Below are 65,370 nucleotides of genomic sequence, written 5' to 3' on the forward strand. Positions count from 1 at the left end.
CCATTATAGGTAGGAAAGCATAAACAAGACCTCATGCTAGTATATCACAGACTTGTGCTTTTCAATGGCTGACGAAATATTTGCTATTAAGATATAGAATTTTAGATGTTACTTAGTACTATGGTCTAATGATATTCCTCTTCACTTATAAGTGAGAGGTTTTAGGTTCGATTCTCGTCAAAGGTGAATTTGAACCACATTATTATTAGCACATTGTGAGGCTAGCCCGCCGCCTCTTTTTTAGTGTAGATAATATCATTTGTTCAAAAAATATATGTATAGAATTTCAAATAAATTTTTGTATTTTATATATTCAAAAAATTAATTTAAAATGTCAATTACAAGGTTTCATTCCTAAATCCTAATTACACTGAGATCTTTTAGGATAATACTTTACTCACGGTGTGCTAAAAGTTGATCAAGTTCAGAATAATATCTATTTTAGAGCCCATCTCACTGAAATTTTGACATATCCATACTTCTTTGGTGATTTAAATGATAATTAACTTAAAGCTCAGTATTTCAAACTGAATAATAAATATAATCAAAGAGAAATGAAAGGGGGACTCTCTTAAAATGAGACATCTCCATGAAATCTCTGTCACCTCACATGTTAACGTTAATTCTCATACCAACGTTATAAAACATTGTGACAACATTAACATTTCTCATAATCAAATTAGCAAAAGCATTAAGCAATGTCTTACTTACCGGGGAAGTCAACATGTTAAACCTCATCTCTCTCATCACAAAATTCCCTTAGATTCTAAAACTAGATCTACACTATTCATTGACCTTGAAAATGATAGAAATCCAAATAATTTTATTTGAAAGTGACCTGGCTTTCTTCCTCAGTTAAATCATTACAAAGATTTTGGAAAAAAAAAAAAAAAACTAAACTAAACTAATGAAGGGGATAACGAAAAGACCAGAAGCCAATGGTGTTTTGTGTTGACATTAAGCTCAGCAGCCAAGGAGACATTCCTAACAAAAAAGAGGAGTTTTTCTTCAAAACACACCATGATCGATTTACGAAATTTCATACTTATGATCAAACGTTAATATTATAAATCACTTTATAAATTTTTTTTGTAAAAATCTAATAAAATATGAGATCATTTAGTCTCAAACTATATAAAAATAAATGGACAAATTTAATTAAAATATTATAAACTATCTATCTATTTACTATAAGAATTGATTAAACGACTATAGTTTTAATTGATTTTTTTGCATAAATAATTTTTACAAAGTAATTGATAATATAAACGATTTTAATCATATGTGAGGAGTTCTAAACCCTAAGCCAAGTATTCCTCTATATTTTTTTGCCACCAACCATTTCTTCAACCTTTTATTACCTTTTTGGGGAATTGAACTTCAACCTTAATAAAAATTAGAATGACAAAATGTCTGTACATAGTAATGGAGGCAAACAGGTGCTACTTACGGGAGACATTATTATAACCGCATTGCATGGTATATGAACTCATTCCATGGATTCCTCCACACCAAGCGGGCTCAAAACCAGATTGGAATGGATGACACAGTTTCAGCAATTTAAATATTTGGTGTTTCGAGTAATCCATTATATATTTTTACTTATAAAGTATTACTTTAGAGAGGTTTTATTGTATTATATATAATGCAGATGACGTTTACCGCACCGGCAAAAAAGCAATCATGCATATGCATCCTAATGCGGGTTTCATCTTCACCGATTCCTCTTTCCCCGTAACAACTAACAACTAATGTTAACCCTAAACCATTAATCCAAGGGTTCTATGATATCATATTTGGGGTTTTGGTAGATATAATATTTGAGAGAAGTCCCAAAAGATAGACGGTTCGGTGAAATAACTTACGAAGTGAGCCCACAAAAACTTATGTAAAAAGTAGTGTCGCGGATTCATCCCATTATATATAATGAATTTTGAGTCTTTCAGAATATTCAATATATTGAATCGTCTTATTCATATTAGATATGTATATCAATGCTTCTAAACCAAAATTCTATTGACTATCAAAGTCAAATTAGTTTATCCATAATTAAGGTTATTACACATCTTTTGCAAGTGTTGAGGCTGTAATGATTTAGTTTATTCATAAACTATACTTATCCGGTCGTTGGTATTATTTAATTAATCAAAAGTCATCCTATTTATTGAATAAGTCTCTTATAATTAGGTTACAGATCCATTGCTGGGGTTCCCATTGACTTGGTCATCGTGGTTTATTAACCAACGATTCATGTGTTGACCAATTTGGAGAGATGGAAAGAATTAGATGAAATCATCAGTCTCACTTAGGCTAAGCTGTACCAAGAAATCCAAGTTTCGTGATATATATATGTATGTATATTCCACTAACTTACACCCTCAACTGTCAAATAACTGAGAATCATTGACCCGAAAGGGTCCGAACAATCCTTAAAAAATAAGGTTTTTGGAACTGGATCTAACTGCCTTATGTCAAAAAAGCTCATTGAGTGATGGCTCATGTATAGAAGAAGAAGAAATTTACTGTCAACAAACCCTAGCTTGATTATAGTGGTGTGGTGTGGGATTAATGGATGCCAAGACTAAGAGTAAGTGGAGTCAGGTTGATGGATGTTAAGAGTAGAAATATACGTCCTCTTTTGGCTTCTACAAAAGGTTTAGTTGTCACATATATATTGTATTTTTTATGCCAAATAGTTACAAATTATTATTATTTTTTTAAATAAAAGGTGGCATATGTTTCATTCAAAGCCAGGCAAAGGCTAGACAATACAAGGAAAAGAGGCATCGTCCTCAAGAATGGAGTGTAAAACGACAAGTCGATGTACAACAGTATTTGTTTGGCGGCAGAATGTGTAAGTTGTCTTCTAATTTGGAGGAAGAATATGGAAGTTGTCTTCTAACATTGAGGATTGAGATGGAGTATTCTGAGCAAGTTGATGCAAAGAACTTATCCTCACTAATCCCACCGTTTTCAAAGGGAGAATATGGTTCTTTAGATCATATGAAAGAAGTAAAACCATCGATATTGACGGAAAATTTAAGGATTTCATTGCGGTTTGACTGAATACATTAGGAATGTCATTTTGTTTTCGAATTGAATGTAACATGTCACATTTCCATGAACCTGCTTGGCAAACTTGGTGCATTCTCAAGAATGTACTTACCAACATAAAATATATTTCTCACTTAGTCTCATACAATTAATTCGTGAATATAAGTAAAATAAAAATGCTACTCTTATCATATTAAGGCTTTTTAGCTAAAATAGTCATTGAAATTGACATAACTTCTTATTTTAGTCCATAAGATTTGAAATCGATAACAGTAATCCATGAGTTTGTCCATCATTTGATGGTGAACAAATTTAGATACCACTTCTATTAATTTCAAATCTCGAAACAAAAATAAAGAAGTTACAATAATATCAGAGATTATTTTAACTTAAAAAAAACTGTATATTTACCATACTTTATTTGTTTAATTTCTCTAATAAAGCAAGATTCACATATATTGTTTGGTCTTACCTCTGTTATAAACTTCTCCAAAGAAACAAAAAGTACTGCACCTCCTGGAATGCACGGTCAAATGACAGGCGGGGGTGTCAGTAAGTGCAGGAAAAAAGTTCTTGATTGTTCCTCAAAGTATTATCAAATGCTTCTTTTCGTTCCTACTTCTGCGATTCTCAATCATATAGTGATTGTTACGTTAAAATGGACAACACATGTCAATGATATACAATTTGTACATTACGAGTTCACAGTCATCGTGACATCTCGTACTAATAACACAAGAACAAGAGAAAAAAAGTTAACACATATTCTTATATTATTACCATGGGGCGCTACATGTTTATGCATCTGTGTCATGTAAGTCATTTTTAAATAAATGCATACTTTGTATAAAACGGATTTACCACTGTAATTTTTGTTCAATAATATAATATCATGTTGATAAAAACTTGCTCACAATATAATTTTATTAGAGTAGGATATCATAGTGTGAATCCGTTTAATATAAATCTTCTTTGGAAGAGTACTTAGGGATTAGTGTTGGCATGAGATGGTTGAATGACCAAAACGTAGAACCTTGAGTATTGGCTGACCTGAAACTTCTAGCGTCCATTGAAGTCGATGTGGAGAGTTAGAAGTCTGCAGGAAGCAACTTTGACCGCCAATAGTCTTCTACAATGCACTCACCCTTGTCAACTCACTCAATGGAAAGTCTATTATACGTAATCAGTGTTGGTGAATAGTATCAAGACGTTAATAACATTAACTTGCACTTTAAAACACAACAATCAACGAAGTAATTATGTGATTTCATGTAATCGTGGTATTAGACCCTAATTACATTTTCATGATTTGTAGGATATTTTAAGGTTAATTTATGTTTGAATTCAAATCCAATAATTAGTAGATAGAACTCTTTCTCAAGAAGCCAATAACAACATTATATTCTTATCAAAAGCAAAAAGAAAAAGGAAATTACTTTACAGGTCTTCATTTCAACTCAATAATTTTGATGCTGCCACATGGATGGGGAAGAACTAAAAAAACAAAATAAAATTTCAGACTCAATTTAAAAAAAAAAAAAAACCTTGATGCCATGGCTAATATCTAGAATATCCGATTTTTAATAAAAAATAAATTAGTTATGTAGGGAACACGAGTTGAATAAGCATGTATAACTTGTGTGGCTGAGTATTTCTCACCGACAGATCTTAAACCCACTTCGGTGAAAATTTTCTTGGTCAAAAACCAATTAAATTAACCATGTGCACTTGTATGCTAGCACTTAGGTTTGGCAATTTCTTACGCTATCTATTAATTCAACACAAAATGATATGAAAAGAATGAGTTTCGAGCCAATTTGTGACTCGGATTGTTATTGGATAATCTGTTAATGTGTCAGGTCGTTATTGGGTTATCCGTTAAGAACTCAATAAGATATCGTTTGCCAGATCTCTAGACATTAGATATAACAATTTCTTGCATGATCCATTAACCCGAAACGACACGACCCATTAACATGTCGGGTTGTTATTGGGTTACCTGTTAAGAACCCGTTAATTTTACTGGGTTTGACACAACACGATCCGTTAAAATAATAGATATGATAAGAAAACGACAAACACGACCCGTTTGTCAGGCTTACTAGCACTATGTGATCATGACTATAACCATAGCGATTTTGGCATTTTCAATTTAGCTTGTTTTGAACCAATATAATAAACTTAAGTTTACTATTGGAAGTGCAAGTTGCCAAACGGGAGTGCCAAAATTACCACGCAATAGAAATACAACTATTTGTACCATATCAATAAGGTACAATGTTCTAAAAATCCCCACCTAGTGTTGCCTAGGCGCTAGGCAGCTAGCCACCGTTTCGATTAATGTCTAGACGTTTAAAAATTAAGAAAGGGTGCCTAGACCGCCTAGGCACTTGCCTAACCCGCCCAGACCCGTCTAGGTTGCGACTCACATAAAATAGATAACTTTCATTTTGCATTTTTTTTCAATCAATTGTGAGAGACTTGTTGAATACTTAATTGAACACACATTATATGTTTGTTCCCTATATTTTTAGTGTGTTCCAATGCTTCATAATATATATGTCGTTCTATTTTGTAATTTATAATGAAATTATATTATTTTAAGTATAAACAAACACTTATTTACACGAAATATAATAGATTTAATTAAATCCGCCTAGTTCGACTGGGCACATTCCTTGGCCCCATCTAGTCATTAGGCCCCAACCTACCACCCAACTAATGCTTAACGTCTTTTAGAACCTTGATAAGATAGTGTTGAAGAAATACTTGTAGCTTTATTTTCATTGTTTTTAAGCCTTTTATACTTTGTCGTCAAGCTGGTACCTTTTGCGCAATTCATTTCTGATGTCCCAAAATTCCTTTTCCTAATTAGAATTTAGAAGCCTTTACTTTCCAATTTGTTTATTCTTTTACACATGTAATAACCAACATGATTAGGGAATATATTGCGCCCTTTCTTCTTTTTGACCTCTTTTGATAATCTTGTTTTTACTAGTCGAATCAACCGGACTGTTCGATTCACGTCAAAAAAAAGAGAGGTCCCTTTGCATTTGAGTAACGATAAATTTTTCTTTTGCTGCAAAGTCTCCCAAATTAATCAACAAGAGTTGTAGAGAGACATCCCTACCCCTCTTTCATTATTGATGATCATCTCCAAAGCAAAACTAATTAAGACCTCCCCTCCACTTGCAACCCACAAAACTGAGAGATTTTCAATATGACTGAATCACAGGACGGTACGTCATATGTTATTAAACAAGTAGAGTGACAAGTTTTTCTCCAAATACCCTTCAACTGGTGTAATGACATATGATTATGTGGCCCTGTTCCAGACACAATAAAAAGTCTGGCCACAAAACCAAAGCCAAATGATACATGATGAGCACCAAAGAAACAATAAAAGCAAGAGAATAGTTAAACAAGTTAATAATTGAATCAGATAAACAAATAACATTAAAAAATTAAGAAAAAAAGAAAAGAAAAGAAGAAGCAAAGGCAAAGAAGATTCTTGATGTCATTGTTTCTTGTTACAATCACAAATTTCTTTATACCAAATCCAATGGCTGAGATCTACAACCTTTCCAGTAGACCCCACCACACATTATTACAACCCTCCTCCCCCCATGTTTCCAGATCTACACCTTCCCCCATATTTTTCCTAACCATTTTTATCTTCTTCTTCTTCTTCTTCTATATGAAATTATATATGATACATCAAGGACAGCTGCAACATTTTGGATCCAATTACACCCAGGACCACACACCCAAATAACTTTAAAAAAAAGTCCAAAAAAAAAACAAGTAAAAACGGAATTTAATTCAACAAAAAATTTAGACAAAAGGCCATGTGATCAGTGACGAGGATGATTTTATCAACCGGATTCGTCGGTTTGCTGACTGCCCTTCTTCCCGCTGTCCATTTCCTTTTTTACCCTCGACTCGATCCCGTAATAACTGACGTACCACTTGACGAACTTCCTCAGCCCGCTGGCCAAATCCGTGGTGGGTTTGTACCCAAAGTCCTTGTACGCCAGGGTCACATTGGCGTGCGTGTAGGGCACGTCCCCGTTTCTCGGCATCTTGATCACGTGCTTCTTCGCCTTGGTGCTTAGAAGCCCTTCCAGTATCGACACCAGTTTCCCCACCGGCACCGGCGACGTGTTGCCGAGGTTGTAAATTCGCAGCTGGGCGGGGCCTTTCTTTTTGCCCCCACTTCCCGTGCTTTTTTCGGCTGTGTCCAACGCTCCCAGGCACCCTTTTACGACGTCGTCAATGTACGTGAAGTCACGTGCCACTTCCTTGTCGTCTACTGTTTTGAAGACGTTGATCGGTTTACCCTGCAGTATGTCCTTGGTGAAAAAGAAATACGCCATGTCGGGTCTCCCCCACGGTCCGTACACGGTAAAAAATCTTAAGCCGGTGAGGGAAAGCCCGTAAATATGATTGTAAGTGTGGGCGATTTCCTCACCGGCTTTTTTTGTTGCCGCGTAGAGACTGGCCGGTTGGTCGGTCCTGTGCAGCTCGGAAAACGGGTTGTCAGTGTTGAGCCCGTAGACAGAGCTGGACGAGGCCCAGACAATGGAGGGCTGAGGATTTGCTCTTTTTGCCACTTCGAGGAGATTGACGAACCCGGCAATGTTGGAGCTCACGTACGACTGCGGGTTCTGCATAGCGTACCGGACGCCCGCTTGGGCCGCCAGGTGCAGGATGTGCGTGAAGGGCACCACATCGAACAGCTTCGTCAGCAGCGGCTCGTCGTTCAAGTCCCCCTCCACAACGAAAACCTCATGCTTCTTCAGCAGGGCCTGCCTCGACCGCTTTAGCGAAGGGTCGTAGTAGGAGTTGAAGTTGTCGAGTCCCAGAACTCCATCGCCCCGCTTTTTTAAGGCGAGGGAGCAGTGAGACCCGACAAAGCCGGCCGCGCCGGTGACCAGCACCGACATGCCGTTGGGGCGTCGAGGAGTGGCAGACTTGCGGACCTGCTTTTCCCAAGCAGTCCCTCCCACTCCCCCACCGTAGAAGGCGGAGGAGAGAAAGTTGTGAGTGGTGTGGACGTGGTTGGCCCCACCGCCGACGTGATCGGAGAGCGGAGGGTAGTTGAGGGTGAAGAATAAGATGAGGACGAGGGCGACGAGGAGGGTGGCGCGGAAGAGGAGCTTGGAGGAGGCGTTGAGGAGCTTGGTGCTGTTGACCCTGCGGAGGTAGCTGTTGTAGCGCTCCAGCTTTATGGTCTTGCTTGTATCTGGCGGAGAGGCCATTGCCGAAAACATACACCAAAATATACAGAGAATCCAAAATCCAAAATATATATGAATCAATATACGAAAATATATGTACCCAAATTGTGTAAAAACAAAAGAAAGGGTTTTGTGCTTCGGGACAGAAGAGACGGATCTAAAGACAAACGAAGGGACTCGGAGCTGAAATGTGAATGAGCCCTGAATTTGTGAAGAGTGTAGAAAGATTAATATAAAGATGATGAGAGAGAGAGAGAGAGAGACAGAGAGGGGTTGGTGTTGGTTGGAGACCACTTTCTTTTTCTTTCTTAATTGCTCGCTTACAGATAGAAAGTGAGAAGGAGCTGGATAATTTGACGATGAGATGGGCCCTTGTTATTGTGATTATTACTAAAATGCCACTTGATTTGGAAATTTATTCAATTTGGAAATGCCAGCTATATTTGTCTGTACGAAAAAAATACCCTCGAGGCCATGTTGTCCACACACACGCATCCAGGTTTGAACACTCTGATTTGTCTTTGAATGTGATGAGATTAAGAAATTTGATTAGTATTGTCCCAGTATTTAATTAAGTTTGAAGAAGGGAGAATATGTTAAAGGTTTTTGGTTTTATATCATAATAATATTCTAATTGTATCACTTTGTCCATTGGTGTTTACTTTTCTCTTAAGATAAACTAACATATATCATTTATAAAATGAGCAAAATACTAAATTCAATACAAAACGAAGAACATGACCCTAATAGGACGTTACCTGCAAACCATGATTTGAAATAAACCCAAATATAGCAAAAAATCGAAAGAGACGTCGGAAGATTCATAATAGTTAACACATTTAGTGCCGACACAATTGTGGGATAAGAAGACAACAACAACAACAAAATATTTTCCCATTAAGTGAGGTTGGTTATATGAATCATAGAACGTTATTGCGCTTGGTAATTGTGGGATAAGAAAACGCTATAATTATATCTGAATGCTGCTTCAAAAGATATCACAGCTTCAATTCATCTTATGATCCCAAAATACCATTGTATGTCCAACAACTACAAAACTTGTATATAGCATGGCTAAGTTACTCGCCTAAATCCAGATTGCCAAATTCTCCTACGACGAGGCTAGACAACTCATGCTGAGTTTGTGGAATTATTACAAACACGAGGGTTGAATAAAACAACAAAACAAAAAATATCACACAACTTTACTCAGCACGATTCTTCCTGTAATGGCTTGTGTTTGAACTCTAATCGAAGCAGACTGCAGGATTAGAACCAAATTTGATACCATAATGCACAAGTCAAGTCGAATAGCCCAGCACATTATACGAGTTAGATAGAAACTTCTCGTAACTCTAGAGTCTTAAATGCTTATAGGATCCAAAGTGAAGAAGTCATCGATTTGTCTGAAAGACGAGAAACCTAGACCAAACCAGCACCAAGAAGATAAAGATCTTGTTCGCGCAAAGATTTCTCTGGAGAAAGCTCCTTGGACCTCAGCACAACTCCCTAAGGGATTGTCACTTTTGGATGTGTAGTCGGCTTGTTTATGTGCTACAAGAAGATAACAAAGTTAGTTCTGAAAGTTGCCTTTGTGGGGCCTTAGGTATAGGCATTGAGGCTCACAATCAAAACTAACTAAGTGCTAGGCGTGCCGCTGCTATCTCGGCATAGCAGATGTAGAACAAGTGTGTTTTAAGTCTATTACTTGCGTCCCAATTTACTCAAACTTCTTATTATCAAAGGATTGTCGTGGATGGGTTAAGTTCACATTAAGTTCTTTTTCTTGCCTTGTAAACAAGGACTTTTAGTTCATAATCTTGTATGTTCGAATGAAGGGAGTCTAGAGCCCCTTAAGTTATTTGTTTGATCATAAATTGATCTTAATGAAAACATATCCATTAAGCTAACCAGATTTAGATGCAAATGGGACTCTTAGAATAGAAAAACAGGTGGGAATAACTTGAATACATGCTGGAGAGTGCATTAAATAATAGATCTATTAATTTAGAAAACAAACAAAGAGTTTCGAGCAAGATTTCACCTCGTCTGGCAAGGTTGAACTTCTTGCAGTCACTTCTCTTTGAATTTATAGGGTTTATATCCTAAAAAGGGATGGATGGTAAACAAGTTTACACGAGGGAATCAATACTGCAACACTAAGGGAGGTAGTAGAGCTTTTATACTAGACAAGAGATAGTTTTTTTAGAGAACTATCGCTAAAGGGGACTGAATCTGGGTTGATTTAAGTTTTTGGATGCAAATCTGGCTTGAGAGCAGAGTTTGTATGTTTGGTTGAGTGTCCTTGTCTATGTTGTCTCTTCTTCCTTTTATAGATAGTTTGGCTCGACTGCTATAGCTTTTGCTCTTACTCGAAAGCACTTGGAGGGTAGTAAGTCATCAACTTTTTACTTGTGATGCCACTAGAAAGTGTTATTTGGCAGATAGTTGGTTAGTTTCCATCACTTGTCACTTTGCCCATAGACACGTGGCTTGTATTTTGGCTGAGAAGACTTTAACTTGCTCTGGGCTCGATGCTGGGCTTCGGGCAAGTCTCCCTTTTAGTTGGCATCCTTGGGTCTTTCTTTCTTAAACCCCAATATTCAAATATTAACCCAAACAGATCTCACCGAGACGAAAGAGCTGGTGGGTGTTCAATCGTGAAAGGCCGTTGGACGTAAAAAAATCCGGTCCGAACCCCCCTCACCATCGCGGCTAGGTTTTCTTTGTTGGATTATGTGGCCAAGTGGCCATATACTTTAGATTAAACAAACCAAAGGTGGACAACACCTTTCCTTGTTTTGGGGAGGAAAATAGGGAAAAGGTTTTTTGTCTTGGTCCATAGGAAGTCACGGTTGAGGTTTTGAATAATAAGTTTTGGTTGTAATGAGAAGTAAGAGTGGGATAGAAGAGAAGAAAATAGAGTGCAGAAAATTGAGAGAGCCGAAGAGAAGAGAGGGAGAGAAAGAAGGTACTGCTACAGTACCATTTTCAGAGAAGGGGTTGTTGTTCCTTTCATTGGATAATTCTCACTCCATCAAAGTGTTATTGTTGTAATAGCTTTGAGCTTTGTATAGAGAAGAAATTAATCACTATATTTCTTTCTCTATTTGTTTCTTTAGAGTGTGAGTTATTGGGTTATTTGGGTTGTGAGATTGCCAACACTTTGTAAACTCCCATTTGGTTGATAGTGGATTCTTGGGTGAGCTCCTACTGCTCCGAGGACGTACTCCAGTTACACTGACTGTTGAGGAACCTCGTTAAAATCTTGGTGTCTTTAATATTTTGTTCTTGCATTTTATTTGATATATTTCCTGTGGGTTAGCTTGAGTTGGTTCCACAAGGGTTTGGTGCTATCCTAGCACAACAATTGGTATCAGAGCACTGGTTGCTCTTGGGTACTGTCTAGTTGCCAAAGATGTCAGACGGGCAAGATGAAAATCCTTTTGGAAGCAGCTCCGGGTTTGCAAGAACTACGGTGCAAAATGCAAAGTTCGAAGTGGAAAAGTTTGATGGCACAAACAACTTCGGGATGTGGCAATGTGAGGTCAAAGATGTGTTGGCTCAACAAGATCTACTTGCCGCGTTGGGAGAGAAGCCGGAAACTATGTCGAAGCCGGAATGGGAAAAATTAAATTTGTGGGCTTGCTCTTCAATTCGGTTGTGCCTTGCAAAAACTCAGAAGTATTTTGTGATGCGGGAGACGGTAGCAAGTGTGTTGTGGCAAAAATTGGAAGACAAGTATATGACAAAGAGTGCAGAGAACCGACTACACTTGAAGAAAAAGCTCTACCGCTTCCAATACAAAGAAGGTACAAAAATGATTAGACACCTTGATGCTTTTAATAAGTTGATTGCCGACTTGTTAAATTTAGATGAGGATATTAAGGATGAAGATAAGGCCTTAATATTGTTGAATTCCTTGCCGGACTCTTATGAGCATTTTGTTACAACTATTATGCATGGTAAAGAAACTGTGAAATTTGAAGATGTGTCAAATGCCTTGATGAATTATGAAATGAGGCATAGAGATAAAAATCATGATAGTACCTCTGAAGCTTTATTTGTTAGAGGTAGATCATCGGAGAGGAGGTCATCTTCTAGCAGGAAAAAATCACAGTCTCGACCTAGGGGAAACTCTAAAGGTAGAAAACCTTTGGAAAGGGATGAATGTGCCTTTTGTCATAATAAGGGTCATTGGAAGAAAGATTGTCCAAAATTGAAGACCAAAGGCAAAGAAAGTTCTGAAGCTAATGTTGCTGAGGTTGAAACAGATTTTTCTGATTTTGCTTTAACCACTTCCTCATCATTTGATTGTGTTACTAAGTGGGTGTTGGATACGGGTTGTACTCATCATATGACTCCTCACAAGGATTGGTTTTCAAGCTTGAAAGAGTTTGATGGTGGCGTTGTGTTCATGGGAGATGACAATCCTTGCACAACAAAAGGGATTGGTACAGTTCGTTTGAAGTTGCATGATGGCATGGTTAAAGAGTTGACAGGTGTTCGGTATGTACCGAATTTGAAGAAAAATCTTATTTCTTTGGGTACTTTGGAATCTAAGGGTTTCAGGTTTCATTCAGATGGACAGACATTGAAAGTTACTTATGGTGCACTTGTTGTGATGAAAGCTCCTAGATGTGGCCATTTGTATTTATTGAAGGGAAGCACTGTGACAGGTGAAGCATCTGTAGTATCTGAAAATATGGGCACATCTGATTCAGATACTACTAAATTGTGGCATATGAGATTAGGCCATGCCGGTGAGAAAGCTCTACAAGGGCTTGTGAAACAAGGTCTTCTAAAAGGTGCCACGACTTGTAAGCTTGATTTCTGCGAGCATTGTGTCTTGGGGAAGCAAACTAGAGTGAAATTTGGTACTGCTGTACATCAGACGAAGGGCATTCTTGATTATGTGCATTCGGATGTTTGGGGTCCTACAAAGACTCATTCTTTGAGTGGTAGACATTGGTTCGTGACCTTTGTTGATGATTATTCAAGAAGGTCTTGGGTCTACACTATGAAGCATAAGAGTGAGATGTTAAGCATTTTCTTGGGTTGGAAGAAAATGGTTGAGAACCAGACTGGGAGAAAGATTAAGATTTTGAGATCGGATAATGGTGGTGAATACACATCCGATCCTTTCTTTAAAGTTTGCAAAGAGGAAGGAATTGTGAGACATTTCAGTGTTCGGGGAACTCCACAACAAAATGGAGTTGCAGAAAGATTGAATCGAACCTTGCTTGAGAAGGTTAGATGTATGTTGTCTCAGTCGGGTTTAAGCAAGTCATTTTAGGCAGAGGCAGTTAATTATGCATGTCACATCATCAACCGGTTACCCTCAGCTGCTATTCAGGGTAAGACACCAATGGAGGTATGGACTGGAAAACCTTCTTCTGATTATGATCATATTCGTATTTTTGGTTCACCTGCTTATTTTCATGTAACTGAAAATAAACTTGATCCTAGAGCCAAAAAGGCTATCTTTCTTGGTTTTAGTAGTGGTGTCAAAGGTTACAGGTTGTGGTGTCCAGAGATGAAGAAACTGGTAATTAGTAGAGATGTGACATTTGACGAAGAAAGTATGTACAAAGTCTCTGAGAAGAATGTGAAAGATGTCCAACAGGTGGAGCTTGAGAAAGTTGCTTCTGGTACTTCAAATCCTATTTCCACTGATGTCGAAGCCACTACAAGTGAAGAAGTTGGAGACCATGAGGATGTTGAAGAAGTTGAACTTGAAGATTCTATTCAAGTTGAAGAGCAAGTTTCACCTCAAGAGTCTATTGCCAAGAACAGAGGAAAGAGACAAATTACTAAGCCAGCTCGGTATAGTGATTATGTTGCTTTTGCTCTTCCTATTATCACTGAAGAGATTCCATCCAATTTTGAGGAAGCTATTGAGAGTGAGGAGAAGAATAGGTGGTGCAATGCCATGGGTGATGAGATGAATTCTCTCTTGAAGAACAAGACTTGGGAGTTAGCTAAATTGCCTAAGGGCAAGAAAGCTATTGGTTGCAAATGGGTGTATGCCAAGAAGGAAGATGCTGATGAGAAAAGCAATGTGAGATTTAAAGCAAGATTAGTTGCTAAAGGGTATGCACAAAAGGAGGGCATTGACTACAATGAAATCTTTTCTCCGGTTGTGAAGCACTCCTCAATTCGCATTATGTTAGCTCTTGTTGCACAGTATGATCTTGAGCTTGTGCAACTTGATGTAAAAACGGCTTTCCTACATGGTGATTTGAATGAAGAGATTTATATGTGTCAACCAGATGGGTATATAGTGAAAGGGAAGGAGAATTTGTTTTGCAAATTGAAGAAATCACTTTATGGCTTGAAGCAATCTCCAAGGCAATGGTATTTGAGGTTTGATAAATTTATGAGAGGCCAAAATTATTCTAGAAGTCAATATGATCATTGTGTGTACTTCAAGAAGTTGCAAGATGGGTCTTTCATTTATTTATTGATATATGTTGATGATATGTTGATTGCCTCAAAGAATGTCGAAGAGATTGAGAAATTGAAGAAGCAAATGAAGAATGAGTTTGAGATGAAGGATCTTGGTGAAGCGAAGAAGATCCTTGGCATGGAGATCACTAGAGATAGAGCAAAGGGTTTCGTCAGTTTGAATCAAAAACAATACCTTGAGAAGTTGATTCGGAAGTTTGGAGTTCATGATTCAACCAAACCGGTTAGTACCCCTTTGGCTCCTCATTTTAAATTGAGTTCTCTACAATGTCCTAAAACTGATAAAGAGAAACTGCAAATGAAAAATATACCATATGCAAATTTGGTTGGTAGTTTGATGTATGCAATGGTATGCTCTAGACCGGATATTGCTCATGCAGTTGGCATGGTGAGTCGATATATGCATAATCCAGGTAAAGAGCATTGGCAAGCAGCTAAGTGGATATTGAGGTATCTCCATGGTACTCGAGATGTTGGTTTATGCTTTGAGAGGGATGACTCTGGTATTGGTCATTTTGCAGTTGGTTATGTTGATTCAGATTATGCAGGTGATCTGGATGGAAGGAAGTCTACTACAGGCTATGTGTTTACTATGGCTAAAGGGCCAGTTTGTTGGAGGTCCATTTTGCAGTCGTCTGTTGCCTTGTCTACTACAGAGGCTGAATATATGGCAGTTGCTGAAGCTATAAAGGAGGCCATTTGGATACATGGGCTTATTAGAGATTTGGGGGTTGATCAGAAGCAGGTGGAGGTACATTGTGATAGTCAGAGTGCCATTTATTTGGCTAAGTATCAGGTTCATCATGCGAGGACCAAGCACATAGATGTGCGTTATCACTTTGTTCGTGAAATTGTTGGTGAAGGGGAAATCATTCTCCAAAAGATTCCAACTAAAGACAACCCCGCTGATATGTTGACTAAGGTTGTTGGTGTAGCCAAGTTTGTTCACTGTTTGAACTTGGCTCACATTTTGCCTATATAAAGAAGGCGTTGAGTAGTAGGAGTTTTGGAGCATTTGGCTCAGCATGAGTTGTTCTCTTGCTAGTGTTTGGGAGTGATGTTGTGTGCTAATTGTGTTGGTTGGCTTATCATGGCGTTTTCGGAACTTGGCCAAGGTGGAGATTGTTGGATTATGTGGCCAAGTGGCCATATACTTTAGATTAAACAAACCAAAGGTGGACAACACCTTTCCTTGTTTTGGGGAGGAAAATAGGGAAAAGGTTTTTTGTCTTGGTCCATGGGAAGTCACGGTTGAGGTTTTGAATAATAAGTTTTGGTTGTAATGAGAAGTAAGAGTGGGATAGAAGAGAAGAAAATAGAGTGCAGAAAATTGAGAGAGCCGAAGAGAAGAGAGGGAGAGAAAGAAGGTACTGCTACAGTACCATTTTCAGAGAAGGGGTTGTTGTTCCTTTCATTGGATAATTCTCACTCCATCAAAGTGTTATTGTTGTAATAGCTTTGAGCTTTGTATAGAGAAGAAATTAATCACTATATTTCTTTCTCTATTTGTTTCTTTAGAGTGTGAGTTATTGGGTTATTTGGGTTGTGAGATTGCCAACACTTTGTAAACTCCCATTTGGTTGATAGTGGATTCTTGGGTGAGCTCCTACTGCTCCGAGGACGTACTCCAGTTACACTGACTGTTGAGGAACCTCGTTAAAATCTTGGTGTCTTTAATATTTTGTTCTTGCATTTTATTTGATATATTTCCTGTGGGTTAGCTTGAGTTGGTTCCACAAGGGTTTGGTGCTATCCTAGCACAACATTCTTCTCTCTCTGCAGCTAGGGTTTTGGCTCTCTAGCCTTTCAATGCTTAGATTAACTCTGTATATTACATTATCGCAAATTTTCAACTCCGTCGATTGATTCATTAAGACTTGATTACGGTATGGTTGACATTCCGTCAATATGTCATCCACAATATTGATATATGTCCATGTTGTGGAGCAAAAGTACGAAGCTGACAAACCAAGATAACGTAAAATATGAAATGATTGTTCAGAGGTCAAAGTGATACGGTTACAAAAACAAGAGATAAAGTGATATTTTCGTGCTAATTCATATTACACTTTTATAATTTAGCCTAAACTAATTAAATTGAAAATCGTGGAACTACTAGAATCCCTCCTGCACCTCCTTACTCTTGTTAATCGTTTAATTGATTAAATTTTCCACGATCAAGGATTACTAATTATGGAAGAATGTCACAAAATAATCACGTGAATGTGTTTCCATTATATAAATTATTGATTTGATTTGAGAAAAACAAATGAAAATTATTGATTTCTCTCTTAAGGTCACTGGTTTCAAAGTAATTCCACAGTTTCCATGCAGTTTCCCCCATGGATGTCTCAGCAAAAAAGAGAGATAAATCAAAGAAGAAAAAAATGACCGCTTGCTACCGACATAGCATTTAGCTACGTATACCATGCAACTTTCATTCTCTCTGTACTTATACGCGTATAACATTATAACTTATACAACCTCATTTTCTAGATTTGTATACAATTTTTCCTTGGTTTTGATCGCTTATTCATGAAAATCGTGTTAGTTTCGTTTTCGTGTCATATTCGTTATCTTAACGGGTGACCCTATAACAACCCAACTCATTAACAAGTTGACTCATAGCCTCTTATTTTGGTGTCATTCTGTGTCGGGTTAACGGATCATAGAAATTCCCAGACCTATTCAAGACGCTCGTTTACTTGTCTAGGATTGACTTGTCTTACACAACTCACTTGATCCAAAAAATAAGTAATAAGTCATTCATGAATAGTACATACATACTATTTTACTTACTTAATCACAAGTTACGGTTAAACTAATTTGTTAACAATAAAACCATGCGCTTGGGGCTGTATTTACACTAGGAAATTAATGCCAACTTGAGATCAAACATAAAACAAATCCTAGTCGGTGGCCTCAATTATCATGACCTTTTTCTTGGTTAGCTGGATGGCTATTCTCATTTTTATACATTTTTCCTTTTTCCTAATTAATTGAAAGAAATTAATTAATTAATTACTTCATGCTCATGAAAGGATTGAGAGAAATGTTTCAATATACCGAAAACACTTTTGATATATAAAGTATCATAATACAACTGGTTGAAAATTTTCTCTTTCAAATATCCAACAACTTTTATTATAACACCTAGTATACTAAGTTGTGTTCTTGGTACACTGAAAAATCTCTCGGTCATTTTCCAATTTTTAAACGATTAACTCCGATATTTATTACATATTGAAGGGGATGATATCAAATTTGTTTCGTTGTCAAAATTAATGTGGCTCAGTGTGATTATAATATGGAAAATGAGTTTGTGAATTCCTTTTTCATAAATTTGATTATCAAATTGACCCTTTTCTAAGCAAGGAATCTTATGTGTCTCACAATCAAATTGCAGGCCATTAATTATCATGTGATCACAAGATTAAGATGTCTCCAACCTTGAATTGAGGGCTCTAATTTCACTAGTAATCTCTGATTTAACTTTAATTTTTCTAATTAGCTATCATGTCGGAAATAAAGTACTCTTCAAAGTTATAATTAAATTGCTTTCTAGATCTTAATTAGTTTGTTGGCAATAAAATTGTCTTAGTTTGCTAACCTATGTGTCAAATTTAAATTGAAAAAGACATGTGTGCCCTAACCAATTAATCAAGAAGTGACACATGAGAAGCAAAGCAATTTAATGCTGAAAGAAAATCATAAAACATAATTAAGACTAATTATCTAATAAATAAAAAAACTAATCGAAAATATACATTCGATGAAAAAACCACAAAATCTATCACATCGACTACAATATTGTCCTCATGATGGCTCCACCACTCGAAACTCGTCTATTTGAAAACCCTATAATCTTTCACAATTCTCCATGTACGAAGGAATGGTGTTATCAACGCTAAAAACCAAAAGAAATTATGTACATAGTAACGTATGTCAACATTACGAAGATGATCTCTAACTCGGAAAAAAAGAAGCTATTGGGTGGTACATTATCACCAGCTGGCTGTGTTGAGTGTTGAACCTCAACCAACGATCTCTTAGCTAAATAAAATTCTTTGGTCCCTATAGTTTGAGCAAATTTTCACTTAGTTTCAATTTTGGCAAAATTTTTAATCATAAATCTGGTTTTGCTGATTTGATTCTTACAAACAGATGATTTTGCTTTGTTGCAAGTGATTTGTAATTCAACTGGATAAGAGCATTTATCGTTACAATACTCTTACATCAAAATATTAGGTTCGGTTTTCTTGTCCCTTACTATCGTTTGTGTAAAAATATGATTTTGCCTAGTCACTATGTGTTTTTAAATTAAAAAGGTATTTAACCCTTCAATTTCTTGACAGCTTACTAGGTTTCTATTTTTGCGAATATTGTATCTTAACCGAATAACATCAATGATCGAACCATTCAATTTATTAATCTTCATTGGAAGATCACTCCTACAAAAATCATTCAAATTTGAGATGTTTAATTGTTCAAACACATCACATAATTAATCATGAATATATTACTTAGTACCTGCACCATCAATTTGTTTCATACATTTGAATGACTAAATGATCTCCGATAGAATGATTTTTTATAAAGGTGATCTTCAAATGAAGACTAAGAAAGTAAACAGTTCGAATTACGAAATTTGTACAATCAAATACGTTATTCTCAAGAAGAGAATGCAAGTACTATCCCATTAAAAAAAAATACCACATTGGTGTGTACCCATAACAAAGAGTCTCTTTATTTGTTAATTTGTTATTGCTGGCTTGCAACACTTTATGTACTATTCATGATTGTCATTCTACTTCAAAGCAAACAACCTGTTCACAATTGACAAATCAAGTAATTTCAACATGTAGTTAGTTAAAATCCAAATCGCATGTTGAATTTGTTCAACAAATCTAACACCCAAAATTCTGGAAGGAAAAGAAAATGGTGTGGTTAATTGTGTAAATAACCAAGACATTTAGGGCAAATTGTAGCGAATGCCATTGGAGACAACCGACCACTAAAACGCACAGTGTTTTCCCACTCAGCTCAAAAGATCCAGCTCCTGCTCAATCGACCGGCGGAAACCAGAGATCTATCTTCATCCCAAAGTCAAAGTCTATGTCGACGCAAAAGAATCTGAAAAAAAAATCAATGTGTTGGATAATATCACATTAATTATTCAAAAAATTACGAAGGCATGATGATGTTAGGTTCGACCTACCTTTGGGACCTCATTGTGTCATTTTCTATTAAATAACACATGCCGGGAAGGAAGATAGAAGGGAAGCTTCGTTGGGCACCTTGGAGGTTCTCTGGCCTTACTACTAGGGCAGAGGCAAAGAGTTCTAAACTTGATTGCCCCATAACAAAAATTAGGTAAATGAACGATGGACTTAACGGTCAAGAGTCCCATAGTTTAGAATTTAACGATCAAATGTCTCGATACACACATGTTTCCGTCTATTAAAACATACATTATCTAAAAAAGCAAGTTTTGGGATTTCTATTTCCGTCTTTCTCTTGGAGTCTAATCTGCAAGTTTAGCGCTTAAATGTATTTCTTCCCAGAGGATTGACAGGGTGAACTGCTAGCTTTCGTATATGAGATATCCAATGTAGTCACTAAGTTACTCTAGGGATAACAGACTGATCTTCTCCAAGAACTCACAACAACGGGAAGGTTTGGCACATTGATGTTGGCTCTTCACCACATGGGGTTGTAGTATGTTCCAAGGGTTGGGTTGTTCACCTATTAAAGAGGTACGTGAGCAGGGTTCAGAACATCATGAGACGACCAGACTAGGAAACAACTATCCAAACACCCTTCTAACAAACAAGCTACACACATCGGGGTGAGGTGCGCATTGCCCTAAGAATCTTAAGTTTGATATTTCTCATGAAGGGATTCAGCAACAAAGACACCTGCGAATATCGTTCTGTATGAATTCCTAAAAACTCTAATAGAAGTCCGTCTCTTTTAACACATGGGGCTAGAGAGAAGGGTAGGTTTGTAGGACAACTTGGAGATTAGGAGAGTCTTTGGCCTTAATAATACTCAGAACCGAAAATGCTACATGAAACTAGCAAGAGAGACCAAATATTTCGGTGCATACTATATTCCAATGCATACTAAAAAAAAATTGAGCTAAAGAAGGTCTCTTTTTAACACATGGCTAGCTAGAGAGACTAATGCATATTTATTACACATTTAACTAATTGTGATGGAGATTTTGACATGGAATAATTATGGTATAATGGGGAACCAGAGACTTGAATTTATGGGATGGTACTTGGCAACCGATTTGGTAAATTCATTATTTGTAGGCTCCCCATGCCTGATGAGTGATGAGTTTCTTCATTTTTTAATTAGGTTTTCGGCAAATGTTGCACATGGATTTGAAACCATCTGACCCAACTGTGACCTTTTCCAGGAAGATGTTCAGAGTTTTAGTTTTGCAAGTTTGAAAATGTTGCAGCAAAAGATGCAATCATGCCTTGCCTTGATCAATTAATAATTGAATGAATGGGCTGGGAATGAGAAGGCATATACAGACAAGCTAGTCTTGCTTGTTTGATGTATTACGCGTTCTTTAAGTTTATCTTGTCGTTGCTATTCATTTGTAAGTGACAGATTTTCAATTTAAATCTCATAAATGATAAGTTTAATGTATATATATTGTGATACATATGCTCTCGTTTAAGCTTAACAAAACAATTTACAACTTATAGTTACATGATTTTATTTCTTTTTTACACCGTGACCCTTGGCGATAAAGCTTCCCACCTCTTGGACTTTAAGGGGGCGTTTATTGCGCCGGACTATCTCGGACTGGACTAACTTCAAGGACTAAGCTGGACTGGCTTAGACTAGACTAAGCTGGACTAACTTAGTGAAGCGTTTGGTGCAGTGTTGGACTAAGAAGCTAGATAATAACAAATTCTAATATTATATTATTTAATATATAAATTATTAATATTTTATTATGATCTAGGTGACCGGAGATGATGGAGAGTCTATCGGGAGTGGTTGTTGAGCATGACGAGGATGAGAGAAGATAGTCTTAGCTAGTCCCATGGTTATTGGGGGGTCTCACTAAGACCTCTTAGTGAAGGTTTTGTCCATGCTAGTCCCCTTTAGTCTCATTAATGTTAGTCCCAGCATGGAACAAACACAGTATTAGACTAACAGTTAGTCCAGTCTAGTTCAGTCCCACTTAGTGAGGGCAAACAAACGCCCCCTAAGTGGTTAACTTGAGAACAATAATATATTTAGCCCATCTCTCTCAAATTCAGTGTCCCTAATTGTTTTTTCTTTTTTTTTCCCTTCCAATCAGAGGTGGATAGATACAAAATAAGGAAAACTAATGAAAATGGCTTGAAAACTTTGAGTTTTAATGATAAGGACAAAATAAAGGGTAAAGTGAATAGTACCATGATTGACTTTTTAGTGTAAAAATGTGGTTTTTCGTTAAAATGAACAGTACCGGGTGCTTTTGGTTAAAGTTCCCTACAAAATAATAAGCCACTAAAGGTCTTCCGACTGAGAAATTTTTAGTTATGACAGGAATACAAGTGATACACCACGTGTTTTAATAGGAATAGTGGGAAATTTTATTTTTTAAGTTATTAATTTTTTAGTACACATATCACATCATTTGTTGATTGACACGTGATGTAACACTCTGTGTACCGGTCACACTGAAAAACCTCTCCCTCGGACTTCTAGGAGGTTTTTCTTTTGGGCAATTGTTCACCGTTGCTAGATTCGAACCCATGATACAATCGTCTTGTATGTTGATTTAGCAAGAATTGGCCGAACTTCGCGGCTCGGCCTCTAAGAGATCGACCTAATAGGTAAGGTAAAAGTTATACAAGAGGCTTCTCAATTGATTTGTGATGCAGGCACAATCCGGAACTGTGTTAATAATTGGACTATAGATTAAGGACATGATATATATTCATAATATATATATATATATATATATATATCAATTATACTCTTTTTTTTATTTGTGACTATCAAATAAAAATTATATATATATATATATATATATCATTTATACTCTCTTTTTTATTTGTGACTATCAAATAAAAATTATATATATATATATATATATATATCATTTATACTCTTTTTTTATTTGTGACTATCAAATAAAAATAATTAAATAGAAACAACCGATAATAATTAATACTAAACAAAGTGTGTATTAAAAGAAAATGTGCATATTTATCATTTTAGAGAACTCACTATTCAGGGGCGGAGCCACCAAGGGACTAGGGTAGTCCCTGGCCCATCCTGACTTCATATGAGGTGTGAACCTCATAGAAGAAAATGAAGCAAACGACGTCGTTAAGTTTTGATTTTAAATTTTTTCAGCTGTCTAATGAAACAATAAGTTTTGCAAGGGAGTTTTAAAAGAAATGTGCAATTTTAAATGGAAAAAGCAACACCACTTCTGGTTCGATTCTCTCACCTAACAGTAATATACACCCTATAATTTTCTAAAGCAACCCACCTTCTTTATTTGCAGACCTCTCCCCCTTGTCCTTTTTCTACTTCTTTGTATTTTCTTTAGCCTTCCACAACCTACCTCTTACTTGGTTGTCTGGGTTTTTACATTTTTTTCTTCTTAGTATTGAATTTAAGAGATTTTTTTCAGTTTTGTGAGGATTACACAAATTGCATATGTCAACATGTTATGAATTCAACTTTTTACACACACACACTATATATATATATATATACACATATTTGTGAAAGGCCTCTCCTCATTTAGAATTCTGGCTCCGCCACTGTCACTATTGATGCTTTTTACTCTCCGGCAAGAGCGGTTGCCTTCTCTAAAGCTCATCCCCGAGTCTGGGGAAATAACCTTCGACCAAAAGCACTAGGTGTGATCTAGTTCTTGTTCGTATAGTCTTAAAGTCTACTTATAGCAAACAAAAACCCTTCACGTATGAGATTTCTTATGGATTATTCAAATATTGTGCATATAAATCTGTAACAAGTATTTTTCACCATTTAATTAGATAATTACACGTGGACTAGGAGAAGTCTCCTTGACGAAATTGCCCTCGAATCTCCTTGGGAATGATATGCATAATCTGGAGGAGGACAGAGAATCCTCCACCGCATAATATCGCTTACATCAAATGAGGCGGGTGAGGCCTCGGACAACAAGCCAGAAAGGGAAGCCACCTTTGCTAGGATCACATACCCAGGCTAACCAATGAATCAGGCCCTCTATGGTAAGGATGGAAACGATTCGATTCGGGACGAAAATGCTATATCTATCCATATAATCAAGAAAATTATCTATACTTATGACAACAAATTAATTATCGGGTATTCTCTATAACCACACATGTTGGGTAACGAATTCCTAGTCAGTTAATTAGTTTATATGCATTTCACAATAAAAAAAAAAAAAAACTATTTTATCATAATGAATGAAATAATTTTTAATCATATGATATCAAAGCAACATAAAAATCTATAAATCAAGAATTGGGGAATGACTTCACACAAAAGAGTAAAACTATTGTTGAGCCTATATTGGCGCGTGAACTGCACAACGCAAAAAAATTTATGAACGTTGCCTCAGGTGAGGACTCAGGCCATTCTTGCCCGACAGTTTGGTCTGTGAGAGATAGGGCCATCCAATAGCCCTATTTAGAGGGATTGGGGGATTCAATCACCCAATAAATGGGCAATTTGGAGGGGTAAAAATGCTTTTGCAAGAAAGAGAAAGACAAATTAAACGTTCTTACACCGACGTTGTGTGAGGCAAAAATTATCCTTCGATGCTCCCATGCCTAAATTAGACTTTAAAAGATAAATGAGTATTCAAAATACTGGGAGCATGTTGAAGGGGTGACAAAAGTCCTTTTTTTCAGTCAGCCAATTGAAAGCGGTGAAAGAAGTGGAAAGGGACTGAACATTGTGGAGGCTGGTTGTTTTCCATGAACTGTCGGCCGACTAATTAATGCTTTCAATCATAAGTGAGAAGCTTCCGTGCTTAAAATACTCCACTAACTACTATAGATTTTGATCTCGTTTGGAAGTATTTTTAAAAGCGTTTTTAGAAAAAAAATGTTTATGAGTTTCAAAATTACTTAAAAGTATTTCTTATAAGAAATATTAGTTATGTACTTCTTGTTTGAAACATTTCTTTCAGGGTTCACTTGTATTTTTACTAAAACTTGATTCTAAAGCCATTTTTACAAAAAAAAAAAAAAAAAAAACTATTTTTAGCTATTTTAAAACAAGTTCCAAATAAGTCATTCTTTTACATGAGACTTTTTTTATACAATTCCTTTATATGATATTTAGTATGGTAATTGTGGACATATATCATCAATTTAATCATCGGTTATGGAGTTTTCACTGAAATATGTAGCATATCGACCTAAACAAAAAATCATATATATAGTATGAGTGAAATTAAGGGTGATTTTTGGAACGATCGGATCGAGAACAAGGCTATTAAAATCTATTCTCAAAATTTTTGAATTGGATTGGATTATAAAATTTTTCAGTTCGAAATTTTCGAAATTGCAGTAATGTCAAAATTTTCTAAAATAATTGGAACTCGTTTTTTTATAAATATTTTTATATCAACAAAAATGACAAGGATAAGAATCTGAGACGCGTGGAACTTGTCTAAGTTGTCTTCTTGGTTAGCTGGCTAAGCTTGGGGACGTAGACATATGAAAATTCTCTTTATATTCCTAATGACATGTTACGTATGCTTCAAATAACAATCACTTAGACAAGTGAAGTACTAATGCGAAATGATAAAATTGCAAGATTCTCAAATCTGTATAACTTTAGTGTGGGACACTAAATGCTCACTAAATGCTTTTGCAATATAATTTGAGATTATCTTGTCCGACTATTTTAGTTAGTACCATTTGGTGCACATATATTCTATCTGATTGAACTAATCAATACAGTTTGAGGAGCCAAACGAGATTTAAATCTCTTAATAATGTATTTCATGATATTATTTTCACCTTGCAGTCTGACAACTTTACATTTAGTTTCTTCTTCTTCTTCTTCACTTCATTTTTTTGTAACTTTCATGACAACATAAAATATGTTTATTGGTGGTGATGAATTATATTAGTGATTTCGTGCCGACTATTGCAAAATCATCAGAGGATGTATGGTGCGTTCTTTTTTTGTGTTGTCTTTTACAATAGCTCTACAATGTGCGAGGTTTAGTTGTATTCTCGTTCATGTTGGTTGAATATGAATCCTTTGTGGCTAAAGAATTGTATTGTTAAATCATGATAAGTTTGTGTAGTTGTAAAGCGAGGGTGTTTCTTTTGGCGTGTGTGGCCTCTTAGTTACGTTTGATTTGTATGCAGTATGTACATTGTTAATAAACTTTCATTTGATCCAAAAGATGTAGAATGAAGTGCATCACTATTTTCTAGTGTCTACAAAATGAATTGCAGGAAGGATTAAGCATTCTAAAATAATTATCATACACTCTTTTTTTATTATCATCTGTTATTTATGTTAATTATATTATATTTGATGCCGACCCGTGGCATCACTTTTTTTACACAAATTTTGATACATGTCTTTGTATAGCCCACTTTGTAATGTATTTTGCTTATCCGAACCATCTATCTTTCTGAACATCATTTATAAATCATTCTTGCAAAAAATTAGACAAATCCAAAATTAAGACATTCATTTGTAGGAAGATAATGGATGAACACATTTCTACAAAGAAACCCTAAACCCCTAATCCAACTGGCATATGGTTTCAGATTTGAGTGATTTTTTGTAAACATGATTTTTGACGGAAGACCTAAAACATAAATGGTTCAAATCATTGAAATACATTACAAAGTGAGCTCTACAAAAGCGTGTATAAAAAGTTGTACCACAGATCCCCTATTATAATTATATTTATATTTCTTAATGAAACTTAAAAAAAATAAAAAAATAAACCAGAAGCGACAAAGTGTTTCATTAATAAGAACAACCACATACAAAAGGTGTCATGGGTACAATTTCTTCAATGACCAATTTCTTGATCTAGAGATAATTTGCACAAGATACAAATAATTTTAAACTCTTATACAGCTACCACAATAAACCACCACAAACAGGAATTCTGAGTATGATTGTCACAAAGACGATAGACGCGACAGTCCGAACACCGGTATCTTGACATAAAGCCATCGACAACGAGATCATATAAATTACATAAGCGACACAAAAAGATCACCGAAGCAACACAAAATTACTAACATAACCCGCTCAAGGCGTTAAAAATGAAACTTAAAACTAAACTAAAACTAATGACGTGTTCACAGGAAAGACACGACACGAGTACAGTCGTGGAGAGAGGCGTGGGCTGCAGCCTTGCAGGACCATCATTTCGACCTAAAGAAGTAAGAAATCCATGAGACAAAAACTTTCTCTATTACTCCACAACCATTATTAACCTTGGTCCCCTAGACCTCCTATACATCCTACTGTTAACGTGCAAAGAGAGATACCCTCATGCAACGGTAAAGCGACATGACAAACATTTATTTGAATAATATACATGTCAAGTATTCAATAAATTAGTGACACCACTAAAACTATATGTGTTGGTTATAAGAAAGAATCTTTCGCATAAGAGATCAGATATCTTATAAAGCTTTAAGTTGTATCTCGGATTTGCAGGTACAGCACATTTTGCGGAGGTGTCTACACTACCGTTCTAACCTTGTAATAATTTGTTTTATCACTTACAGTTCTTGGATTCTCTATGGGGGCAAACAGTAAAACTAGCATTGCCAAGGTCCTACACTTCTTTGTAGTTATTCATTCTTTGCCGTTAACGTTGAAGATATGGTGCTGATATCGGGACCTATGCCGCCTGCCGACAACTTCGTTCCCCACTCTGTCTGCGACAAGCAAATTATTTTGTCCAGAGTACGACTTGCATGACATTGTTTTGTGTCAAATTTTGGAAAAATTAAATAAAAATGGTGATCCTTTGGGACATCGAAAACATTTCACAAACAAATGATATACAGTAAGATGATATTATTCCCCTGAATATCTCCTCGCCTTAATTATTATGTCTTCAGTTTATTCTAAGATATGAACTGTTCAATTTTAGGTTATCAGTAATATTATCCATGAAAAGATTCAACGGACTCGATAATTGTTTGGCCATTTAATTATGATCGTAAATATTTTCATGATTTGTTGAAAATCATGTGTTGGTGATCTATTTTATTTGATCGAAGTTAGATAAGTAAATAATTTTTACATTTGCACGAATTTTAGTAGGCGTTGACAAAGAAGAACAGCAAGTCGAAGGGGTTTCATCGGAGTGCAAACTTCTGGTATATTAGTGGCTTGGAAGTCTCGTCGGTATCAGGTCGACAGTTCAGTCCTTAGCTGGTGTGGGCGTGAGAGCATTGCAAGGACCTAGTGGTATTTTTATGAGGATTCTATCCATGCCTTAGGGTTCCTATGCAAGATCACTTGATCAGACTTCTCTTTTTGTGAGAACCTAACAATAAACGACACAAATCATGAGATGCCTTGAATAATATTGACTTGCTAAATGATTTCTGATTAAACTAATTTTCTAGTATGTTATATATACAGAGAGTTAGGAAGCTTCTGTAAAAGGATTTCTAATTAAACTAATTTACCCCACACACACACAAAACTAGGACTTTCATTGAGGGTTTATTTAAATTTTTTTGAGGCTAACAAAACAGAACTAGCGAAACTTGCAATCAAAGAAAACTCTTAAAAAATGAGATAATCCAACCAGAAGAGAAGATATACTAATTTGCTATACAGAATAATTCATGCTCAATCATCTTGTTATGACACGAATCAATTCACAATACAAGCAACGTTCAAACTTACAACGCGTTGTAAGCTTTATATATATGCAAAGGATCCCCGTTTTTTGAAAAAAAAAGGATTAGGTGTGGGAGCCCACTCCACATCGAATTTTAGCGATCTGAAACGTTTATTTTGTAAGTCTTGATTCATAAATCATCCTTGCAAAAATTCAATTCAATCCGAACTCTTTTGCCTATTTAATTATCAAGATAAAATTTCATTGTTTCTTACATAACAAATTATTCGTTAATTTCTTTGAACCTAATTAGATGTCTTAAATATTTCCGATTTGGCTAATATTTTGTAAAGATGATCTATGAGATGCAACTTGAAAAATAAACAGTTCGGATCATTAAAGTTCAATTAGTGTGGACTCCACAACTAATCCCCATTTTTATAAAAAAAAAAATAATAGAGATCCCTCCCTTAAAGATTTCCTATATATATATATACACACACACACACTACTTTTTTCTACATAAAACCCTAGAAAAAGAGTTGTCATTTTTTCTTTAATACAAACGATATTCTACACTAATTACTCTAACAAAAATGAGGGTTTAAACTCAGAGTGCAATAAATTTTGAGAATAAGACCTTAATCACCAGGATAATCGTCATCCTTTATGGGTTTGCAACAAGAAAAACGAAAATCTTCCTTTGTGGAAACCTCAAAACTATTGTAGTACCATGTTTATATAGATCAAAGGATTGATCGATTGATTAACCGACAAGATTTCTTACACGATCCTTTAACCTGATATGAAATGATATAAAATTAACAGGTTTCGGGTCAATCTGTTAACGAGTCAAGTCGTTATCAGGTCATCTGTTACGAGTTGTGTTATTCTCGAGTCACGCGTTAAGAACCTAATAAGATATCATTTGTCAGATCTAGACATTATACATGTCAGCATAACTTGTTAACTAAATACGAAACGACACGACTCGTTAACGAATCACGTCGTTATTGAATCACATGTTAAGAATTTGTTAATATACGAATTTAACGTGACATGATCCATTAAGATAACAGATAGAACATAAAAACGGCAAACACAACCCGTTTTATCAGTATGAATAACACGCATAAATTTTGTCCGATATTTCCCTCCCCCTATTAGGGTTTTCTTCTTTTCTCCGTTAAGATAATAGATATAACATAAAAACAATAAACACGATCCGTTTTATCGGTATGAATAACACGCAGAAATTTTGTCCGATATTTCCCTTCCCCTATTGGGGTTTTCTTCTTGTCATTGTGCATTGCACTTTACGACTCAGTACATGTTACTGTTGGTAGCACATGGCATGCATGCATGGCCATTATTTGTTCAGCGCGAGAGGCCCTACGCACATGCAGTGGACTCGTCACTTGCATCTTTCAGTCCCTTTCAAATGGGAAAGTGGTCTTCACACGGTAAAGTATGGGGCCATCAGGCCCACATAACATGCAAAATAATTAATCTACTATACATGTTTCAGTGTATGTCATGCATTGTATGATCGAAAAATTAAATGTGTGATGAAAGGGATTAGGGCTAAGTATCTAAAATCTCTAATTTTTTAGGAATGTGATATCCACACCCTTTTTTACTTCTCTCACACCTTTTTAATTTTTGGCCGTCGGATCGGATGAATTGAAGAATATCAAAAGACAAAAATTAACAAGGGGTGTGGAAGAAGTAAAAAGGGGTGTGTGGATAGCACACCCCATTTTTTAATGTCACTGTAAATTAGTTTTAGCATTTTAAATATTTCAAACAAGTACCAAACTTATTGAAAATGTCACATCAAGTCCAATTAATTTTTATGTTAAATGTACATATTGCAACAATGAATCCCACTTTTTAGCTTACATGACAATAATAATAAAAATAAGTTTAAAAAAGACATGAAGAAAAATGAAGATCGGGAAATATCAAGGCCCCCCCCCCCACCTCCAAGCTCAACCTACGACCACAAAAAGCCCATCCCAACCTCTATAATCAAAACCCACTAACTGAGTATATCATAGTCAACGTTAATATTAGTTGACTCAAAATCTAAATCTCACACATAAATTATATAATATGGAACTCAATGATCAACATGTATTGAATTGAATAAAAAATATCCCGAAATTGAAATTATAGCAGGGGGCAATCTTCTAATAAAGAAAAGGGTTAAGAATTCAAATAGGGTTTCGAAGAGCTTGTTTCTGCTCATATGATTTCCTCATTCCTCAATTCTCGACTCGTAAAGTTTCTAGTTCTTCTTTGTGGACGGTGAAGACAGTGGTGGTCGCATCAGGCAGTCTATACCATTTCAGTAACCTCCATGACCTTCTTTTCAATGTTGGCGACTTGAGTTGTTGGGTTATGTTGTGGTTGTGCAATGGGTTTGGAGGTAATGGCCTGATGGAGGTGGTGGTGACAATTAATTGGTCAAGGCTATGCTTCCATGATTTTCTATTGATTTAAGAAACAAAGTAAACCCTTGTTAATTTAATAGAAAATTTAACTAGGACGTAACGAACACGATATTTCAATAGTGTCGGCACTTGTTTAGAATGTTTAAAATGGTTGAGACCAATTTGAAATGACACTAAAAAGTTAGGAGGTTTTAGTCACTTGATCCAAGATATTAATAGTCAAGAGTTTAACAAACTTACACTGGTGCGTACTAAAGAAAATTTCGTCAAACGTATGTACCAACATGATATGTGTCTTGAAAAAGAAAGACATCTATGGCAATGATGCTATATGTTTTTGTTTTATTGACATGAAACGTCATGATGACAGTATACCTGTGTAATATAAGTTCTCATTTGAATAGGGCAAATCTAACCAAACTCCAAAGTTTACTATTATTAGGACGAAATATCATTGTGACGGGATATCCGTGTCATATAAATTGTTCTCATTTGAAAGGAGACAAATCAAACTAAGCGCCAAAAGTTTACTATTTGGAGCACATTATACCTTTTGATGTGGAATTGTCCTGTATATGATTGTAAGGGGTCAGTAATGATCAGTATCGTACACGTCTTGGTTATCAAGTGAACTAAGAATGAGGTACATGTTTCACCGTAGGTGCTGTATTGTTATTGTGGTTACGGTTTTTTCTTCAATCCACTGTGTTACGAATACAGTTAGATTATAACACGATTACGTAGTTACTAATACACTTATGTCATAGAATATGTTTAATTTATTGATTTTATGTCTTCAAATATAAAGATTTACACGAATTCACTTATATTAGAGCAAGTTCATCCCTAAGGACTTTGTGCCAGCACCCAGCGCATTTATCCACTCAAGTGAACAGTAATAGACTGGCACCCAGCGCATTTATTTGGTGTGTTTTTTTTTTTAAGTTTATTTCGAATAAGAATTTTTAACCAATTTCAGATAAAATTTCAAATAAACTTAAAAAAAACACACTAAAATAAAATTACATAAACTCATCAAATAAACTATAAAAAAAAACACAGTAAAATGAAATTACATAAACTCATCAAATACACTTTATTCTTCAACCACAAGCTTTTTGGTATTTTTTTTCACACAAAAAGTATATGAAAGCTTTGGTAGAAAGTGTAGAAAATATTGAAATGTGGTGTAAGGTGGAAGATGAGGGTTAGGTATTTATAAATAAAAAAATAATTTTTTTTTTAATTTTATGTATTTTTTAATAAATTTTATGTATTTTTTAATAAATAATAATTTAGTTAATTAACGTGAACCGTTGATCTGTGATCAGACGGTCCAGTTTAAAAGTCAAATTTTAAATTTTTTTACCATTAGAAATCCAACGGTCTAGAAAAACTAGCCGTTGGAAATCCAATGGCATATAGCGTGACACGTCGCCTCTCCTTTGAGAATTGAGTGGGCCTGCGCCGCGGACCCCACCTGTCGGCTAGATGGACCGGGCCACGCCTCAGTCAATTTTGGACTGGGCTAGAGACCGGCTTAGGCTAGGTGCTGGGCAATTGGGTCGGCTGGATGGGATTCCCTGTGTGCTGGCCTATTTATTTGGCTGGGTGCTGGGCAAAAAGCCCTCCGGTGGAATTGCTCTTATGATATGTGAAAAGGTACAACACAATGACGTGGGTAGTCAAACAAAATTCTTTAAGGGAATGTTCGGTTGAGAAACTTTCATATTCCAAGAGATTTGGGAATGATGATGAAGAAATGGATCACAAAAAGTTTGATAAAAAGGTATTTAGGCATAATCAGGATACTATACGATCATGCATATCTTTTATAACTAAACTCTGATGTTACCAGACAACGATACAGCCTGTAGGTGCCCGTGTTCCGGGCATACTAAAAAATTTCTCCTCCCGCTGAACATCATTACCGTTGCGAAATTAATCCCATGTCATGGCAAACCAACGGCATGAATCAAAGTCTTGGAAGTCCAAAGACCTGCACTAAGAAGGGACTCTCAACATTCACAATGACACAGCTCGCAGTTCCTCACTCTGGTTGCGGGCTGTATCTTTTTCGGCATCAGGGAGGCCCAGTAGCACCTAACAGTGAGACAGCTTAGTAGTCACCCGTGTTTCGAGTCTTCGACAGCCTCTACTTTGATCACAGATTAAGAGAATTTAAGTTTTGATGATCAACTAACCTCGTAAAGGTACCATGATGCGAAAGCATCAGTTGCGGCATACTGTAACTGATCCTTTGATAAAAACTTGGCCTCCCAGTTTCCCAATCTAATTTTGTTGGGCTTCAAAAGCTGCAACGTTTTGAAAACATTAACAGCAATTCCTACATGAATTTATCACTGTACTCTACAAAGAGCCTAAGGAGAATTTTAGAAAGATACAGGAAATAATGGAGGAAGGAAAAAATTATGTTACAATCCGGCACAATTCAAGCAAAAAGATCCAGTAAAGGAGAATCGTTTAGGAGTATGCAACTGGGATTCCTTACGCTCAGTAGTTTTGCTGAGAATAGTGAATCTAAGCGACAAAATAATATTTGATGGCAGAGAAAAAACAATGATTACCTCTTTGCAAATGAGCTTCTCAGTTAGAGATGCAAGACCCCAGTTCTGCAGACCTTCAACAACCTTCCGCTTAGCTAGATATGAAAGATCTTCTACGGCTTTAGTAGATACATTATAATCTTTGAAAACCTTAAGACAATCATTGGCAATGCCAACTCCAACCTGTATCAGGTATTATATAAGAATAATGTAACATAATGTAAGTTCCAGAATAAGAAAACGAAAAGAAAGACATCTCATATATCTGGGCAAGATGCAGCAAGTCTGTACAATACATGTTACACACCTTCAAAATTGAAGAATCTTCGAGAAGTAACTGCAGACTTCGAGGAATTCCAGAATGTACAATGTGCATTACATAACAACAACTTGTGCCTCCACATATTTGCATAACTGCAGCCTTCCCAGGTGGAACACCTGCAGTTTCTTCCCAATTAAGCAATCCACAAAGTATAAGTTGCATTTTTTCACAAAACTAAACTGAACCCCTCTCCAAGAATCAGACAAAAAAAAAGCTCACACTTTACTGGATAAATCCAACATAGAAATGGTTTGTAAGACATAAATTTGTCAGAAACATGTCGAAAAGCAGATTGGAAAGGAAGTGCAACTTCCGATGTTTTCTTCAGTCTGTAATGCCCGCAGTCCCTTCTCAAGCTCAAGACCTTCCCAACCCAACCCCAACCCCAAGGTAGCTCACTTTCTCTTTCTTCTTCTTACATTTCCGTTCATTATTTCGTTAAGTTTGATAATGTGACTTGCACCATCCAATGTTTTCAGGTCTTTTTTTCAACTTTAATATAGAATGAAAGTGAAAACAAGTATAACCATTTTTCTATTATCAACTCATTTAAATCATATATGAAATGACGTTGGACAATCATCATCAATCTTGAGTACAACTACAATATATAGGGTGAGTTATGATCAAAACAAGAAATGAGGCGATTATTAAAAGAAATAACGGAAAAATCCTAGAGTACATAAAAAGAATGAATCATCAACAGCCAAAACACTAAACATTCTTAGTATTCGCTGAAAAATCCATCATTTTTCAAATGCATAAAATATAGCAAGGGTTCAGGAAACCCCTCTGCCTTCCAGAGGAATTATCGTCATGATTCATCAAATACATAAGGTATAACACAAAAGAAACCCTCCTTCCCCTTCCATTTAAAAGACACACAATAAATCAAAGGTAACGGAACCCCCTGTTGCTTTTACAGTCATTAAAATATCCATTATGTCACTGTTTCAAGGCCCCCTGCGCCCGCGCGCGTGGTGGGGGGGGGGGGGTTGTGGGAAGTTGCAATCAAGGCCAAACCAATAAAAACTTTGCTTCAGCATTTGTGTTGGCTCTAACTAAATAAAACTGGAGGTTCTCTTCTTTGTGGGATTATTTTCCCTTGTGAACATTCTCTTCCTCCTTGGCCTATGGCTGTAGAATTCTTAACAATATGAAAAGTAGGATAGGGAAGCTGAAGAAGACACAGACTAGGTTTTTGAAAATAAACATCTTGAATAAGAAAAGGGAGGAAATATGGCAGAGAGACAGAACTTGGATCTTCAACAACACCATCTGTACCTTGTGAAACAGGTTGCCACATTCAGGTTTATCAATTTATATCTTCAAGCCAATGTGATTTATGAGTCAATTCTATTTTCATGATGGAACTAAAGAAAGAATTGACAAATCTATCAAGAAACCAAAAAAATCATAATAAAATACATATGATGCCTAAAAGAACTACGAACCTCTTTTAAATGTGGGTTTCCACTCGATGTCAAATCCAATTGCATTTTGACCCACTGCTTTTTTCTTTGCTTGAAAATTCTTTAAAATCTCCAAGGCAGCTTTCTCTACTTCAACTGCAGTTCTGCTATATTTAATCTCACCTCCAAACATCATCACGGGATATTTCATCCTTGCATTGGCTGCTTTAGGAAATAGATATTGAAGTATTATGAAAAACTAACTAATTTAAATATCAAAAAGGATGCTCGGAAATGATAATCAAATGTTTATGCACAGTACAACATTTGCCAGCAAACAAAACACACTAAAAGTGGGCAAAACCTTTGATTGCCATTATAATTCCACCCAACTACATTTGAAAAAATAAGGATCATGCCAAATCCTAAAACTAACTGCACTGAAACAGTGTCAAATTGTTAAAAACCCTTGCTCAAGTATCAAGGTAATATTGTTTTGTTACATAATTTGTTTGATGGTCCAATTTATCCCTTTTGAGGTGGAATTTTTCCAAGGGGATCAAATCTGTCAAAAGTGTCATAACTCTCACAGGAAAGGATTTCTGCACAAATTCTGTGACTGTTATCATAGATCATGTTACGACTCGCAACTATAGCAAGAGAAAATTAACAGCCAAGTTTCAGTTGTCCCATCAGACTGGGTAGTAAAGTCATCCATGCAAATTCATGCAGTTTCGCAGTTGGTAGGAGGGCGTCTCTTAACAATGATTTGGACACTTTAGAATCTTTCTGAGCAATACTATAAATGTGTTCTCAATATTTGAGTATCTAGTTGTATGAGAAAAAGTGTTGGACAAATAGAATAACGACACAACAATCTAACAAAAGTCAAGACCTAAATATAATTTGATATAATAAGATATGGCATATAATACAAATTATGATGGAAGACGATAAATCCATATGGCCAAGCTCATATAATTGATAAGTTAAATAATTAGCAAGTAAAATGATGAGCATTAGCTACCAAAACCACCAAGGAAGCAACAATCATTCATCATGCAAGACCTGATGCATGCATGGTTCTTCCAATAAGGTTGCCTTTTTTTTTTCCTGCCTGCACTCTAGGCAAAAAAGGTCGTACCCAGTGCACAAGGCTCCCGCTTTACGCAGGGTCTGGCAAATCAAATAAATTCTAGGTGTCATCTAGCATCAATCTCTCTTCCTCTTAACCTTTTAAAGTTCTTAGTTGTCTTCTTCTCACTTGGAAGTCGGAATCTAATAACACTATTTAGGATTTTCTGCTCGCAGATCCTATGACTGTCCCCACCCCCACAATACATTTCTACCACCCGTGCTACGTCCACAAACTCAAACCACAAAGTCATCTTCAGATTTGACATTTTTATATTATGATGCTTCATCGTGGACAGGTCAAATTTCATAGAAATCTAACAGGGCCCAAGTGAGGAGCAAATTGGGCTAACACTTTAAAAATAGATTCGTACTAATCCGCTGTACGAACTGTACTAGTACTACCAACTTCATGAACTCCAATTTCTTTCAATCATCTTGAACAGCTTAGTGTTGTAGCCTCCCCTGCTTCACAAGACTAGCTAGAATCTGTCTCACACAGACTTCAGTTGCTGCGGTGTAGCACAAAATGTCGAAACTAAAGCCATTATGCTACTTTCCTACTCATCTGCAATCCCCAAATCCAACACTCAAGCTCATTACCTGATAAACATAAACCCACATTTTCTACTGATTTCTGACAATTGACAGGTGCCTTCCTACTCCAAAAATTTAATTTGTAAATTCGGTACATTTCCTACGCCATGTTTAAACAGATTTAACCCTCTACACTAATTTAGGGTTTCAATAAAAAGAAACACTGAAATATCAAGATTTACAGACAATGGAAGTGAGGCGACGGACCTTGACGGCAAGGCGAGAGAAGGAATGCGTTTGGATGCTGGAGAGCGAGAACTGAATTGCGCAGTCGGCGTCGGGCACTCTGGGACTGGCGGCGTTGCTGGGTTTTGTGGTCGGGGCCGTCGTCTTCTGGACTGGAGCTTCGCTTTTTGGGGAGAGAGGAAGTCGCAGCTTCGAATGCGGCTTCAATGGCTTGGAGGTCTTCTTCCGTGAAGGGATCGTCGTCCAACTCTGGGATTTCCATAAAGTGGTGGTCTTGCTTTTGCTTTTGGTGGCCATCTTGTTCGGATTGGGAGCGATCCATTTACTACATTACCACCATTCCTCGCATTTTCTGTCACTTTGTATTCAAAGAGATTTTGAACAGTGGTTTTGAAATAGTTGAGGGCGGTTTAGATCAAATTCTTTTCGGATTTTAAAAGCACTTCTGCGAAGAAGCAACAGTTATGCAACAAATTTGTTTTTAACCAGAATCGATCTTAAAAGTTTATCATGGTCCAGTAATAATATGCTTCAAAATTGCTTTTTGACAAGATCAAACCTAAAATGTCATGTACAACAAGTGAAGAAAAATTTCATTAAATCCTAAGTTGTACTCAAACACTCATGTTAAATTATTTTTTCAATTTATCAAAAATGTGTGAAACATATAAATGACTCAAATCTTTTTTTTTTTTTGAAATGTGGGCTCAATAGAGTTTAAGAGCAACTTCACCCCTAAAAAATGAGATTGCTCAAAGTTCATTTAATCCATCTAAATGAATAGTAATTAACTGCAATAAATAGTAATTGGGCAAGTGCATCTCCACCTTTAAAATTAAATATACTAATATAACGGTCCAAATTGTACCATGTCACTAGCCGTTGGGTTTGAATATCAAATTTTTTTTACTATTGGAAACCCAACAGTTGAGGCTTAGCCACGTGGCCCATGTCCCGCACCCCTTTAGTGCACCTGCAACGCTGGCCCGTCACTTGTCGCCTTGTCGGGGATGCACGCCCACGCGACTGACGCAAAAAAAATTTGTGTTGTCCACTGACGTCATGTTGGCGTAAGCATGACTTCAGATAGGTCGGTTCCTACTTCAGCCAATTTTGGGCCGGCCTACAAATTGGCTTGGACTTTGGGCTGGCCTATTTTTAAGTGTAGAGGGGTTTTTTGGATGCCAGCCTATTTTTTTAAGAGCAGTTCCATCGGAGGTGGAATAGCCCGGCACCCAGTGGAAAATACAAGCTGGGACTCAGCCAATTCACTCCAGCCCCTGGAATAGACTGGCATCCAACCCAAGCCAGTCCACAGGCCGGCCTAAAATCGACAGAGGAAAAAGACGGCTCATTTGACGCCATGTTAACGTCATGGCTACACCCACATAACTCACACACAACCTTCTCATCCTCCATAACCGCATTTCTCTCTATATAATCCCCCTCGCCACACCCACATATCCTCTCACCGCACCACCTCCCCGAATTCCCAAATCGTCTTCGAACTTCCATTCCTCTTCTGCTCTCCGCCGGAAATCAAGAAATGAAGAAATTTTTCAGGGCTTGCGAACTCTGCGACCAGGAAGCCTCTTTCTACTGCCTTTCCGACTCCGCCTTCCTCTGCTCCCGCTGTGACGCCCGCGTCCACCAGGCCAACTTCCTCGTCGCCCGCCACGTCCGCCACCCTCTCTGCTCTAATTGCAAATCCGTTGTCGAAACCCCTGATCATCACTCTCTCTACTTCTCCTGCTCGCTTGAAATTTTTTCCAGAGACTACGACGATTTGAGAGAGAGAGAGAGAGAGAGAGAGAGAGAGAGAGAGAAAGAAAGGACCGGAGAGTGAAAGGAAGAAAGAAGAAAAAATAAATTAAATGATAAAATATTAATTGTTATGAATAAAATAATATAATATTAGATGGGCTGGGTGCCAACGTATTTTTAGGGGTGGAGATGCTTTAGCCTATTACTGTTCACTGAGGGTTATTACTGTTCATTTAAGTAGATAAATGCGCTGGGTGCTGGCACAAAGTCTTTAGGGGTGAACTTGCTCTAAGTGTAGAGGGGTTTTTTGGGCTGGACTGGAGTTGCTCTAACATGGCCCAGTCCATAGTTCAGACTCGGCCTCTGTCACCCTCAGACTATCAGTCCCGCCCTTTTCCGCTGTGCTTTCCCTCCGACTCTCTCTCTCTCTCTCTCTCTCTTCCCTCCTCCCTCTATCTCTTTCTCTCCTCTGGTGCATGAGTAGAAAGAGAAGTAGCGAAGATGAGTACGGTGGACAAGATGCTAATAAAGGGAATCCGGAGCTTCGACCCGGAGAACAAGCACGTCATCACCTTCTTCAAGCCCTTAACCCTAATCGTCGGCCCCAACGGCGCCGGCAAAACCACCATCATCGAGTGCTTGAAGCTCTCCTGCTCCGGCGAGTTGCCTCCCAACGCTCGCTCCGGCCACAGCTTCGTCCACGACCCTAAGGTCGCCGGTGAAACTGAGACCAAAGCCCAGATTAAGCTCCGCTTCAGGACCGCCGCCGGCAAAGATGTGGTGTGCATTAGGTCGTTTCAGCTCACGCAGAAAGCCTCGAAAATGGAGTTCAAGGCCATCGACAGCGTCCTTCAGACCATTAATCCCCACACTGGAGAGGTACAACTACAACCGCCTTTTGAAATTTCAATCAAAACTTCAAATTAGTATGGTTTTCGAATTTCGGGGTTTGTGGAGATTGTTGATTATTCTTTGTTTTTGAGTTGCAGAAAGTTTGCCTTAGTTATCGATGTGCCGATATGGATAGGGAAATCCCTGCTTTAATGGGTGTATCAAAGGCTATCTTGGAAAATGTTATATTTGTGCACCAAGATGAAGCCAATTGGCCTTTGCAGGATCCTTCAACATTGAAGAAGAAGTTTGATGATATCTTCTCTGCTACCCGGTATTGTCTTTTGTTCATTCGATGTTTTTGTTTGTCTTTCTTTTCCATAGTTGAGTTTAATTTGTGTATGAACATTTCATTGATACATGTATGTATGCATTCGATTGTTTGTATGGCAAGTTCCCTAATTTTTCATTAATTTTGTACTTTGATTTTGTTTTACTCTTTGATGACGATTGCTCAAACTTATCACTCATGCGCATCTGCTACTTAATCAGATATACTAAGGCATTGGAGGTAATTAAAAAACTTCACAAGGATCAAGCTCAAGAGATAAAGACCTACAAGCTACAGTTGGAGAATCTTCAAACCAAAAAAGATATTGCATATAAGGTTCTTCTAGTCCTTTCTTTAATTTAATTCTTTTTGTGATAATTCTGATATGCATTTTTTGTTGTTCTAACGGATCATAGACAACTTTTCCAAGTCTGTGAGATCACTTAATTTTTTAAATCGCAATAAGTCCCCGTTTCTATGTGAAAAGAAATGCAAAATACCCTTTTGGTATATCAACCATATTGATTGCATGGCATTGAAGCATCTGAAAGCCTAGTGTCAAAAAGTCAATGGACACTCCAAATGACATATCTGATCTGTATCCTGCCACATCAGGGTTGTATCCATTTGGGTACTCGGTATGCCCAAAATCTGAAGTATCGATGGAACATAGGTCATATAAATATGGATGGAAGTACTTGGGAAATTGAATGTCCGCTTGGCTAGAATATGTTTCTTTTGTAACTTCACTAAACACAAGCCTTTGATGACAGCTTCCTCTGACCATCCTGCTGTATTCTTATTTTTTTAGTTGCATTGTGTGTCTGTTTCTTCCTTCTCTTTTAGTCTGTTTAAAACACTGCTCTATGTGACAGAAGTTCCACTTGGGTCCCTTAGTTTCTCTCTTTGTTTTAATTATTAGAAATCATGGTTATTTAAGATACAAAAAGGGTATTTTGGGCTTAATGTCTGACATGTGTGCGTTAAAGGGATTGATGTTGCTGATACGAGGTTTTGTGTTTGTAGCTTCGCGAGCAAATTTCTCAAGCTCAAGAAAAAACAAATATTTTGAAAAGCGAGATGCAGGGGTTGGAGGGAATGATCCAAGATGTGAATACTAAAATTCAGTATACTGACACGAAACTAAAGGATTTGAAGAAGCTGGAGGACCAGATATCACAGAAAAGTGCTGTGAGAAGCACCCTGGTTAACGAGCGGGAGGAGAAGCACAAAGCTCTTGAAGAGGAGAACGAAGGTATAGCTACCTAGCAGTAGTGGGATGCTTGTGTAACTTGTTTTCATTTAACCGTCTCTGGTTGATCATAGTAGTTCAATTTTACTGCTGCTCTTTTTTCATGTTTTATTTATGGAGGATATTGTTGATGCTGCCTTTACGGGAATATCACCTTTTTTTTTTTGGTGTATTGGTCAGACACTGACGAAGAATTGAAGGAATGGAAAACCAAGTTTGAAGAAAAGATTGCGCTTTTGGAAACTAAAATCAGGAAGCTGGAGAGGGAAGAGAATGACGCAGAGAGCAAAATTACTTTCCTTGAAAAAACGCTAAAGGCATCTATATGGGAGATTAGCAAGCTCGAAAACGAAGCTGAAGTAAATGAATTACATACATTTTAATATTCTAAAAATCTATTGAACCATGGAAAATGGTTCTATGTTAATCTTTGATTTTTGACTTCAGGTTCATTTGTGCTCAAAGAATGAGAGAGATTCTGTCATTCAAAAACTCTTTTCAAGGCACAATTTGGGTGCTCTTCCAAATCCTCCCTTCAGCAATGAAGTTGCACTGAACCTCACCAATCGAATAAAATCAAGATTGTTGGATCTAGAAAAGGATTTGCAAGATAAGAAGGTAACTTCTCCTTTCTTTCCATGCCATCTTTTTAATCCTAATGGATGATTGTATCTTGAATTCTTTCCTCCTATATATGTACGTCCTGGAAACTTGGTATCAGCAGTCCTAGCAGGAATTTGTTTATATTTTATGGTTTATTTTTAGGATCTTCAACATTAGTAGACCACCAAGTATCTAGAACCATTGAGTTAAGAGTATATACCGATAATTTTTTTTGTTTATGCTTTATGAGTTTGTTATGCAACCCAAAGTTGAGGGTGCAAAATGTAATTTACTCTATTTTATGGTTTATTATTAGGATTTTCAACATTACTATACCAATAACTTTTTGTTCTTTGATGGACACAAGCTCACCTATGGCTCTTGGTAGGTTTGCCCACCTGAAGCTTGTATCCTCTAAGAATGATTTCACGTGAAAATGGTGTGGATGCAAGTGGAGTAAAACAACCAAGAGAACCCTCAAAGTGTTTTGCTCACATGAGAAAAGCAGATGACATTTTGTGTTTGAGGAATTTGTCACCGTAGCTATGCTTCATCATATATTTGGAATGAGACTCGTCTAATGGTCTTTTACTATATGGGATTCGACAAGGAGTCCCATTTTAGCGAATCTTTGCAGGGTAAGAAATGCGACATGAAGTGCCCATTTGGAGACTCCTTGCAGGCTAAGAAAGTAGGCTCCCAAATGTAGGCAAATGCAAGGTGTGGGCCTTGTGCTTAGGTTTTGGGCTTGAAATTAGATTTCTTGAAAATATCTTATAGTTAGAATCTAGGACGTGATTGAAAAGTTTCCTTCCCTTCATGGCTGACTGCTATGCGGTGACATAATGCCTATTTTAGCCACCATGTCCCCTGGTAGATCCCTCCTTATGCAAGAAAGAAACAGTCATCCCAGAGGACAAATGACCAATCATCTCTCAAACATCTCTCAAACATCCCATGTTAGACACTTATTTAGCAGCAAGCCATCCTTTCAACCCTAGAGCCATAACCAACCAGCTCACCAACTAACACCCATTGTTGGCTGAATGATTATTCCAGACCGTAAGGCTATGAGGCTCTGCAAACCAACCAAGGTCACATGTAGCCAAACCATATGGCTAGAAACTAAAGCTGTAGTCATGACTAATATGAGATTATGTGGCTCAAGTGCTTTTGCTTTTTATAAACTTTAGGACCAACTAGCAAATATTATGGAAAGTGTAAAATAAAAGAAAAGTATCATAAGAGAGAAAAAAAAAAAAAACTCTTACCAACCCAAGCTAACTTGGAATTCAAAAGAGTGTTCTTCCGATTATAATTCAAAAAACCTGTCTCAGTCAAAAATGTTGATGTGGCTATACTATGATGGCTCTCATATTGAAAATATCATTGGATTTGACTGCTTACCCGAATAATCTTGTGTTAAAATTAATTTCTTGAGAAATCTCATTAAGGTAGTTGTTATTTGAAACTGAGCATTTGCATGGGATGTATCCATGTTTGTAATTCCACGACGGATGTATGTTTGTATTGCTTGGCATGGTGTCCACAAAGTGGACTTTAATACCAAAGTAAATACTAGTTCACCTCAAAGTAAAGTTTTCTCACAACTCAAAGTTCTGCTTGGTCCATTATTTGGTTAAGAACTGACTAAAATGGATGTTATTTCAGAGGTCAAATGAAAAAGAACTTGAGACAACATGGGACTGCTACAATGATGCAAAAGACCATTGGAAGTCTATTGAGGCTCAGAAAGAAGCTAAAGAAGAAATAAGGGTTTGCATTTAAGACTCACTAGATTGCTTCCCAAATGTATTTTTCTCATGTTTTGTGTAGGCGTTCCTAATTGTGACTCATACAGAATGGCCTTCTGAAGCGCATAGAGGAAAAAAAGAATGAGCGTGATTCTTTAGAACTTGAAGTTTCAAATGTTGATCTCTCTCACATTGATGAAAAAGAAAAGAATATGGTGAGGATGACAGCTTAGTAGTCTCGATTGGGATTCATAATCTTAGGTTTAAATAATGGGGCCAAGGTACATGCAAGTAATTCTTCTTTGTCATTGTAGCATATTGAGTTTGAGAGAAAGACAAACCAGTATGCTGAAAGGGAATTTGAATCAACAATACGCCAAAAGGATAATGAGATGTTTAGCATTGAGCAAATGATTACAGTTGCTAAGAAAGAGAAAGCTGCCATGGCTGTTGATATGGAGGACAGAACAAAACTGTCTATGAAGAAGAATGATTTGGAGAATCGTAAAAGGCAACATAGAAAGATGTAAACCTATTCTGTCTCTTTGTTCTTCCCTCTCTCTTAGCTTGTGTTATTCATATGTATCCCTGTTCCAATGCTTATAATGTCCCTTTATTATACTTTCCAGTATTAATGAAAACAGGGAGAGAGTTAGAGGAGTGCTAAAAGGGAGGTTTCCTCCAGAGAAGGATTTGAGAGGCGAAATCAGTCAAGTCTTGAGGTTTGTCCCATATTTTTTTTATCACATCTTAAAAATGCTCCGCTGCTTGTCACCCTAAATGTGAAATCATGATTGCGTAATGTTCATCATGCAGTGGGATGTTGAGTCACAATTTTTCCTTTTCTTGCTTCTGGATTCATATTTCAAGCTTATTTAGTGATATTTGATGTCAGCATGCTGTTGTAGTGGTTTTCGTTCTCTATTTGGGATATCCTTTTATGTTCCATTAATGGTTTAACATTTTCTCTTTATTTTGTTCTATGCATATCAATTTAAGATGCGTTTATGAATTGCAGTCTATTATGTGATTTTCGTTTTGTTAATTTTACTTCCATTGGTATCCTGATCAGTTTCCCAGAATAAGTTCCATGCATTTTTATGCTGAGAGATATATGTTGAGAAGAATGAGCTTTTCCATCAGTTACTTGGCTGGTTAGGAAAGAAGGTTGGGTCACGTTTGAGGAGTAAAGTGTTCGGCATAATTATCATATAGATTATATAAGCAGCTGTTGGTCATATTTTGGGAGAGTATGAGTTTTAAAACAGGGGATCAGAACATTTAAAAGCCAATCTCGTCTCTGATTTGTGAAAGGGATTTTTTCATAGTTTGGGGTTTCAGCCAACGTGATTGTTGCTTCAAAATGTGAAATCATAGTATAATAAAGAATAAAATTTAAAAAAAAAAAAAGAAATTGGAAGAAAATCCTGGTTTTTAAGCTTTTTCTGGACATATGAGAACAATTTGCTACCTCTATGGACATGCAGAATGATGACAGAGCTCAAACTTATGATGACAGAACTCAAACTTCCACTTAGTTACAACTTTCAGGGTTTAAAACTTGCTGAATTTATGGTTTTGGATTTTTAATGGGTTTCAAGACTGTTTGAGTTTTTCATTATTTGGGGGTATGTTTCATTATGCTCTCCTTGCAGTGCTGTTACCATGGAGTTTGATGACTTGAGCACCAAATCTCGTGAAGCGGAGAATGAGGTGAATATGTTGCAGACAAGAATACAAGAAATTAACAATAACATCTACAAGCATCGGAAAGATATGGACTGTAAGTATTTGATCTTTTTAATATTATGATAATATTTTTTGTTCTTAATTCAGGTGCAATCAAATTTTATTTATTGAACCATTGCATAAACTTTGCAACACTGTTTACACACATTAGTTCTTTTTACCAAGTTGACCTTGCTTATAAATGTATAAGATACTATATACTGATTTAATTAAGACTGACTTGATGTAAGCCATTGGCGCTCACACATACACCCTTTTTTTTCCTTCTTTTGAGTAGTGTGGAAGATGTAGTAGAGCACTAGGTGCTATCCAATTGACTAAGATTTTCCCTTTACATAAGTTTTTGAATATAGGAAATGAGATTTAAGGATAATAAACAGATATTCTTTTCCATTGTCTCCCATGCTCTGACTTATGTATTCCCTTAAAATTATATCTAGTTTTTTATTTGCTTTAATGCAGCAAAGAGGAGATATATTGAGTCTAAACTTCAGGCCTTAGATCAGCAATCTTTTACTGTTGATTACTATCCTACAGTCTTGGATTCAGCCAAGGAGAAAAGAGATGTCGAGAAAAGGTACTTGTTTTTAGAATTTTTAGTAGTAGGCTAATATTAAGTGATAACTAATAGCATCTCTATCAACATGTTCAGCATATTTCCAATTTTACCTCTGAATCTGGTGACTCGTCTGTAGGAAATACAATTTTGCTGATGGTATGCGACAAATGTTTGATCCATTTGAAAGAGTTGCCCGTGCCAATCATATTTGCCCTTGCTGTGAACGACCTTTTTCTCTACAAGAGGAAGACGAATTTGTTAAAAAGGTTGGGATACATCACCATTCATATTTTTTAAACAGGTTCATTGTTTTTTTCCTGGAATATTATCTGACTAAAATTGGAAAATATTTTCTTATACAGCAAAGAATGAATGCTGCAAGTTCTGCTGAGAAATTAAAAGTGCTGGCTGCAGAGTCCTCGACTGCTGACTCTTTTTTTCAGCAATTGGACAGGCTTCGCATGGTTTATGAAGAATATGTTAACATTGGGAAGGAGAGAATCCCCAATGCAGAGAGAGAACTGGATGACCTTACTCAAGAGATGGAACAAAAGTCTCAGGCCCTTGATGATGTAATTATTAATTTGATTACACTTTGCTTTCATATATAATGGTCGAACCATTTATTCAGGGGCCAACAGCGAACGGCCAATAAGCACATGTGGTAGCACATTATCATCGCCGAAATTGAACCTAAAAAAATTAAGAAACATTGTTTTCTGTTACCACTGCGCATTTACCCTCTCTGTTTCTCATTCATATTGGGTTGCATGAAAAAATAAAAATCAAAGTGACTAGCTTATGCAGCTTGATATTTCTATTTTGATTGTGTTGACTATTCAGCTGAAAACATTCAGATTAAGATTCTAAACTCCTGCAGGCCCTGAATCATTGGCCGATATTGTTAGAAGCTGTTTCCGAGTGACAATTAGACTAATGGCCATAAGGGATTGGACCAAAAATTGTTTACTTGATTCTTCTATAAGCTCTTATCTAGTAATTCTCTATGGTCTTGTATTGCCTGAATTCATAATTTGAAAAATAGAAGTTTGCTGTTTTCTTTTCCACGAAATCTTTCCAATAAAGGTACCTTCTGTTTTGATCTTGTAGGTGTTAGCTGTTTCGGCTCAAGTAAAGGCTGAAAAGGACTCGATTCAGGCCCTGATGGAACCCATTGAAAATGCTGACAGACTATTTCAAGATATACAAAGAGAACAGAAGCTAGTTGATGAGCTGGCACATAAACTTGAACAAGGACATGGTTCGAGATCTATGCAAGATATTGAGTCGGAGCTGGATAATCTGCTTGAGACAAAGTATAACTTCTCAATATCTAATGATTTGGCTTATTCTTGTTATCAGAATATTTGATCAATAAATAAAAAAAGATGGAAATTACATTTATTTGCCTTAGTCTCCAGCATTTAGATTCTGATCTTAAAATTGAACTCTTGTTGACATCGTGCAATGCTTAATCATTTTTATATTTTGTTTATTTTGGTTAATTTGTTTGTGGATACAGGGATAATTTGCATAGAGAAGTAATGAAGTTGAGAAGCGAACAAATGGACCTGCAAGATGATTTGAGCACGGTCAAAACTCGGTGGCACAACGTAAGGGAAGAGAAAATCAAAGCAGCTAATTTATTGTCCGATGTCAAAAGGGCAGAAGAAGAGTTGGAGCGTTTGACCGAAGAAAAGAATCGAGTTGATCTTGATGAAAAGGTTATTTTCATTATCTATATATTATGGAAAAGCTACTGGGCTTCAAAGGTTTAACTAAGAAAGTATCTAATAATAATAGCAGCACATAAAAAGCCGAGCATATTCTGTCTGAGAAACACAATTGGTAACTTCAATAGTACATTTTTTCTTTATCGTCAATTGGCAAGGAACACGGCATGGTGATATATTCTAAAACTTTCATATTTTAGAGCTGTTAACTATTGGATAGTCTTCACTTTTGGGCTTAAGGTTGAAGAAGTTGCTTTATCAGTTAAGAAATATGTTTCAAACTTATCTTGGAATTGTTAAGTGCTAGAAATTTAGGCGGTAGGTGTGTTTAGAGTCAATTGATTCTCAGGGGAAGAAAAATCAGAGATTCCTTACACTTGGTAAAATTATGTTCTGTTTACTGGGGTCTTTTCTTGCCCTTCTTTCTTATCAATACAACTGATTTACATGATAAAAATAAACATAAAAATCAAGATTGATCTATCACAGGAAATCAAGTATGTGCTGCCACTAATCAACCTTGTTTAAAGTGCTTTTGCTTTGTGTATGGGATGATATCTGTTCTTGATGTCTTATAAAGTGGGCATGAAAGGACTTTTAGTCGGGTCAAAGACAAGGATACACTAGTTCAAAAAAAAATCTTGATTCTTGCTGTGGTGTACTGGAATGAATCTGGAAAGAGTTTAACAGCAGGTGATCCATTTTATTGAAAGAAATATTTTCTAGGAGTTGTGAAGTACTTTTGACTATTTTCAGAAGAGGGCTAAAGTTTATTTGAATTTAGACCACATGTTGAATAAGTAACAGTTGTGAAGTACTTTACCATGTTCGATTACCAACAGTTCCTAGCTCATCTGTTTTACATTTTATCAACTTATGTGTTCCTTGTGATCGGAGTTTTGATTTTCTATTTTCTAATGCATAATGACGTATTTTGAACTTTCAGCTTTTGGCAGAGTCTCTTCGCCCTTTATCGAAGGAGAAAGATAAATTACTTGGCTACCACAATGACTTAAAAGTTAAACTTAATCGCGAATATGATGAGCAAGCTGAACGAAAAAGAGAATACGAGCAGGAAGTTGAGGCATTAAATATGATTAATTCGAAAATTAAAGAGTAAGTTTTGAGTGATTGTTTTTAAGGATCTTGTACCATTGATCTTTTCTATCAATTTTTTATTCTCCTACCAGGTATAATGATTCAAAGAAAGGTGAGAAGTTGCAGGAAATCCAAGAAAAGCAACATCTGCTTGAATCTCAACTTCAAAGTTGTAAAACTAGAAAGAAGGAAATCTTAGCTGAGTTGAACAAAAGCAAAGATTTAAGAGCGAATCAAGATCAGGTAAGACGAAATATTGAGGATAATTTGAGTTACAGGAAAACGAAAGCTGAAGTAGAGGAACTTACCTGTGAGCTTGAGTCACTGGAAGACAAAATGCTGAAGATTGGTCGGAAGCCCAAAGTTCAAGCTGAACTTGAAAAGCTCTCTCATGAGAGGGAGGAGTTTCTGAAAAGGGTATCCATAGTTTCACACATATCTCTCTATATTTTGTTGCCACTTTAAGCATGGCTAGTAACCTTTAGGTGATATTCATCTCAATTACAGCCATATTTGTTAAAAACTTCTTGAGAAAGAATAGAACTGAATCTATAAGTAGGGATAGAAAGAACAGAAATTTTGAAAGTGCAGTAAACATAGTTGTATGGCTGTGGTATCTTTTTGCACTTTTCACATTTTGTTTAAATTCTTTTCATTTAAAATTCCCAAATAAAAGGTCTTTAAGATAAGAAAGATGGGAGCAAGTTTAAACATTAAAAGATCTCCACTCTAAATCTTTCACTTATCCAGAATTTTGTGCATATAAATGTGATTGTTGGTGACCATTCTAGTTTCTAATTCAACATTATACATAGAAGGTATGAAGTCCAAGAGCTGAAAATGACTTAAATGTGGTCTTTATTGCATGCTGGATATCATTTAAAATATAATTATATAGCATCTCTTGTAGAAACTTCTGTGTTGATTCTATTTCCATTTTTCTTTATATCGTAATTACGATTTTTTTATTTAGAGAACTTTCCTTTATGGCAGTTAAACCAGAATGATGGGATCATTTCTGCTCACCAGAGCGAAATTTCAAAGCATAAAATTGATCTCAAAAACCCAGATTACAAGGACATTGACAAGCGGTACTTTGATCAGCTAATCCAGCTAAAGGTATGGCATCTTCATAAATCGCGAAATGTTTCTCCTTATTACTCATATATTTCTATTGTTAGTCTAATTGTTTTGTGACAGACAACTGAGATGGCAAACAAGGACCTGGACAGATACTACAATGCGCTTGACAAGTGAGCTTCTGGAATCAGATATAATGAATCTTCATAATTTGATTATTTAACCACAAAATTCTTACTTAAATTGAGGATTAATTCTCCAAATTACTCTGCTGTGTCATAATTTTAACTCCAACCCAAAAAAAGATGGTAGTTGAATATCGACATACTTCTAGAATTAGTTTTTTTATGGTTTGTTTCGTGTCATGTTGTTCAGCACTCTCTTAGGCTGAATTTTCTTTGTACTATAGGGCATCATTCTTTCGCTGCATTCTCCGTATTCATTTAACTCTTTGTTCTCCTTCCTTTTCCTCGAAACAAGTCAGTACTCCCAACACTATCAATGTCTTTGGTTGTTGTGGTGGCGATATAGGTTGTTACCTTCATTGTTAGTTGTGCGATATCCTCTCCAGATCAAGAAATTGGTCACTGGAGAAATTATACTTATTTGGCACCATAGTACTGCCTGTCAAATGAACTGGTACTAAGCATCCACTGCTATCATATTATCATCAATTACTCCCACTAATCTCATCATGAGTTGTTATTTCTTTTTCTTGCACCTGTTCTGGGTTTTTTAATTTATTTTCTTGTTTGATCATGGGACATTTTGGGTAGGGGGAATTTGGGATCAACTAGGCTATGCCCCACCATATATCTTGGTGCTAAAGGTGTAAAGCGAACTTGGGTCAACATGAGTATGGCTTATGCTGAACAGACGTAACACAACTTATGCCTTCACTTACTGTGCATTCATGGGTATAAGTGCCTATTTACAGTCAAATATCTACCCCATTAGGTATGACACGACACAATAAGGCATAGGTATGAAGCAGATTGTATCACAAAATCAGCCTATACCAGGCACGACATGGTGTTCAAATTTATGAGTAATAAATCGGTCTCACCGACTTATTATTCATATTGTTGTCTGTGTGTATGTGTGAATAAAGCTCAATTGGTGAATGCTCTCTGGCACACATGTTTGTTATAATGTTGCATACGTCTTCGTTATAATGTGATCTCTGATCTTTCTTTTCTCTTTCTTCAGAGCATTAATGCGCTTCCACAGCATGAAGATGGAGGAAATAAATAAAATTATAAGAGAGTTGTGGCAGCAAACATACAGAGGACAAGATATAGACTACATCTGTATACACTCAGATTCTGATGGTGCTGGGACTCGTTCTTACAGTTACAAGGTATTACCTTTTTTCTTTTAAAGTTCTTGCAAATCCTTTACGCCTGTTCGCTATCCTTCTTGGATCCAATTTTTGATTTTTGAAACTAATGAGTAATAAATAATTTAGCTACATTCTTTTGAAAACTAAAAATTGGATCCAAGAAGGAAAAAGAAACAGCCCCTTAAATTCTTGGCCCGTTCTTACATTGTCGCCACTGCATAATGTCAGGTTCTCATGCAGACTGGTGATACAGAGCTTGAAATGAGAGGAAGGTGTAGTGCTGGTCAGAAGGTAAATAATCTTTAAGCGCTTCACTTAGCATACTACCATATTATGTGAAACGGAAAGCTGAAACCTGTGTTTTGGGTTCAGGTCCTTGCCTCCCTCATCATAAGATTGGCTTTGGCTGAAACTTTCTGCCTCAACTGCGGAATACTAGCACTGGATGAACCAACTACAAACTTGGATGGCCCGAATGCTGATAGTCTTGCCGCTGCTCTCCATAGGTACAGGCAGACCACATTCTCTCTCAAATAGCAAATGGATTCTCAATTCACATTTGCCCATTTATCCTTTCTGCAGAATTATGGAGGACCGGAAGGGCCAGGAGAACTTTCAGCTGATAGTAATTACCCATGATGAGCGTTTCGCTCAACTAATTGGCCAGCGCCAGCATGCAGAAAAATATTATCGGGTGGCGAAGGATGATCAGTATGGCTAACATTTTAAACTTCTGCTTCGGATGTCTTTCCTTTTATATTTGTACGCATCTCTTATGCGGTGCCACTCTTAACTTCTCTAACTCCCTCTTCTTTCCAGCCAGCATAGCATAATCGAAGCCCAGGAGATCTTTGATTGAAGCTTCCTAAACGCGTAGTATATACTGTCCTCGAGTCTCCTCGAGTCTTATGCAGCTTGAAATGAAGCAGCACGTTGAAAACTCCGAACGAGAGATTCGCAAGCCCGAAAGTTACGAAACCTTATAAATTTGTAAAATAATGGAAATATGTAGTTAGGTAGAAAATTGAATAGACATCTGGGTTTAATTTAAGTACTTTGCCATCTCGACACAGTCGGGATTATTACTGTACTTGCAGTTCACCTCATTTTTCAGTTGATGTCTTCTATCATTTCTTTATAAACCCATAAGAAAGCCTCTTTTGGTTATTTTCATAAATCCGTCAATATTTTCTGACCCGTTTGATAACCATTGCGGATAAATAAGTAGACATAGTGGAGGAAGGAAAGAGGGAAATTCTACCGAGCATTTTCTATTTTTCGGCTTTTTATTTTACTGAACATTGTTTACGATTTTTAGTTTTTAGTATTTAGTTTTCGTCCACATATTTCTTCTCCACTTTGGTCAGTTCGGGTGCAAAGGTTTGGGAGGTGACAATAACGTCACTTAAAAATGGACTAAAGATTTTCCGGAGAATCCGTGCATATTTTGTTTCACCTTTTTTATTTGTTCAATTTAACGGTCAGAAAAACGTGTCAAAAGAGATGAGAAAAAAAAGGGTTTGAGAAGAAAAAAGGCGTGTAAAAATCATTTGGGTTTTTGCCCATAAAGTATTATGCACCCTACAGCAGCATGCTAATAACGGCATTCACCATTATATATGAAAACAAAGAACAATACATATGAGCATACATGAAGTTATGACGTCATATCTTTCACTTTCCAAACTCTGCAACCCCCATCACCATTGTTTATTTCTTGATGAACATATGAAAACACAAACCTAACGCATCTAGTTACTGAGAGGATTCATATCAAACTCTGTAACACGTGCCGTCTCGACAACTTTAAGATCGATATCGAGGAAGAACAGAAAAATCAACAGCTAATCGATGACATGAAAACAATACAAAGCTTTTTTTTTTTCACCATCCATTTTTCGGATCACCATGAAGCGAGGTGACTTGATTCGCAAGGCCCGGAAATAATAGAGAAAATAATAGAATAGCGGATACCTACGCTTAATCCTTGTACTTCATGTCGGCCAAGGAGAAGCCGGGCATGTCAAACGAGGCTGAGAACTTCTCGACATCGGCCTTGAGTTCTTCAATGTCCTTGTTGTTCACCAAACCCTTGTTGAAGTCCTTGAGTAGTTTTCCATGCTCCTTCTGGATTTTCAAGGTGAGAGTTACGGCCCTGTGAAGGAATTCCCCTATCTTCTCAAAATCCTTCTCAACCAAACCTCTCGAGGTCATAGCCGGGGCACCTGTCGTTAAACCATCACATAACTTGTTTCAGGACAAATGTAGCAAGGATGTCTATGAACACCGTACTACCATGGTCGATAAGTACAATGTGATATTTCATTCCATGCAGAAATTTATATAGCAGAGGAAAAGCCAATTTATATAGCAGTTCTTACCGATTCTTACTCCGCCAGGAGCCAAGGCACTGCTGTCACCAAAAACAGCATTCTTGTTCACAGTAATGTTGCACAGGTCACAAAGCTTCTCAACCTTGTTGCCTGAAGAACATCATCAAAGAGTTAGAATTGTATTAACAGAAAAAGAAGTGCTCGTGGTCATCACATTTATGATTCGAGACAATTGAACACTTTACCTGTCAAACCAAGAGGCCTGAGATCCCACAGAACAAGGTGGTTCTCTGTTCCTCCTGTGACAAGCTTGTAATCCTTGCTCATCAGGTAGTTTCCAAGGGCAACAGCGTTGGCCTTGACTTGTTTGGCGTATGCCTTGAACCCGGGTGTCATGGCCTGCTTAAGAGCAACAGCTAGGGCACCGATTTGGTGATTGTGAGGACCACCTTGAAGGGAGGGAAAAACAGCAAAGTTGACCTTGTCTTCAAAGTCGTAAACTGCACCCTCGGGCTGGCCCTTCTTGGGTGGTTTTGGTCCCTTCCTGTAGAAGATCATACCAGCCCTAGGACCCCTCAAGCTCTTGTGGGTTGTGGTTGTGACAATGTCACAGTACTCGAAAGGATTTGCAGCTTCCTATACCCAAAGAAAGAGGGAATTAAACACGGTAAACATACAACCTATTACGAGCACAGCAAAGCCAATAATTCAATACTACATACAAGGCTGCACCGATTATGTGTTATGGACAAAAAAACAATGTCACTAATTATTCGAATGCAATGCAATTTAGAGTTACAAATGAAATTTAAGGGTGTGGTTTCAATGCTATGTAGCACTTACTTAGCCATTGGATTTGATTTCCACAACTATTAGATCTTCTATTTCAATCGCAACCATTCATTTTCCATACCACTGTACTATTGAAGAAAAATTGAAAATTTACCCCTGCTATAGCTTAAAGTTGAAACACAGATGCGTAAATCAAAAATTAGATTTTCATGAAACTTCATTGTTTATTTAAAAAAGAAAAATTATGGAAATCCGAATCTAGCAAAACGACACAAGTCAATATCCAGGTTTTTAGGAGAGATTTTTCAATGACAAGCATACGGGATGGTATGCCTACGTGTTATTATACAAATGATGGAATATATGTGTTAAAAAGTTAATTACTTAAAAAATAAAACTTCCCACCGCTTACATAACACGTATAACAAGTGAGGTACCATTCGTGTTCCCGTGACAATAAAAACACGTGCAGTGCAGATCTCCTTCATAGTTAAATAACCAAAAGAAAATTATTTTTTCCAATTTCATCCCCTCAAGAACACACATGTTTTTACTAATTACGTCCATTTCCATTTGCATCCCAGTGAAAAAATGACCCAAATTTATCAGAATTTCCGGAACAAAGATTTTGATGCAAAACAACATAACCAAAACATTGATAAGTAAATCAAATCAAAGGTGTTCAGATTGGATCATAAGAAATGCGAATGAATACAGATAACAATCTAATCGAATCGAAATAAAAAACCAGATCTGCTGAGCCACCCAAGTTAATCACACAAACCCAATTCATAAACATCAAAATTACGCAAACCCATCAGATCTGATAAACCAATGACACAGAAGATTCACAAAACAACACATACCTGAGCAGCAACAAGGCCGCTAATGTGAGCCATGTCGCAGAGCAAAAGAGCACCGCACTTATCCGCAACGGCGCGGAACCTTGCGTAATCCCAGTCCCTGGGGTACGCACTGCCGCCGCAAATTATCAATTTTGGCCTGAAATCCAAGGCCTTCTCCTCCAACTTGTCGTAATCGATGAACCCAGTTGAGGAATTGACCTTGTAAGGCAGACTCTCGAAGTAAATCGAGGTCGCCGAGATCTTCTTCCCTCCGGAAGTGTAGTACCCGTGGGTCAGGTGACCACCAGAGGGAAGGTCCAATCCCATGATGCGGTCATGGGGCTCGAGGACGGCGGTGTATGCGGCGAAGTTGGCGGGAGAACCGGAGTAGGGCTGAACGTTGACGCCCCATTTGGCGGCGTCGAGGTGGAAGGCCTGGAGGGCGCGCGAGCGGCACATGTTCTCGATCTCGTCGATGAACTCGTTGCCTCCGTAGTAGCGGTTGCCGGGCATGCCTTCGGAGTACTTGTTGGTGAGGGCGCTGCCGAGGGCCTCAATGACGGCGAAGGAGGTGAAGTTTTCGGAGGCAATGAGCTCGATTCCTCGGCATTGGCGGCGCTTCTCCTTCTCGATGAGGTCGTGGATCTCGGGGTCCACGCTCTCCAGGGAGGAGTTGCCCCACGCGTTTACTGGTTCCATGGAGACGGATCGGAGAAGAAGAAAGGAGGAGGAAGAAAAACGGAGGCAGAGAAGATAGATAGAGAGAGAGAGAGAGAGAGAGAGAGAGAGAGAGAGAGGTGGTTGTGGGGTGGTGGTGGCAAACCGACGATTGGGGTTTATAGGGCTTGCATTTGCTGAAAATACCATTTTGTCCTTTTGGGATTGTTATGTGTGGTTGGTAATGTGGATTAGTGGCTTCATCCTCCATTTCACAATGCCTTTCTGTTTTTTCTTTTTTTGGTCAATTAGGTTTTTCATTTTCTTATTCAAAAGGATTTTTTTGTTTATTACAAGCTAATAATATTATAATTTAGAATAGAAACGAAAATGGTTTGAATTCGAGACGCGATAATTTGAAAATGATAACTTAATTCGATATAAGGTACTCGGCCAATTGTTATTCACAAGGACTTTTAAGATTTCAACATTCTTTTACTATTTTACTATTTTTATCTCTCAAACATTTTTAGAAGTATACAACGAGCTAGCTCGCTTTGACCCAACCGATTTACGATTGGTGTAATCGTATTTTGTATGAGTCTATTCATAAATTGGTCAATTTGGGTATTTTGTATTACGTTTTCATTTCCAAAAGTTTTGGGATGTTTTTGTATTGTCTTTGGACTTCGGGCCTTTTGTTTTAAGTTGTTATACACAACTCAAACTAAAAAGCCAATGGGGATATAGTACCTCATGTTTAAAGATTAATTACATTATTGCATCGATTTATAGAGTTTCTAATATGACATATAATAAGAGTAAAACATTCATATAAGAACTCTCATTTGATCGCGTTTACTGAACTAACGCTCCATTTAGCATCTACATACTTAGTAACTTCATACAAATGACTTGACATGAATTACTCTTTTGAATTAGAAGACATAATATGTACATATCATTACAGATACAATTAGGAACATTTAGATATGAGTATGACTGTATGAGAGAGAAATGTCTTATAAATCTGACTTTTTTAGATTATATTCTCTCATGTTTAAACATATAATTCTTAATGAGATAGTTATAAACAATAACCTTGCATGTTAATTACACTAAATAAATTTAATATATGAAATGTTTGTGAATATCTTCTTATAACTGGCTTTTATGGCACACTTCCAATAACCTCTATAGTATTCCAACGAGGTTTTTTCTTTTCTTTTCTTTGTATGTTCCTACAAATTAAGATTGATAGTTCCTTTTTAGAAACTCGTTAACAGATTTTCTAACAGTTGTACGAAATTCAAATTAAAAAAATAGTAATAATTAAATGTATGTAATTAAAGTGTTTTTAAATATATTGTATGAAGTTGCAATTGCATCCAAACATGAGAATATAAAATGCAATTTATCCAAATTAAATTAGGTTACGTTGTTGGTATTTTATAGACTAACAGTTCAAATGGTTACCAAATGCCCTTGAATTCTACTGCTGAATTTGTTCTATAGAGAACAATTGTAGAAGAGATCTAAAACAAACAAAAAAAAACAATATAATTGTTGAGTCACATTGCATTTTCATTGACGTTCAAACTTTGATCATAGCTCTCAACTGGAACTTGCCTTTTGGACTAAATTCTTGACCGGACCTTGAGACAAAAGTAGGTTTTAGGAGTTGGTGATGTGGTTCACTACCAACTTGTGAAGAAGAAAATTCATTCTGCGGTGAGAACATTTTTGTTCGCCACCTTCAATTCCAAGTGATGTTGATGTTCACCCGTTTATTTATCATCATTGGATGAATTTAAATATCAAGACATATTTATGTAGTTGATAAAATAAATCTTAAAATTTAAGCACATCCAATAACAATAAGTAGGCCTGTCAAATGGGTCGTGTTTGTCGTGTTTGTATCGCTTCCATGTCATATTCATTATCTTAACGAGTCATATGATGTCAAACTTATTATATTAGCATATGAGACAATAACCCAATTCGTTAATAGGTCATGTCATTTTGTGTTGGATTAACAGGTTAAGCAAGATATTATCATGCATAATGTCTAGAGTTGATACATGATATCTTAACGGGTGGTCCGATAACGATCCAACTAGTTAATAGGTTGATTCAAAACCTGTTATTTTCGTGTCTTTTCATGTTGGGTAAATGGGTCGTGTAAGAAACTGTCAGACTTACTAATAAGTAAAGTGATAAGTATTACCACTACTTGAAAATGGTGAGCAAACCGCACTCTTGTGAGGAAGAAGATGGAGGAAATGGAATGATGTAGTCACCATGTCATTGCAGGAGTTGGTGAGATGCCGGTTTACTTTGGTTTAGAAAAAGGTTGGGCTTTTGTGGGTTGGTGATGGGCAACTTGGTCAATTACCATGCAAACCAACCCCATAGATGTCGACATTTTCCTTTTTAACTTTGTGTAGGGGTGGTGTTTCCATTGGATGATGGACTATAACCACCAAATCTCACCTATTTTCTTAATTAATTAATTAATTAATTAGGATTTATGTGTGCATTTAAAGTTGATTATTCGAACAGGTGGAATTTTCTTTTCCAATTAAAACAAAATAAAATAGTGGACTGTGATAGGAAGATGCCGGACCGTTTTGGCCGCAGCTCACCAAACACGCACCAACCCCCGGCCATCGGAGGAGTTTTTTTGCAAGTCACGTAACAACATCTCCAACCGTCTTTATAATGTAATACATTTTAATTATAAGTCCGTTGAATTACGTTACAATTTGAAAAGAAAATTTGGTACATCACAATTTTTTTTCCTCAATCGACTCTATAAATTTTAAAATTATATTACTATATAATAGATATAAGTTGATGAATAAGACTTGGCTGCTGAAGGTTTCAGCAGGAGCTATTGCTTACACCCAATCTCAGGTGGATACATGTCCAAATTTTGATCAAAACTTGGACATGTATCCACCCGGGATTGGGTGTAAGCAAGAGATCCTGCTGAAACCTTTAGCAGCGAAGCATCGTCCTAAGTTGATCACATGTTTTTTTGTTGTTGTTTAAGAACTTGTTTGAATGTATTTTTAAATTACTGAAAATGTTTTTGGTGAAAATATTTTTGAAAACAATTCTTAGTAAAAATGTTAGTAAATCCTGGAAAAAACACTTAACGTACTTTTTGGGAGAAACATATAACTGGTGCTTATTGTACAAAGTACTTAAAGTACTCTTGGATCCAAAAAATATTTTCTCTAAAATCACTTTCAATCATTTTAAAAGCAGATTCAGATGAGATCTAATTAAGTAATGGTGATACACCAAAACTTGAATAAAAATTCTCTAAATCTAACGAGTAAAATATACGAACCGACGGTGCAAAATCGGGTAGTAATCGAAAAGAGAGCTTGCTCTTATTGATGAGGACATAAATGAGTACATGAGCAAAGTCCCTTTGATAAAAACGGTGACCTGACCTCCATAAACCCCACATGCACATGCCGATACGCCTCTCCAGCACATCATCAGATCAGATCTACGGCTTACTTCCGTTCGGATGCAAAATCTAGAGCCAGTGGTCCCCACGTCTCTCCCCCGACAGTGTGCCAAGCTGGCATTAATTTCATCACGATAGCTCCACCCTTTTCACTTAAAGTACGACCGTTACATAAATAAAGTATAAAAGGAATGAGATCTACAACTCCAGCTCATAAAGTATATAATAGGGAATGAGATGTGTACATATAATGCAGCTACTAGCGAAAATTGTTCTATATTACCGACGTATGACCAACGAAAATTGAAGTCTTGTCATAAAATTAATTAACAGTATGAAAAATAATCTAGCTATTTATATGTGAATGTAAAATTCTTTTTTTGTCCGATGTGAAATTTACTTTCAACAAAGACATACATCAGATAAATCATCACAAAAATAGGAGGAATGCAATGTATGGGCGTTTAGCCCTAATGCTAGTACCATTACAGCCGGTTGAGAAAGACTTTCGTGGAATCGGGATTTCGCTAAGACGATATTATAAGGAACATCACAAAAATACTCCGTTGTAAGTAAGTTTCTCTCGAACGTTGTAATATGGTGCGAGCTAGCAGAAAGAGGGCCATATTACATGGATGGTCAAAGATTTTGTTTGATGAGCTTAATAAAAGAGAAATAAAGACAGTATAACATCCAGTCGGTGAAGGCAAAAAGTGTTTTTTTTTTAATAAAAAAAAAAGGGTGGGGCCCACGACTCGACCGACGCAAGTTGTCGTAACAGTGACGCCACTGGCAGCCTGTCTGACAGTATACATTTACCAAACCGACACAAATATCACATGAAACCATGAATTTTTCTGTTTTATCTAATTAAACAGAAAAGAAAATTATGAATTCATTTGGTCTGGGCCAAACTTCATTAGGCCCAATCACATTGTATTTGGTCTTGGGCTTTTTACCCGATATCTACTGGACCCAAACCACATGGCTTGGACCGTCCAAACATTATTGACTATTTTTTTATAGGAAAACATTATTGACTATTGCGTTATGGAAAATACATAGAGATAAATTCTTTCAATTAAGGTAGCCGACCCCACTTAAAGGGAAAATACTTTGTTGTTGTTGTAAGGTAGAACTAAAGGCGGGAATCAAATTGTAGCTTATATACAACTTATTGTTTATTTTTGTAGAATTGTTCTTCAATATATTCCATTATTTGATTTTAATTTTTAAATTTAACAAATAAAAATAAAACCAAGAGAAAAAATAAATAGAGTTGCTTAGGAAAAAATAAAATGTGCTATCAATCATTTCACCTTTTAATTTAGATTGTCCATACGAGCCATGAAAAAGACTCAACAAAGTACAAAAACATATCCATTCTCTCTTTTACGTCAAACAATACATGAAGTAACTTTGTATCCCCTTATAGTATGGGCCTTAACTCAAAAATCAAACATATCTACCATGTCTTAATATTAAATATTGTAGTTAGAGAATTTTTGTATAACGATATCACATTAGAAGGAGAGAGATTCAATTAAGCTACAACATGAATCGGTCATAAGAGATAGTTTTAAACTCGTTATCCATGCTATTCAAACATAAGATCTCTAATTTACAAATTAAAAGAATATTATTAAATAATAATACTACGTGACACTTAAATCAAACAATTGGTTTTCTTGACTGCTTAGTCCTTTATTTATTATTATTAGCTAGGAATTCGATCTTGGTGGTTTGTTTACTTTTCAATCGTTTTCCTCCCTTCTCCTTGGGAGTTCAGAGTTTGCTTCCAATTTCTTCTTTGTTCATTAAATTATAATAATTTACTCCTAAAATAAACAATCATTTTTTCTTCATCTTCATGTTAATTGAGATCCAACATTGTTCAAACACAATTGAGTGCACTCGAGTCCACGGTACACGATCGTCCACCAAGCCACACTCATACACGTGTCACGTAGCTCGAATCACTTATCGGTCGCGAGTTTACTATACCCAACTATCGCTCCCACTCGACCATCACGCCTTTAGCGACGACGAGTGAGAGTGTGGGTTGACGTTGATGGTGTGTGGTGGTGGCTGGCTATGGGCATGGGTGGGCGGACTTCGGTGGTTTCTGGTTTTTTTTCTTTCTTTTCAATTTTTTATTTTTGGTGTTTACATTTTTCTTTTTCAGATATTGACAAAGTTAAATTGAAATTAAGTGATACAACACATGTCTCAAAATAAGTAAAAAAAGACACGAAGACATAATTTTAGGGACAAGTAATGTTGGATAAATCAACTTTTTAAACTACATTTGCAAGCCATTTGATATCTTACTAGTAAAGAAAAGAACGTTAAATTATTTAAATAATAATTCAATTATTAACAAACAAATTATATGTTTTATAATAATAAAAAGATTTTTTAATTATTTTTTTCAATTTTATATAATTTTAAATAATTATATAAAATTTCAATAAATGATCTCACCAACGTTAACGTTAGCCATTGGAGATAGCAAACAATCCATGGCCTCCCTTATCTGCATCGATGAATCATCATTCAAGAAGAGTCCGATCCTCGGCGGATGCTCTATCTGAGAATTATAACGATTTATGCATCGTGTTCGTTCATCGTATATTATGCGATAAAAAATTATTTTAAATATTATTATTTAAAAATAAACATAAATATTAGTTAATATAAACTGAACGATGAACGAACACGATTTACGAAAATTAGATCCCGCATCATCTTCCGTCTACTACGCCAAATAACGTTTCACTCTCATTTACCAGATCCACCAACCCCTCCCACCCCGAAATCTCCACCGTCCATCTCCTCCTCCCTCCCTATTTATACCCACTGAATCCCTTACTCTACCCTCGCACTAATCCCTCACTCGCAAAGACAAGCCCTAGTTTTGCAGAGTGAGAGAGATTACCACCTCCGATACCCGCAATGGCTCTCTCCGTCGAGAAAAGTAGCAGCGGCCGCGAGTACAAGGTCAAGGACATGTCCCAGGCCGACTTCGGCCGCCTCGAGATCGAGCTCGCCGAGGTCGAAATGCCCGGCCTCGTCTCCTGCCGCACCGAATTCGGACCCTCCCAACCCTTCAAGGGGGCCCGCATCACCGGATCCCTCCACATGACCATCCAGACCGCCGTCCTCATCGAAACCCTCACCGCCCTCGGCGCCGAGGTCCGCTGGTGCTCCTGCAACATTTTCTCCACCCAGGACCACGCAGCCGCCGCCATCGCCCGTGACAGCGCCGCCGTCTTTGCCTGGAAGGGCGAGACCCTCCAGGAGTACTGGTGGTGCACCGAGCGCGCCCTCGACTGGGGCCCCGGTGGTGGACCCGATCTGATCGTCGACGACGGCGGTGACGCCACCCTCTTGATCCACGAGGGAGTCAAGGCCGAGGAGGAGTTCGCGAAGTCCGGGACTCTCCCCGACCCGTCTTCCACCGATAACCAGGAGTTCCAGCTCGTTCTGACCATCATCAGAGATGGCTTGAAGACCGACCCCAAGAGGTACCACAAGATGAAGGACAGGTTGGTCGGAGTCTCGGAGGAGACCACCACCGGCGTCAAGAGATTGTATCAGATGCAGGCCAGCGGCGCTCTCTTGTTCCCCGCCATCAATGTCAACGACTCTGTTACCAAGAGCAAGGTATGTCTCTCGGGTCTCCTTTTTGCTATCAATTCTGCTATATTATTTAGATCTGAGTTTTTTGGGACCTTGGATTTGTGCATTGCTGATTTAGATCCGATGGGTTTTTGCTTTTATGTGTAAATCTTATCTGGGTTTTGCTTTAGATCTAATTAGATCCATATTTATATGGGGTTTTTGCGTTTTTGTGATTGTGCATAACAGTTTGACAACTTGTACGGATGCCGTCACTCTCTCCCCGATGGTTTGATGAGAGCCACTGATGTTATGATTGCCGGAAAGGTTTCCGTTGTCTGTGGATATGGAGATGTCGGAAAGGGTTGTGCTGCTGCCCTCAAGCAAGCTGGATCCCGCGTGGTTGTGACTGAGATTGATCCAATCTGTGCCCTCCAGGCTCTTATGGAAGGCCTTCAGGTTCTTCCCCTTGAGGATGTTGTCGCTGAGGCCGATATCTTTGTTACCACCACCGGTAACAAGGACATCATCATGGTTGACCACATGAAGAAGATGAAGAACAATGCCATTGTTTGCAACATTGGTCATTTTGACAATGAGATTGACATGCATGGTCTTGAGACATACCCCGGAGTGAAGCGCATCACCATCAAGCCTCAAACCGACAGGTGGGTCTTCCCCGAGACCAAATCCGGCATCATTGTGTTGGCTGAGGGCCGTCTCATGAACTTGGGCTGTGCCACTGGACACCCCAGCTTTGTGATGTCCTGCTCTTTCACCAACCAAGTGATTGCTCAGCTCGAGTTGTGGAATGAGAGGAAGTCCGGCAAGTACGAGAAGAAGGTGTATGTCTTGCCCAAGCACCTTGATGAGAAGGTTGCTGCCCTTCATCTTGGAAAGCTTGGAGCTAAGCTCACCAAGCTCACCAAAGAGCAGGCTGACTACATCAGCGTGCCGGTCGAGGGTCCATACAAGCCAGCTGCCTACAGGTACTGAAGAGGGGTCGTCAATGAGACGAGAAATGAGAAAAAGAAAACTATATCTGGACGACGGGTTGTTTTTTGCTTTTGATTATTTTCACTTGTGATGAAATGCGGTAGATTTTCTAGGTTTATAAATTTTGTAGGAGTTTGTGTCGGTGGGTTTCGGAGGGTATGGGATGTGTGAGGGAAAGGGATGATTTAGGTCTCAATGGAAGACCTAGGGGCTTGAATAAGGGAATGGGACGGGGGTTGTGTGGGATAATTTCTGCTGCAGCATCACTTGTGTGCTGCATCCGGTTATCTATCGTTTTACTACCAAGAAATGGATTAAAAAAAAAAAAACTATTTACCGTCATTTGGAGTTTTGGTTCGATTCGTCCTCGGTGTTACGATTGGATTCATTTTGTTTGTTTTTGCGTTTGCCTATCCGATTGCTTTTGATGTTTGTGAATTTATAAGGTTTTTTTAGCTAAAATGAGATTTGCATAACACTCACTTTGGTTCCTGAGATTGAAAATCAATAGAAATGGTCATTAGATTGTCTACCTAAGCTCAATGGTTGTCGGATATAGATGGAAAATAGCCTAAAAGATGACTGGTCCGTGGGAAAATTGTAAATTCGTCAGAAACAGAGTAAACGTTTATAACTTCTTCAATATTCAATGAAATTGAGTGATTCAAAAACAAAAATCATACTTTTCGACGAGATGAAGAGAGTGGTACCTTTCTCGATGGCTAAATTATCATGGTTTGGTTGGCAAAGGGCTCAAAAGTGGCTTATTGGTCTCAAGTTAGCCACTTTCAAGCCGTTTTCCGGCCAAACCACAACAAATTAGCCGTCAAGAAAGATACCATTCTCTTTGTTTGGTTGAGAAGTATTTTTTTCGTTTTTGAATCTCTCGATTTCGTTGAGTATTGAAGAAGTTATGAACGTTTAAAGTTTACTCAGTTTTCGACGAGTTTTCCAATTTTTCCGCAGACCAGTCACCTTTCAGACTATTTTCCGGCCATCTCCGGCAACTATGGGGCTTTCAAATATGTATAATCTTATTCTACATTTTCCTTATCTTCATTTTGATATACTATGAGTCGAATTTGGTTAAAAAACGATTGAGTTATGAAGCTTTGAAAATTGTCCAAACTTCCGGCCAAAAGCTCTGGAACACTTAACGGAGTTTTTAACGGAATGACCAAAATAAGAGATAGTGGACAATCTCAAAGACAATTTCTATTGATTTTCACTTTCAGGGACCAAAGTGATATTTTATACAAATCTCAGGGATCAT

General features: G+C 37.1%; 5 protein-coding genes and 2 long non-coding RNA genes across 8 annotated transcripts; 3 read left to right on the forward strand and 4 right to left on the reverse strand.

Annotated features, from left to right (window-relative positions):
- Positions 1–6,540: 6,540 nt before the first annotated feature.
- LOC103443417 (UDP-glucuronate 4-epimerase 6) lies at positions 6,541–8,778 on the reverse strand. The gene has a single exon (XM_008382254.4). It carries the CDS (start codon positions 8,325–8,327, stop codon positions 6,930–6,932), a length of 1,398 nt encoding a protein of 465 aa, XP_008380476.1. The 5' UTR covers positions 8,328–8,778; the 3' UTR covers positions 6,541–6,929.
- A 10,558-nt stretch (positions 8,779–19,336) lies between these two features.
- On the reverse strand, positions 19,337–21,527 carry LOC139195116 (uncharacterized). The gene is made up of 2 exons (XR_011579754.1): positions 19,981–21,527; positions 19,337–19,895 (listed from the first exon to the last, which is right to left on the reverse strand). It is a non-coding gene; the product is annotated as an uncharacterized lncRNA (long non-coding RNA).
- An 11,305-nt stretch (positions 21,528–32,832) lies between these two features.
- LOC103443411 (3'-5' exonuclease) lies at positions 32,833–37,827 on the reverse strand. 2 transcript variants are annotated; one of them, XM_008382248.4, is made up of 6 exons: positions 37,295–37,827; positions 35,399–35,578; positions 33,930–34,060; positions 33,644–33,805; positions 33,260–33,370; positions 32,833–33,158 (listed from the first exon to the last, which is right to left on the reverse strand). In XM_008382248.4, the coding sequence occupies exons 1-6, from the start codon at positions 37,593–37,595 to the stop codon at positions 33,081–33,083; spliced, it is 963 nt and encodes a 320-aa protein (XP_008380470.3). In that variant the 5' UTR covers positions 37,596–37,827; the 3' UTR covers positions 32,833–33,080. The 2 variants fall into 2 exon arrangements, with proteins under 2 accessions (XP_008380470.3, XP_008380469.3); XM_008382247.4 differs by having other exon boundaries at positions 33,930–34,069; positions 37,295–37,713.
- Positions 36,943–37,612, forward strand: LOC139194884 (uncharacterized). The gene is made up of 2 exons (XR_011579632.1): positions 36,943–37,141; positions 37,231–37,612. It is a non-coding gene; the product is annotated as an uncharacterized lncRNA (long non-coding RNA).
- Positions 37,828–39,372: 1,545 nt separating the features above from the next.
- LOC103443413 (DNA repair protein RAD50) lies at positions 39,373–52,459 on the forward strand. The gene is made up of 25 exons (XM_008382249.4): positions 39,373–39,916; positions 40,027–40,202; positions 40,421–40,535; positions 41,226–41,454; positions 41,632–41,810; positions 41,899–42,069; positions 43,726–43,830; positions 43,916–44,023; positions 44,123–44,334; positions 44,438–44,530; positions 45,464–45,591; positions 46,020–46,134; positions 46,253–46,382; positions 46,479–46,688; positions 47,227–47,432; positions 47,639–47,840; positions 48,796–48,965; positions 49,040–49,364; positions 49,941–50,066; positions 50,148–50,200; positions 51,237–51,387; positions 51,598–51,660; positions 51,742–51,875; positions 51,952–52,080; positions 52,189–52,459. The coding sequence occupies exons 1-25, from the start codon at positions 39,539–39,541 to the stop codon at positions 52,226–52,228; spliced, it is 3,948 nt and encodes a 1,315-aa protein (XP_008380471.1). The 5' UTR covers positions 39,373–39,538; the 3' UTR covers positions 52,229–52,459.
- Positions 52,460–52,961: 502 nt separating this feature from the next.
- LOC103443414 (serine hydroxymethyltransferase 4) lies at positions 52,962–56,192 on the reverse strand. Its single transcript, XM_008382250.4, has 4 exons — positions 55,361–56,192; positions 53,948–54,338; positions 53,751–53,852; positions 52,962–53,594 (listed from the first exon to the last, which is right to left on the reverse strand). The coding sequence occupies exons 1-4, from the start codon at positions 56,036–56,038 to the stop codon at positions 53,350–53,352; spliced, it is 1,416 nt and encodes a 471-aa protein (XP_008380472.1). The 5' UTR covers positions 56,039–56,192; the 3' UTR covers positions 52,962–53,349.
- A 5,810-nt stretch (positions 56,193–62,002) lies between these two features.
- On the forward strand, positions 62,003–64,439 carry LOC103443415 (adenosylhomocysteinase). The gene is made up of 2 exons (XM_008382252.4): positions 62,003–63,146; positions 63,351–64,439. The coding sequence occupies exons 1-2, from the start codon at positions 62,436–62,438 to the stop codon at positions 64,095–64,097; spliced, it is 1,458 nt and encodes a 485-aa protein (XP_008380474.1). The 5' UTR covers positions 62,003–62,435; the 3' UTR covers positions 64,098–64,439.
- Positions 64,440–65,370: the final 931 nt, after the last annotated feature.

Source organism: Malus domestica, chromosome 04 (assembly GCF_042453785.1).
Source record: "Malus domestica chromosome 04, GDT2T_hap1".
Lineage (NCBI taxonomy): Eukaryota > Viridiplantae > Streptophyta > Magnoliopsida > Rosales > Rosaceae > Malus > Malus domestica.

What these genes read in the sequence shown, in the direction of transcription:
- LOC103443417 (XM_008382254.4), bottom strand. Translation starts at nt 8,327, where the DNA reads ATGTTTTCGGCAATGGCCTCTCCGCCAGATACAAGCAAGACCATAAAG.
- LOC103443411 (XM_008382247.4), bottom strand. Translation starts at nt 37,595, where the DNA reads ATGGATCGCTCCCAATCCGAACAAGATGGCCACCAAAAGCAAAAGCAA. An exon ending in TCTCTCGCCTTGCCGTCAAG is followed by an intron (nt 35,579 to 37,294) that starts GTCCGTCGCCTC and finishes TTCCTAAAGCAG; the next exon opens with CCAATGCAAGGATGAAATAT. An exon ending in GAAACCCACATTTAAAAGAG is followed by an intron (nt 34,070 to 35,398) that starts GTTCGTAGTTCT and finishes TTAATTGGGAAG; the next exon opens with AAACTGCAGGTGTTCCACCT.
- LOC103443413 (XM_008382249.4), top strand. Translation starts at nt 39,539, where the DNA reads ATGAGTACGGTGGACAAGATGCTAATAAAGGGAATCCGGAGCTTCGAC. An exon ending in AAAAAGATATTGCATATAAG is followed by an intron (nt 40,536 to 41,225) that starts GTTCTTCTAGTC and finishes TTGTGTTTGTAG; the next exon opens with CTTCGCGAGCAAATTTCTCA. An exon ending in AAGACGAATTTGTTAAAAAG is followed by an intron (nt 46,383 to 46,478) that starts GTTGGGATACAT and finishes TTTCTTATACAG; the next exon opens with CAAAGAATGAATGCTGCAAG.
- LOC103443414 (XM_008382250.4), bottom strand. Translation starts at nt 56,038, where the DNA reads ATGGAACCAGTAAACGCGTGGGGCAACTCCTCCCTGGAGAGCGTGGAC. An exon ending in CAGGCCTCTTGGTTTGACAG is followed by an intron (nt 53,853 to 53,947) that starts GTAAAGTGTTCA and finishes GATGTTCTTCAG; the next exon opens with GCAACAAGGTTGAGAAGCTT. An exon ending in TCCTGGCGGAGTAAGAATCG is followed by an intron (nt 53,595 to 53,750) that starts GTAAGAACTGCT and finishes GTTTAACGACAG; the next exon opens with GTGCCCCGGCTATGACCTCG.
- LOC103443415 (XM_008382252.4), top strand. Translation starts at nt 62,436, where the DNA reads ATGGCTCTCTCCGTCGAGAAAAGTAGCAGCGGCCGCGAGTACAAGGTC. An exon ending in ACTCTGTTACCAAGAGCAAG is followed by an intron (nt 63,147 to 63,350) that starts GTATGTCTCTCG and finishes TGTGCATAACAG; the next exon opens with TTTGACAACTTGTACGGATG.